At 42.9% G+C, this 72,089-nt stretch overlaps 1 protein-coding gene across 1 annotated transcript; it reads left to right on the top strand.

Annotated features, from left to right (window-relative positions):
• The first annotated feature begins 39,017 nt into the window (after positions 1 to 39,017).
• On the top strand, positions 39,018 to 50,330 carry utp15 (UTP15 small subunit processome component). The gene is made up of 13 exons (XM_021606655.2): positions 39,018 to 39,198; positions 39,575 to 39,714; positions 39,876 to 39,968; positions 40,263 to 40,447; positions 40,720 to 40,898; positions 41,447 to 41,572; positions 44,856 to 44,991; positions 45,217 to 45,301; positions 45,437 to 45,592; positions 47,918 to 48,019; positions 48,109 to 48,242; positions 48,492 to 48,550; positions 49,560 to 50,330. The coding sequence occupies exons 2-13, from the start codon at positions 39,625 to 39,627 to the stop codon at positions 49,799 to 49,801; spliced, it is 1,587 nt and encodes a 528-aa protein (XP_021462330.1). The 5' UTR covers positions 39,018 to 39,198; positions 39,575 to 39,624; the 3' UTR covers positions 49,802 to 50,330.
• The last annotated feature ends 21,759 nt before the right edge of the window (positions 50,331 to 72,089 follow it).

Here is a 72,089-nt window from a genome sequence, read left to right as displayed (position 1 = left end):
TTCTGCTGAAGCCATTCTGTTGTTGATTTGCTGTCCAGGCCTGGGGCAGCAAAGCAGCCCCAAACCATGATGCTCCCTATAAGGCCCTAAAAATGGTCAAAGACACCAGCCACCTAAGTCACAGACTGTTCTCTCTTTTACTGCATGGCAAGCAGTACTGATTCACCAATTCTGGAACTAACAGGACCCTGAACAGCTTCTACTCCCAATCCATAATACTGCTAAATAAATAGTTAAATAGTAGCTACCTGGACAATCTGCATTGACCCTTTTTGCACTAACTTTTTTTACTCATCACATATGCTGCTGCTGCTGTTTATTATCTGTCACTTTATTCCTAGTTATATGTACAGTACATATTTACCTCAATTACTTCATCCCCCTGCACGTCGACTCAGTACTGATAACCCCTGTAATAGCCAAGTTATCGTTATTCATTGTGTATCGACGGTTACATTTATTATTACGTGATTTACTTTTCTGTTATTTCTCTATTTTCTTTCTCTCTGCATTGTTGGGAAGGGCCCATAATTAAGCATTTCACTGTTAGTCCAAATCTGATGTTTACGAAGCACGTGACAAATGAAATGTGATTTGATTTGAATGTCACAGTTGTTTCTTGTTGAAGAGGCATCAGCTAATGTTTGCTAACGCTAGCTATCCTCTTCGTCCGTTTCTGAATTAATTTGTGACTGTTTCTTTCAAACTGGAAAAATAAGTGAGCTAGATTTTGTTTGTGTATTGCCATATGTAAATATCATAGCCAAGTTTGTCATTGGTATGACAAACTTGAAAATATCCTGAAGCTACCCAGCTAGACAGTGATAGCCACAAGCTAAAACCGGGGAGAGAGGGAGGAGAGAATTGTCTTTCTGTTTCATCTGCTGATGGCTTGATAATGTTCACTCAAATATGTTTTTCCACATGTACATGATGAAATTATATTTTTATTCTATGAAGATTGTAATTGTGTCAATATGTTGTGGATATTGTAGAATAATCCTCACGCCGTTTTCCGTACTAAAATGTTAAGTAAAACTTGTTGTGCACCAGTTTACCTACAGTAGGCTACAGATGTCTCACCGTGTGAGTCATAAAAAACGATCTTGCGTTCGGGCCTTTCTGGTAGTCTTTCTGGTTTTTATATGCGGGGAACATAAATTGTACAATTGTAAACTAAGAAATAACGCATGTACTGTATATTAGTATATTTATACCTGCAACTACATCAATAGGGTCCATAACCTGCTACCTGTACATTAACCTTCTATATTTGATGTTTGGAGAAACTAAACGATACTGAGCAGGAATAGTCAACCTAGGGTGTAGAAAAACTCTTTGGAATATGATTTTGGCGAAACGTGGATAAACGTCTAATTATGCGTTGAGACTGTGAGAGCTTGTTGTGTTATGGGCGTGCACACAGTTTGTGTAGGGGTGCGAGTGACACATTATCTCTGTCAGATTTGTCTTTCTAGTAAATTCTCTAGTAAATTTCAGTTCCCCAAACTAAAAATAAACATAGAAGTTGAATCAGAATCATACTGAGCTCTCTCTACCCCCTCCTTCTTTCTTCCTCCCCTCCTTCTTTCTTCTTCTCTCCTCCCTCATTCTCTCTTCCTCTCCCCTTTGTCTCACTTTAACCGTTCTCCCTCCCTTGTCTCTCTCTTCTCCTCTCTATAATCACTTTCCCTCTCCCTCTCTCTCTCTCTGTCTGGTTTGCAAATGGCATAATACAATGCCAGCTGCATGACTAGATTGATATTTGAGGGCACCCATACTCGAGAAACTCACCTTCCGCTTTTTTGTAGTAGTACACAGGCCTTGCTCTACCAACAATGATGGGCTTGTAGTACCTACCATGCCCAAGTGAGGGCACCACATCTATACATAATTGAGGACTGCATCAACTGTATGTGTGCGGGCGGGTGCATGCGTACGTCGTGTGTGTATAACTTCCCTTGATTGCTGTTGCATAGCAGAGTTTACACAGGGGTAATTGTGGAGTCGTGACCTCTGTAAAGCTTCTCTTTGGGCCGCTTAGTGCCAGGAAGCCCCAACACTTATCACATGCTCTCAGGAATGCTAGAGCACGCACACACAGGCACAATTTGTTTAATTGATGCACTCCTCTTCATCCCTCTGTTTCCCTTTTCCTGATCTCTATTATTCACACTTTCTTCTAATTTTACCTCTCCCTCTCTTTTCTCTCTCTCTCTCTCTCTCTCTCTCTCTCTCTCTCTCTCACTTAACTTATCTGTTATGTTGTCTCATTATCATCGCCTGTTCATTCATTCAACCTTTTTCTCCCTCTCTCTGATTATTCCTTTCTATTCTAATCCATGTTTATTGACTTCAGTTCTTTTTGGGTGACTGCTGACAGCCAAACTGTCTGCAGGAGGGAAGTGAAGCTGAGCTGAATGGACTTCTACAATGCAGGTTTCACCATCAAGCTCTGCTGAGGTGTTACAGTAATTGTCGCGCGGAGGGGAACAGGTGAACCCAAGAGCAGACTCAGACTCAGAGACTGGGATGAGGTAACCGAGGTATTTATTGAAACACTGGGGTGAAATGGGGTGCAGGCCAGGGGAAGCTCGGGCGGGTTGCAGGAAGCCAGGTACAGAGGCTGCGGCTGATCACTGTGTTCACCATTCTATTTCACCTCAAATTGCATGACACCTGAAGTTTAATAGAAAGGTGAATGCTGCGATCAGGTTGGTTCCACCAGGGTAATCATAGCCACCATTAATAATGTAATCAGTGGTGTGTGTGTGTGTGTGTGTATGTGTGTGTGTGTGTGTGTGTGTGTGTGTGTGTGTGTGTGTGTGTGTGTGTGTGCGTGCGTGTGTGTGTGTGTGTGTGTGTGAGACCGACCAGTGTCTGTGATGTGTTGCCCAGCAACAGCCCCAAAACATCACTGCTCTAGAGGAGATCTGCATGGAGGAATGGGCCATGGGTCGAGAATGTCCTGAGCGGGAACCCAGGACCACTATTCAGGTCCGTACCCCTCCCAATCCACCAGGTAGTGGATGCGACCACACAGGTGCTTTGAGTCAAGGAGGGCTTGGATGGAATAAGCCGGCGCCGAGGTGAGCCAAAGGATGGAGAGGGCTAACCTCACAGGCTTGAGGGGGGACATATGGAAGGATGAGGAAATCCGGTAATGGTGGGGCAACTGGAGACGATAGGTGTGTTATTTTGAAAAGACCAATGAACTGGAAACTGAAATTTTTTCAGGGGTCACGGAGCCGGATGTCCCAGGAAGAAAGCCACACACGTTGCCCAAGGTGGAAGAGTGGAGTAGGTCTGCGACGCCGGTCAGCGAACCATTTCTGGGAGAGGGATGCTTGATGGAGGTGCCGATGTGTGGTCTCCCAAACCTGATCATACCGTCGAAACGCCTCATCGACGGCAGGCACAATTTCAGGCTCGGTCTCCCATGGGAACACGGCGGATTGGTACCCGAGGACATACTGAAAAGGAGTGAGATGGAGTCCAGAATGCACCAGGAAGTTCTGTGCGTATTTGGCCCAGGCTAGATTGTGACTCCACTCGTGTGGTTGGTGGGTGCAGTGTTGGCGAAGGTACTTCCCTATTTCCTGATTCAGATGTTCCGTCTGCCTGTTGGTATGGGAATGGTATCCAGAGGATAGGCTGATGGAGACCCCCAGTCGGTCGCAGAATGCTCGCCACACCCTGGAGACAAACTGGGGTCCCCGATCCGAAACAATGTTTTCTGGGATCCCATACAGTTGAAACACCTGTTGGAACATGCACTCTGCTATTTCCATGGCATTGGGTAGATGTGGAAGAGGGATGAGTCGGCAAATCTTGGACAACCAGCCCACTACAACTACAATAGTCGTGAAGCCCGAAGAGTCCAGCAGATCAGTGAGGAAATCCATGGCGATGTGAGACCATGGTCTGTGTGGTGTAGTAAAGGCTCGAGCTTACCGGTAGATAGTTGGCGAGGGCTATCGCTTGTGCCCATGCACAGATGGGACAGGAGAGAACCCAATCTCAGATGTCTGCTGTTATGCATGACCACCAGAACTTCCGTGTCAGTAACTTCTTGGTCCGGGTGATTCCGGGATGGCCAGAACTCAGCGAGGTATGGCACCACAGCATTTGTTGGGGTCCGACGGACGCCGGAACGTAGGTCTTACCTGCAGGGGTGTCGGGAGGTGCTGGATCATGGCATAGGGCCTCTTGGACAGCTGATTGGATTTCCCACTTTATGGGTCCCACGACGGTAGACAGAGGCAGGAAGGGCTCGGGAGCTGGGTTAGAGGAAAGGGAGTCAAATAGACAGGATAAGGAATATCAGCCTTCACATTTTTCTTGCCAAGGCAGATAGGTGATGGTGAAGTTGAAGCAGGTGAAGAAGAGTGTGCAGCGAGCGTGTCTGGGGTTGAGCCTCTTAGCACTTCTTAAAGTACTCCAAATTGCAGTGGTCAGTAAGGACAAGGAATGGGTGATGAGCTCCCTCTAACCAGTGGAGCCACTCTTTGATAGCCAGCTTCATGGTGAGCAGCTCTCAGTTCCCGACATCATAGTTTCTCTCAGCAGGTGACAGTTTCTTGGAAAAGAAGCTGGTGAGAGCTGAGAGAGGAGCGGTTGTGCTGCTGCAGTTTTGGATGAACCGGTGGTAGTAGTTGGAGAACCCTAGGAAGCGTTGTAATTCCTTTACGGTGGTAGGTTTGTGCCAGTTAAGCACGGCCGTGACTTTGCCATGTTGACCCCTCCTGGTGTCAACCCAAACCCTAGGAAGGTTACCATAGTAACATGAAAGGTGCTCTTCTCAACTTTGACATAAAGATGGTGGTCCTGTAGCCGTTGGAGGACCTGTTGCACATGCTGTACGTGTTCTGCAAGGGAGTGAGAATAGACCAAGATATTGTTAATGTACACAATGATGAACTGGTTGATCATCTCCTGATAGACTGGAAGACTGTGGGAGCGTTGGTGAGACCGTAGGGCATAACCAGGTATTTGTGTGACCCCTAGCAGTGATGAACGCCATCTTCCACTCATCCCCACTTCGGATATTGACCAGGTTGTAAGCACTTCGTAGGTCCGGTTTGGAGTAGATGGTAGCCTGTCCAACTTGTTCTAGTGTGGCTGGAATCAGAGGAAGAGGGAAGCAATTCTTAATGGTAAGGTCATTGAGGGGTCGGTAATCGATGCAGGGACGGAGACTACCATCCTTTTTATTCACAAAAAAAGAAACTGGATGCAGCCTGGAGATGTGGATGGATGGATTAATCCCATGTCGAGGACCTCTTCTAAATAGGTGTCCATGGCCTCAATCTCTGGGATGGACAAGGGGTAGATCCGACACTTAGGGGGCGTTGCCCCAGGAAGGAGGTCGATCGCGCAGTCCTCGGTGTGATGAGGGGGTAGAATGGATGCCTTTTTCTTGCTGAAGACACTCTGGAACTGGGCATATACAGGTGGGATGTGGGTTAGAATGGAAGACTCCGATCCTTCTACAGAGGCTCGACAGGGTAGACTGAAGCAGTTCTTAAAACAGGTGGGAGACCATGACAGCAGTTCCCCTTGTCGCCAGGAGATGGCAGGGTTGTCAAGGCTTAGCCAGGGGTGACCGAGGATGAGGGGTTCTTTAGGTGAAGACAACACCAATAACTGAATGACCTCAGAGTGAAGGACGCCAATCTGAAGGGTAATACTTTCGGTCATGCGAGTCACAAGACCAGTTCCGAGAGGTTGTCCGTCCAGTACATTAATCCCAAAGGGAGAATTAACAGGGATTACTTTGACTCTTAACCTCTTTCAGCTAGGGGGCACTATTTTTATGTTTGGAAAAATAAAGTTCCCAATGTAAACGGCCGATTTCTCAAGCCCATATGCTAGAATATGCATATAATTAACAGTGGGTTAACTGCCTTGTTCAGGGGCAGAATGACAGATTTTATCTAGCAACCTTTCGATTCTTTTGCCTCATCCCTCTCAAGCATACAGTTTTTCAATTCCTAATCAATCCATGGGGATTTAACAGTTTTACACATTTTCGTAATGGGTGCATGCTTATTATTAACTGGGATAAGCAATTTCATAAAAGTGCAGCGTCTGGTTGCTCCTCATTACACACCACAGACCAGCATATTATTTACATCAACAACACAAGAATTGTTACAGAACTTCTTGTAATGACCTTTAATACACTATATTAGGCCCAGCCTTTGGAACTTTGGTTTTCCTAGATATGGCTACTACTGTATATTGTGGTCACTACATCTACAAACACATTTATGGAGCATTAGTAAAGATGTGATCAATACCTGTTGATGATTTCATTCCTGTGCTGTTTGTAACTACCCTGGTAGGTTGAATGATAACCTATGCCAGGTTGCAGGCACTGGTTACAGTTTGAAGCTTTCTTGATCTTTCTTGAGTGGGCAGCCTGATGAAAGCCAGAAGGACAACCATCTCTGCAGCGCTCCACCAATCCGGCCTGTAGTGGTCAGACGGAAGACACATTTCTGTATTTTCTGTAGATCTTATAACCATGTATTGCTACTACCGTATCATCAAAAGTATTATTTAAGTGAGTTTCAGAGATTGTCGGAATATGAATGTCACCTGTTACTAGCAATTATTGATTTCATGAACCTTGTTTCTTAAGATACATATGTTAACGTGGGCAATTTTAATACTTTTCTAGGATTCTTGCTTACTGGGAAGCTTAGCAGAGGCAGACATGCAAAGGTTATTTATGTTAGTGCAGGGTGAGCTGCACACAGCTAGGACACAGCTAGGGCACACAACCTCAGTGCTAACAGTATAACTCTGGTTCGTCTTTCCAGCTCTCTCCCTTTCGATAATCACTCAGCGTGAAAGGGAAAAATGTAATGCTCTGATCCAGTGGATCTTATCAGTGCTTGACTTGGAGTGAAATAGGTTCTGGTACTCATTTTGGGTGCTGGTACTGTTTATATTTAGGTGCAGCTCACTGGCTCAGTAAACTCTGAGGGCCCCGAATATTTTATGCAATGTTGCTAGTTTCGGGCCAGACCCAAGTTAATAGTTTATACAATGTTTCAAGTTAGTTGCCAATGTGATTTATAGGTGTCACACCCTGACCATAGTTTGCTTTGTATGTTTCTATGTTTTGGTTGGTCAGGGTGTGATCTGAGTGGGCATTCTATGTTACATGTCTAGTTTGTCCAGTTCTATGTTCGGCCTGATGTGGTTCTCAATCAGAGGCAGGTGTTCGTCATTGTCTCTGATTGGGAACCATATTTAGGTAGCCTGGTTTTCACTGTGTGTTTGTGGGTGATTGTTCCTGTCTATGTGTTTTCACCAGATAGGGCTGTTTAGGTTTTCGTTACGGTCATTACGTTCTTTATTTTGTAGTGTTTGTATTGATTCGTGTTTTACGTTTGTTTATTAAAACATGGATCGCAATCTACACGCTGCATTTTGGTCCGACTCTCCTTCTCACCAAGAAAACCGCTACAATAGGATAATTATTTGTATCAGGATATTTTCTACCTCCAGGCTGGAAGGGTTTTATTTGTTTGCTTTATGTAGGCTGGTTTTGTATTGTTGGCAATGGCAATAGAAGTTGCTTTTTAGGTTTGTAAAATGTTCATTTAGATTTGGGTAAAATGTTGATTAACCAGATGACAATGATTTTGAGAAATGAAACCGTTATTAGAAATTGATAGGGGGATCATCTGAAAGGGACTGACACACAGGGATGTAACATAAGGATTTTGGGCACTGACCACGATTTCTAGATTCAGGTCCTAAATCTGTGGCATGCTCTGTTTGTAAAGGCAACATTTCACTGCTGTGTCAGGCTAGTTTGGCACATTATCTACGAGCCCAGTTTAAAAAGTTCTAGCCTTGGTGTAACAATGTGCTGGGTTCGTTGTCTGAGTCAGGTGCAGGACACAGGTTTGAGGAAAAACACAAAAGTCTTTACTCAAAATATTAATACAAAAACGGAATATCTCCAACGAAACATCACGTCATGAGAACCCTCCAACACACACTGTAACACAACAATCACGGACAAAACAGAAAGGTAGACGAGAGGTTAAATAAGGAACATAATAAGGGAATAGAAATCAGGTGTGCGTAATCAAGACAAGACAAAAGGAAACGTGGATCGGTGATGACTAGCCGACCTCAGCCGAAGTCGTGACACGTGGGCTATCTTAATAAGGATCTGCCCCTTTTTTTCAATTTTTGTCTAAAATGACATACCCAAATCTAACTGCCTGTAACACAGGCCCTGAAGCAAGGATATGCATATTCTTGGTTCCATTTGAAGGGAAACACTTAAGTTTGTGGAAATGTGAAAGGAATGTAGGATAATATAACACAATAGTAAAAGATAATACAAAGAAAAAATGTATTATTCCAGCCCAGCTGCAATTTAGAATTTGGCCACTAGATGGCAACAGAGTATGTGCAACGTTTTAGACTGATCCAATGAACCATTGCATTTCTGTTCAAAATGTTGTATCAAGACTACCCAAATTAGGCTAATTTGTTTATTAATAACTTTTCATGTTCAAAACTGTGCACTCTCCTCAAACAATAGCATGGTATTCTTTCACTCTAGTAGCTACTGTAAATTGGACAGTGCAGTTAGATTAACACGAATATAAGCTTTCTGCCAATATCAGATATGTCTACATCCTTGTTAATGTTATTGTTACTTACAACCTCATGCTAATCGCATTAGCCTACGTTAGCTCAACCTTCCCGTGGAAAGGACACCAAATCCCGAAGAAGTTTTAATTTACATCCCTGCTGACATGTATAACTGACTTCAAAGGTCACTTGATTAGTCATGTACAAAATATGCATTTGTGGAATTTTGTACGGGGAAAACACAGGTCCTTTGTGAGCTAGCTAGCTAGCCAACATATAAAACAAAAGATAAAACAGTATATCATATAACATTATTACACTTCTGCATATCTACAATACAAAATGTTTGATACCACCGTACAACAATATCACAATGCATCCGTATGCATGTGTCTGTACCTTTGTGTGTGTCTCTTCACAGTCCTCGTTGTTCCAATAGGTGTATTTTTACTGCTTGAATCAGTTACCTGATGTGGAATAGAGTTCCATGTAGTCATGGCTCTATGTAGTACTGTGCACCTCCCATAGTCTGTTCTGGACTTGGGGACTGTGAAGAACCCTCTGATGGCATGTCTTGTGGGGTATACATGGGTGTCTGAGCTGTGTGCAATATTTGAAACAGACAGCTCGGTACATTCAGTTTGTCAACACCTCTTCCACTTTGAGTCATGAGAGATTGACATGCATGTCATTAATGTTAGCTCTCTGTGTACTTTTAAGGGCCAGCCATGCAGCCGTGTTCAGAGCCAACTGCAATTTTCCTAAGTCCCTCTTTGTGTACAGTAGTGTAGGTGTGACAAAACGAGGGCCTGTAAGGACTTGCCTTGTTGATAGTGTTGTTAGGGCAGAGCAACGCTTTATTATGAACAGACATTTTATCTAATCTCAAAACTAAAATGTTTTGAGATTATGCTGTTGGATTTAGAGTTAATTTGTGGTTTAGTACGGTGCCCTGCCTCACTGCTTCATTGCTCCAGACGAGCGGAAGGGGGAGTTAGAGCACTGATTATGCTTTTGGGTCCCAAGGTGCTAATGTGTCTCTGACTGACAATGAGTGAGTGATATAAGCCAAATAGAAAATTATAATTGTGCACGACTTCAACATTGAATTTCAATTAACTGAATGATGAGGATGAAGAAGGTGATTGAATTTAGAACAATAGTGTAATAATTGCTATTCCTCTGTCCTGCACACGCACCCTGAAAAATACACTTATTTTTTTGTTTCTACTCGTCAGTATTACTTACTAAAACTGTTGTTACACTAAGGTTTTTATTCTAAGAGATACGAAAATGTTAAATTATATTCCATGATATTCTTAAAATATATGTGCTGACTGAACATAAGAAAGTGATGTCTGCTAAATAATGAAGTTGATGGAGCAGTCATATAGCCTCGGCACCTACTGAGTGACTCAGTCATATAGCCTCGGCACCTACTGAGTGACTCAGTCATATAGCCTCGGCACCTACTGAGTGACTCGGTCATATAGCCTCGGCACCTACGTAAAGCTGAGTGACTCAGTCATATAGCCTCGGCAGCTACATAAAGCTGAGTGACTCAGTCATATAGCCTCGGCAGCTACATAAAGCTGAGTGACTCAGTCATATAGCCTCGGCAGCTACATAAAGCTGAGTGACTCAGTCATATAGCCTCGGCAGCTACATAAAGCTGAGTGACTCAGTCATATAGCCTCGGCAGCTACATAAAGCTGAGTGACTCATTCATATAGCCTCGGCACCTACATAAAGCTGAGTGACTCAGTCATATAGCCTCAGCAGCTACATAAAGCTGAGTGACTCAGTCATATTGCCTCGGCAGCTACATAAAGCTGAGTGACTCAGTCATTTAGCCTCGGCACCTACATAAAGCTGAGTGACTCAGTCATAGCCTCAACACCTACATAAAGCTGAGTGACTCAGTCATATTGCCTCGGCAGCTACATAAAGCTGAGTGACTCACTCATATAGCCTCGGCACCTACATAAAGCTGAGTGACTCACTCATATAGCCTCGGCACCTACATAAACCTGAGTGACTCACTCATTCATGGCTTTGGATCAAAATAATTAAGTACCAACATTCTTTCTGATAGTCTTTAACAAAGAAATGTTTTGGTTATCCTGACCTGGATACAATGTATTATATATATATATTATAGTCTCTAAAAGGAGACTATAAGTAGAGTATTTTCCAGTAAGCAACAATTAGTTTACTAATTGATTATTATTATATTAATTATTTGCAAACAGTGATATTTTCATTGCAAATAAGACACACTGGTTTGGCATAGGGAAAAGATGGAGAGATGAATGCATATCTCTCTGTACATTCTTCCCTGAAACTTTGATTTTCATTATCCACCTTTCTTCTTGATACTTTTTGAGAGCGACATTTTGTTTTGCAATCAAGCAAATTGATCTGAACAAATGTTGACATTGAAGAATGTAGTGTAGCATACAGTAGACCTGTTTTTCCCACCAATCAACACACAGAGAAATAGTAACTGAAAAGAAGCATAGTGATTTTATGAGCGTAATCAGATTATCATCTTATTGTCACTGAATTTATTATGTATTAATCATGTTAAAAACTTTTTTTTTTTTAAACTCCCCCTACTTTGTGCAATTTCCGCCTGAAGACATACCCAAATCTAACAGCCTGTAGCTCAGGCACAGAACCAAGGATATGCATATTCTTGGTACCATTTGAAAGAAAACACTCTGAATGTTGTGTAAATGTGAATTGAATGTAGGAGAATATAACACAATAGATCTGGTTTAGATAAAACAATGAAAAAAACATATGTTTTTTATTTTTATATCATCATCTTTAAAATGAACAAGATAAAACAAACATTCAAATAGGATGATGGGGACAATTTCAATGAAAAACATAAGAGGGCAACTTGTGCAAAGTTTCAGAATGATAACTTCTAAAATGAGTGTACTACATGACATTTATCATGAAGTCACCCGGGTGTCCCACACAAGTAACCCAAATGTACCCAAGTGGCCAAATTGGTGAAGGTATACATTTTGAAACAAATAACTATATACAAAATACCAAAATGGTATTCTAACACACCCCCGCCAAAAAACTGAGAAAAAATATGGAAAAAAAGGGGAAAAAATACATGAAAAAATATGAAAAAAATATATATATACATTTACAAAATAACATGGATAACTATTTACACACTTTCAATATTTGGAATACCCTCAGTCCTCTATCAAATCAAATCTATTGTCACGCCCTGACCATAGTTTACTTTGTATTTTCTATGTTTTGATTGGTCAGGGTGTGATCTGAGTGGGTATTCTATGTTTCATGTCTTGTTTGTCTATTTCTATGTTCAGCCTGATATGGTTCTCAGTCAGAGGCAGGTGTTCGTCATTGTCTCTGATTGGGAACCATATTTAGGTAGCCTGGGTTTCACTGTGTGTTTGTGGGTGATTGTTCCTGTCCTTAGTGTTAGTTTGCACCAGTTTAGGCTGTTTCGGTTTTCATTACGTTTATTATTTTGCACTGTTTGTATTTAGATTCGTGTTGCTATAGTCAATAAACATGGATCGTAATCTACACGCCGCATTTTGGTCCGACTCTCCTTCACATACAGAAAACCGTGACAGAATCACCCACCACAAAAGGACCAAGCAGCGTGTCAACAGGCAGGAGCAGCGCGAGGAGATGCGCAATAAGGATTTCTGGACATGGGAGGAAATCCTCGACGGGAGAGGACCCTGGGCTAAACCAGGGGAGTGTAGCCGCCCAAAGGTGCAGCGGGAGAAGAAACAACAGGAGCAGCCCAAAGAGGAGTGCAGTATGGAGTATACGACTTGGGAGGAGATCGACAGGTGGGCGGCCGACCCAGGGAGAGTGCCGGAGCCCGCCTGGGATTCGATGGAGCAGTGCGCGGAAGGATATAGGAGAATGGAGTTTGCGAAGCAAGCAAGGCGGCGCGGACGGAGGCCCCATAGTCAGCCCCAAAAATTTCTTGGGGGGGGGCTCAGGGAGAGTGTGGCAGAGTCAGGAGCCAGACCTGAGCCAACTCTCCCTGTTTATCGTGAGGAGCCAAGGAGGGGAGCAGAACCAGAGCCGGTGTTGGAGGTGAGTGAAACAGAGACTGTGAAGGAGTTAATGGGGAAATTGGAGGAGAGAGAAATGAGGGAGTTGCTGTGTTGGTGCATTTTGCATAGAATTCGCCTGACGGAACGTGTCAGGGATTTGATGGCACCTGGGTTAGCGCTCCATACTCGTCCTGAGGTCCGTTTTAGTCGGCTGGTGAAGTTGGTTCCAGTCTCACGCATCAGGCCTCCTGTGCCCATCCCTAGCCTTGCACGTCCTGTGCCAGCACTATGCATCAGGCCTACAGTGCGCCTCGCCTGTTCAGCGCAGCCAGAGCCTCTCTCATCTCATGCGCTATCGGAGTCTTCCGCCTGTTCAGCGCAGCTAGAGCCTCTCTCCTCTCCTGCGCTGCCGGAGTCTCCCGCCTGTTCAGCGCAGCCAGAGCCTCTCTTCTCTACTGCGCTATCGGAGTCTCCCGACTGTTCAGCGCAGCCAGAGCCTTTCTACTCTCCTGCGCTGCCGGAGTCTCCCGCCTGTTCAGCGCAGCCAGAGCCTTTCTGCTCTCCTGCGCTGCCGGAATCTCCCGCCTGTTCAGCGCAGCCGGAGCCTCTCTCCTCTCCTGCGCTGTCGGAGTCTCCCGCCTGTTCAGCGCAGCCAGAACTGCCAGTCTGCATGAAGCAGCCCGAGCTGCCAGTCTGCAATGAGCTGCCAGTCTGCAATGAGCTGCCAGTCTGCAAAAAGCTGCCAGCCTGCAAGGAGCTGCCAGTCTGCAAGGAGCTGCCAGTCTGCAAGGAGCTGCCAGTCTGCAAGGAGCTGCCAGCCTGCAAGGAGCTGTCAGTCTGCATGGAGCAGCCTGAGCTGTCAGTCTGCATGGAGCAGCCTGAGCTGTCCGTCTGCATGAAGCAGCCCGAGTTGTCAGTTTGCAAGGAGCAGCCAGAGCTGTCAGTCTACATGAAGCAGCCAGAGCTGCCAGTCTGCAAGGAGCTGCCAGTCTGCAAGGAGCTGCCAGTCTGCAAGGAGCTGCCAGTCTGCAAGGAGCTGCCAGCCTGCAAGGAGCTGTCAGTCTGCATGGAGCTGCCAGTCTCCAAGGAGCCGCCAGAGCTGCCTGTCTGCAGGATGCCGCAAAAGCTGCCAGTCTGCAAGGAGCCGCCAGAGCTGCCAGTCTGCAAGGAGCCGCCAGAGCTGCCAGTTAGCATGGAGCAGCCAGGGCCGCCAGTCAGCATTGAGCAGCCAGTCAGCATGGAGCAGCTGGAGCTGCCAGTCGGCATGGAGCTGCCAGTCAGTATGGAGCAGCCAGAGCCGCCAGTCAGCATGGAGCAGCCAGTCAGCATGGAGCAGCCAGAGCTGCCAGTCGGCATGGAGCTGCCAGTCAGCATGGAGCAGCCAGAGCTGCCAGTCAGCATTGAGCAGCCAGTCAGCATGGAGCAGCCAGATCTGCCGGTCGACCAGACTCTCCCAGATCTGCCGGTCGACCAGACTCTCCCAGATCTGCCGGTCGACCAGACTCTCCCAGATCTGCCGGTCGACCAGACTCTCCCAGATCTGCCGGTCGACCAGACTCTCCCAGATCTGCCGGTCGACCAGACTCTCCCAGATCTGCAGGTCGACCAGACTCTCCCAGAGCTGTCAGTCGACCAGACTCTTCCAGATCTGCCCGTCGTCCAGACTCTTCCAGATCTGCCCGTCGTCCAGACTCTTCCAGATCTGCCAGTCGTCCAGACTCTTCCAGATCTGCCAGTCGACCAGACTCTTCCAGATCTGCCAGTCGACCAGACTCTTCCAGATCTGCCCGTCGTCCAGACTCTTCCAGATCTGCCCGTCGTCCAGACTCTTCCAGATCTGCCCGTCGTCCAGACTCTTCCAGATCTGCCAGTCGTCCAGACTCTTCCAGATCTGCCAGTCGTCCAGACTCTTCCAGATCTGCCAGTCGTCCAGACTCTTCCAGATCTGCCAGTCGTCCAGACTCTTCCAGATCTGCCAGTCGACCAGACTCTTCCAGATCTGCCAGTCGACCAGACTCTTCCAGATCTGCCAGTCGACCAGACTCTTCCAGATCTGCCAGTCGACCAGACTCTTCCAGATCTGCCAGTCGACCAGACTCTTCCAGATCTGCCAGTCGACCAGACTCTTCCAGATCTGCCAGTCGTCCAGACTCTTCCAGATCTGCCAGTCGTCCAGACTCTCTCAGATCCGCCAGTCGTCCAGACTCTCCCAGATCCGCCAGTCGTCCAGACTCTCCCAGATCCGCCAGTCGACCAGACTCTCCCAGATCCGCCAGTCGACCAGATTCTCCCAGATCCGCCAGTCGACCAGATTCTCCCAGATCCGCCAGTCGACCAGATTCTCCCAGATCCGCCAGTCGACCAGATTCTCCCAGATCCGCCAGTCGACCAGATTCTCCCAGATCCGCCAGTCGACCAGATTCTCCCAGATCCGCCAGTCGACCAGATTCTCCCAGATCCGCCAGTCGACCAGATTCTCCCAGATCCGCCAGTCGACCAGATTCTCCCAGATCCGCCAGTCGACCAGATTCTCCCAGATCCGCCAGTCGACCAGGTTCTCCCAGATCCGCCAGTCGACCAGGTTCTCCCAGATCCGCCAGTCGACCAGATTCTCCCAGATCCGCCAGTCGACCAGATTCTCCCAGATCCGCCAGTCGACCAGATTCTCCCAGATCCGCCAGTCGACCAGATTCTTCCAGATCTGCTAGTCGACCAGGATCTGCTGAAACCGCCAGCCAGCCAGGTTCTGGTAGTTTCTACTACCTGCCTGGGCTTCTTCTCAGTGCTGAGCTTCTTCTCAGTGCTGAGCTTCTTCTCAGTGCTGAGCTTCTTCTCAGTGCTGAGCTTCTTCTCAGTGCTGAGCTTCTTCTCAGTGCTGAGCTTCCTCTCAGTGCTGAGCTACCCATCTGTCCCGAGTTACCTCTGTCCCGAGCTGTCCCTCTGTCCCATGTTATCATTGTGGTGGGTAACCTATTTAGGGACGTTTAGGAGGGGGATTAAAACTGTCATGGAGTGGGGTCCACGTCCAGTGCCAGAGCCGCCACCGCGGACAGATGCCCACCCAGACCCTCCCCTATAGGTTCAGGTTTTGCGGCCGGAGTCCGCACCTTGGGGGGGGGGGGGGGTACTGTCACGCCCTGACCATAGTTTACTTTGTATTTTCTATGTTTTGATTGGTCAGGGTGTGATCTGAGTGGGTATTCTATGTTTCATGTCTTGTTTGTCTATTTCTATGTTCAGCCTGATATGGTTCTCAGTCAGAGGCAGGTGTTCGTCATTGTCTCTGATTGGGAACCATATTTAGGTAGCCTGGATTTCACTGTGTGTTTGTGGGTGATTGTTCCTGTCCTTAGTGTTAGTTTGCACCAGTTTAGGCTGTTTCGGTTTTCATTACGTTTATTATTTTGCACTGTTTGTATTTAGATTCGTGTTGCTATAGTCAATAAACATGGATCGTAATCTACACGCCGCATTTTGGTCCGACTCTCCTTCACATACAGAAAACCGTGACATCTATTTATATAGCCCCAGCCTAAAAACTCCCTAGCAAGGAAAAAACCTAGGAAGAAACCTAGAGAGGAACCAGGCTTTAAGGGGTGGCCAGTCCTCTTCTGGCGGGAGATCACAGTGGTTGTAGAGGGTGCAACAGGACAGCACCCCAAGAGTAAAAATGAACAGTTTAGGGTTCCATAGCCGCAGGCAGAACAGTTGAAACTGGAACAGCAGCACGCGGACACGGATAAGACAGAAGAAGTACTCCAGATATAACAAACTGACCCTAGCCCCCCGACACATAAACTACTGCAGCATAAATACTGGAGGCTGAGACAGGGGGTCAGGAGACACTGCGGCCCCATCCGATGAGACCCCCGGACAGGGCCAAACAGAAAGGATATAACCCCAACCACTTTGCCAAAGGTCTACACAATAGTGTGGTGCTGATGCCAGGTGCCATAGCAGTCTCTTTCTGCTGTAAAGCAGAGGGTCACCAAGCATGTGGCGCAGGTGATGGGGGACTTAATTTTGCAAAGAGCACAGCGACGCCTCCATACTGTGCCCTTTTGGCCCTGAGGCACATCCATGCCTGCAGAAATACATTTGGGCAGATGAACATCACTTGTGGCAGGAGCTGGAAGAACCAGCTTCAGTGGGGGATGGAAACCTTGGCCCTTGGGGCTGCCATTCGGAGTCAGTGTCACTGTGAAAAAAAACGTTCAGTTAGAATAGTTTCACAAATGAGCCCTGTATCAACAGGTATAATAAACAGATATACAGTGCCTTGCGAAAGTATTCGGCCCCCTTGAACTTTGCGACCTTTTGCCACATTTCAGGCTTCAAACATAAAGATATAAAAGTGTATTTTTTTGTGAAGAATCAACAACAAGTGGGACACAATCATGAAGTGGAACGACATTTATTGGATATTTCAAACTTTTTTTAACAAATCAAAAACTGAAAAATTGGGCGTGCAAAATTATTCAGCCCCTTTACTTTCAGTGCAGCAAACTCTCTCCAGAAGTTCAGTGAGGATCTCTGAATGATCCAATGTTGACCTAAATGACTAATGATGATAAATACAATCCACCTGTGTGTAATCAAGTCTCCGTATAAATGCACCTGCACTGTGATAGTCTCAGAGGTCCGTTAAAAGCGCAGAGAGCATCATGAAGAACAAGGAACACACCAGGCAGGTCCGAGATACTGTTGTGGAGAAGTTTAAAGCCGGATTTGGATACAAAAAGATTTCCCAAGCTTTAAACATCCCAAGGAGCACTGTGCAAGCGATAATATTGAAATGGAAGGAGTATCAGACCACTGCAAATCTCCAAGACCTGACAGTCCCTCTAAACTTTCAGCACATACAAGGAGAAGACTGATCAGAGATGCAGCCAAGAGGCCCATGATCACTCTGGATGAACTGCAGAGATCTACAGCTGAGGTGGGAGACTCTGTCCATAGGACAACAATCAGTCGTATATCGCACAAATCTGGCCTTTATGGAAGAGTGGCAAGAAGAAAGCCATTTCTTAAAGATATCCATAAAAAGTGTAATTTAAAGTTTGCCACAAGCCACCTGGGAGACACACCAAACATGTGGAAGAAGGTGCTCTGGTCAGATGAAACCAAAATTGAACTTTTTGGCAACAATGCAAAACGTTTGGCGTAAAAGCAACACAGCTCATCACACTCAACACACCATCCCCACTGTCAAACATGGTGGTGGCAGCATCATGGTTTGGGCCTGCTTTTCTTCAGCAGGGACAGGGAAGATGGTTAAAATTGATGGGAAGATGGATGGAGCCAAATACAGGACCATTCTGGAAGAAAACCTGATGGAGTCTGCAAAAGACCTGAGACTGGGACGGAGATTTGTCTTCCAACAAGACAATGATCCAAAACATAAAGCAAAATCTACAATGGAATGGTTCAAAAATAAACATATCCAGGTGTTAGAATGGCCAAGTCAAAGTTCAGACCTGAATCCAATCGAGAATCTGTGGAAAGAACTGAAAACTGCTGTTCACAAATGCTCTCCATCCAACCTCACTGAGCTCGAGCTGTTTTGCAAGGAGGAATGGGAAAACATTTCAGTCTCTCGATGAGCAAAACTGATAGAGACATACCCCAAGCGACTTACAGCTGTAATCGCAGCAAAAGGTGGCGCTACAAAGTATTAACTTAAGGGGGCTGAATAAATTTGCACGCCCAATTTTTCAGTTTTTGATTTGTCAAAAAGTTTGAAATATCCAATAAATGTCGTTCCACTTCATGATTGTGTCCCACTTGTTGTTGATTCTTCACAAAAAAATACAGTTTTATATCTTTATGTTTGAAGCCTGAAATGTGGCAAAAGGTCGCAAAGTTCAAGGGGGCCGAATACTTTCGCAGGGCACTGTATATATATATATATATATGAGAGAGAGAGAGAGAGAGTACAGGGAACATAAGGTTGAATATATTATTATGACCTGCTAGATCTACTGTCTCTTTTATATTATGACATTTCAGCTAGATCTACTGTCTCTTTTATATTATGACAGACCAGCTGTATCTACTGTCTCCATTTTACTTTGGCCATTGTTGTGGGCCTGCCCTCCCCTCAACAGCCTCAAATAGGCTATTTCATGTGGGTTGGGGTGGGGCGGCAGACACACGCATCTCACATTTCATGACATTACATGTTTTTATATTGCTTCTAAAATAAATAAAAAAAATCACAAATAATATTTTATATTATTAATTTCAAACAAGGGCATTAACATGATAAGAACTTACCAGTCCAAAACGATGTCCTCTCCCGTTCAATAAATATTCCAGAAGTTTACTAAGGGTTGGTAACAGGCTGATTGGTTGGCTATTTGAAACAGTAAAGAGGGCTTTACTTAGGTAGGGGAATGACTTTTGCTTCCCTCCAAGCCTCGGGGCACACACTTTCTAGTAGGCTTAAATTAAAGATTTGGCAATATCCTCCACTATTATCCTCAGTAATTTTCCATCCAGATTGTCAGACCTCGGGGGTTTGTCATTGTTGACAGACAACAACAATTTTTTCACCTCTTTTTTCTTGCCTTTCATGATTTGGTCAGATATACTGTGATGTATCGTGTCAACATTTGTTACTGGCATGTCATACCTAAGTGTGCTAATCTTGCCATTGAAAAACATCCTTAAAGTAGTTGACAATATCAGTGGGTTTTGTGATGAATGAGGCATCTGATTCAATGAATGATGGAGCCGAGTTAGCCTTTTTTCCCAAAAGGTCAATAAACGTAGGTGCCTAACTAGCTCCCCCACCAGACAATTTTTATCTAGCTAGTTAACATTAGCTCACCATTCATGTAGTGAGACTTTTCTGTGGTGGTGACATGTGGTGGCATACTATCTAACCAACTATCCTTGCCTTGGTGCCGATTTAACGTTAGCTAGCAAGTCTGATTACACAAAAGGTGAGTTAACATTAACTATCTAGATAAATATCCCTTCGCTGGTGGGCTAACGATAGCTAGCCTGCCAGCACGTGAAAAAGTATGTCTACACAAACCGTGAGCTAACGTTAACTAGCTGGCTTGTCAATAAAGACTTGTAAAGAAAAGGTAATTAAACAGTCATTAAGCTAGCCTATGCTGGTTTTCTTTTTACTTGTAAGGAAGATAACATGCGTTGTACACGTAACTACAGCCAGTGGGTATCTAGTTAATTTGCATAAGCACCTAGCTAACCACATATCTTTGACTTACTAAAATTGCTTGTTAGTAGCTAGCAAACAGGGCTTACCTTATCACACGTCTCCAGCGAGGCCTCTCGCATACAGAGGTTGTAAATCTATAAAATGCACGTGTGCTTATTGGAGTAGTGGTTAAAATCCGGTACATAGCACAGAACAATCCTTGCTTTTAGCCTAAAGTTAACTAGTTCGCTACAAAAGGCCAATTTAAAAAATTGAAGTAACAAAAAATTTTGAAGGTTGCTAGGTAGGTAATTTGAAAAATGCAAAACAAACACACAGAAATACACGATATCAATGATTTACACAATAAACTGAAAAGGCTATAATATCTACTTGCTAGGTTACTTGCTACTTGTCGATGAGCTTGCAATGAGAAATGTGCCTTGAGGGATTATGTCAAAGCTTGTGACAAGATGTGTAATTCTGTATGATAGTCACATTAGCGGCTAATCTACGGGAGAATATATTGATAAAAGTTACCTTGTCCGAGAGAGATTTACGCGGTTATCAAAACATCACTCCAGGGTAAGCCTATACAAAACACTCCCTGGCGCAAAAATTAATTGTGAAAAAACTATTGGAAACATTTCAGGGTTTTACTGCTAGGTTTTATGGGCATTATGACTCATACCGTGCAACTCAATGAAGAAGAAGAAAAATTTACTATTTTAAAATGGAGAAAGCCTCAATGCCCATGATGTCACAGATGCTATAGTTGCACATACAAAGATGAGTCCTCGATCTATCTCTATGGCCTGTTGATAACACGCGTATCTGCCCTCTCATTGTCTAGAATGGTCCCACCTGATCTCGCATCCTCCCACCTGCCTTCCGTCTTTGAGGATATGTTTTGCCATTAGAGCGGTCACTTAGCTATCTTATCAATGTAATAGACAATCTTTGCTTTCCCTACCATAAAACATGTGTTCAGGAGGGAAATAATGTTTTTTGTTATTTTTTATTTAAATGTTCTTGTTTTATTAATTATTATTTTATTTTTTATTTTTTATAAACAACAAATCAATACAAAAAGTCCATGGGGGAACACAAGTATATATAAAGAACATACAAAGGACATTTGGGCTAGGGGGTACAGTATCACAGTATCACATGTTACACATGTTTAGCTGATGTTTAGCTGATGTTATTGCAGATGTAGTGAAATGCTTGTGTTTCTAGCTCCTATAGTGCAATAATATCTAACAATTCACAACAATACACACAGCTTAAAATAATGGAATTAAGGAATATATAAATATTAGGATGAGCAATGTTGGAGAGGCATTGACTAAAATAGAGTAGAATAGAATACAGTATATACTACATGAGATGAGTAAAGCAAAAATATTTTAACATTACTAAAGTGACTAGTATTCCATTATTAAGGTGGCCAGTGATTTCAAGTGCTTATAAGGTGCAGGGTTACGTGACCGGGTGGAAGCCGCCTAGTGATGGCTATTTAACAGTCTGATGTCCTCGAAAAAAAAGCTGTGTGTGTGAGAGAAAAGCTCTCTCTCTCACACACACACACACACACACACACACACACACAGAGCAAGGATGGAGTGACAAAGTGCGGTGCTTAAAGACACACAGAGCCTGCAATGGCATTTCCATATTCTCTAGGCCGTGCCGAGTTCAACGAGATGCTCCGCTTGACCGTAGCTCGCTCTGAGTGCAGCGACCGTGAAAAAATAAGGCCCAAAATGAAGCCTGGCCCTAAATGTCATTTGCGTTTGGGTGACAGTGAGAGAACCGTTAGGGTGAGAAACACAATTCGACCTCAGGTACGTTTCTGAGGTCCTCCCAATCTGTGCAAGCCTAACCTTGACCGTGTGGCATTAACCCTTAACAGTTATTCAGGGTTTTTTGATCTCACAGATTACAATGACATCTCTCCCCATAGGAATATATTGCCTGCTACTCTAAAGTCAACCTGAAGCCAATGTGGGTTATGAACCTGTCTTCAATGACAGTCCATCAGGACACTAAGAGGTCTACCTGTGTCGATTCTAAGCTTCCTGAAGCAACCGGAAGTGGTTAAAATCACCCTAAACGTGTTTTTCCATACCCAACCAGCAGTTTGTGATAAACAGTGCATTCAACCCTGTGTAAATCGGTCAGTTCTTAACATAAACACTTAAAACTCAGGATTCTGTAAAAGCATACCCCAATCAGGATATGAGCTTCCTGTGCCAACCGGAAGTGCCTTAAATTGTGTCAGAGGGGCTGTTTCGAAGGGTTAAAAAGGTCAGATCTTTTCGAAACTTCATATGTGTGATTAAGCATCCCCCATGAACTGTAAATCAGTCATTTCTCCAATAAAATTTCAAAGAAAAACTAAATCACACACACACACAGCTTGGAAGGAGGGACATATTGGGTTGCGTGGAGACAGACAGTGCCTGCAATAGTTACCTTTGTTCAAGCTAAAAAAGAACCGTCAGACCTAGAGTTCTGAAACTTTGTAAACCTGTTCTAGACCTCAGGTCGAAAGTGTGTGGTGAGTTACTTGTCTCTAGAAGGTTCTCGGACTGAGAAACAGCCTTGTACATTTGCAATGACTTCAATTAATTTTGACCATTACGAAAATGACGACATTTAGAAAAGTCTCAGAGATGCAAGACTAGGTGCATTGAAACCGGCTCGGCCCATAGAGACGGACCCCAATGTTTCTGTCCGATAGCTCATTCAAGGACCCCGTAGCAAGGCATGGAAAAAAGTGGATTTTCAGCACCAATTAAGGTCTTGCTCGGGCACCGAAGGACCTATCGAGCCGAAACTCGGGATTCGGGGTCACCTCACATAGGCCTACACATAATATCTGAAACCGCAGCTAGAACGTAACTATGTGTTTGATGTTTTTATTATGGTTTGAACAGAAGGCGTTGTGAATTTTGGCCCAAATGCCTGTGCATTTGCAATATGATTCAACAGTGAAAAAAACATCACCAAATGGACATCACTATCACTGCCCGGCCGCCCGAGTTCATCAGGCCAGTCAATTTTGCATTTCTGCAGTATTCTTGAGCATGTCAAATTCGTGATGGTACATGGCAAATGGACACAACATCCTGATTTGGCATTTTCAAATCTTTCATATTGCATTTGGACATTTCTTATGGCATTTGGCCCCAAAAAAAGTGACTTTTGACTTCCTATGAAATCATATTGCAAATGGACAAAACATATGCCTTATGCACAAGTAAAAAAATATATATATATGATTATAATAATATATGACTAAAGTATATTCATACAGTTCTTACACATGTGTAATTGACACAAAAATCGAATGAATTTTGAAAAACAGTCCAGAAAGCACTTTTTTAAGGGGGTGATAAGTTTTTGAAACAAATATCAGTTTTTCTAAATTGTACTTTTGGATGTTGACTTGTGTTACATTTGCAATATGAAAAACCCCAGTGGAGCGCACTCGCCACCTGCTGGATTTTTTAAGTGTTACACCTGGCATTTGCCATATGGCATTTGCAATCAACTTTGAATGAAACGACGCCGAATTGAGTGGTATTGGACACCGTGTGTATGGTTTGTCCAGTGCTAATGACTTCCCATTCATTTTTGTACATTTCAGGGGGGTGTTCCCTTCTTTCTCACGTCGGCCATGGAGAAGGAGGGCCCACAGTCCTTGGTAGCGGACCGCGTTGGTGGCACTGTGTTATCTTCAAAGCGGGCAAAGAAGGTGTTTAGCTTGTCCGGAAGCAAGATGTCGGCGTCCGCAACGTGGCTGGTTTTCCCTTTGTAGTCCGTCGACCCTGCCACATAGGTCTTGTGTCTGAGCTGTTGAATTGCGACTGCACTTCAAATCAAATCAAATCAAATCAAATTTTATTTGTCACATACACATGGTTAGCAGATGTTAATGCGAGTGTAGCGAAATGCTTGTGCTTCTAGTTCCGACAATGCAGTAATAACAAGTAATCTAAATAACAATTCCAAAACTACTGTCTTGTACACAGTGTAAGGGGATAAGGAATATGTACATAAGGATATATGAATGAGTAATGATACAGAGCAGCATAGGCAAGATACAGTAGATGGTATCGAGTACAGTATGTACAAATGAGATGAGTATGTAAACAAAGTGGCATAGTTAAAGTGGCTAGTGATACATGTATTACATAAGGATACAGTCGATGATATAGAGTACAGTATATACGTATGCATATGAGATGAATAATGTAAGGTAAGTAACATTATATAAGGTAGCATTGTTTAAAGTGGCTAGTGATATATTTACAACATTTCCCATCAATTCCCATTATTAAAGTGGCTGGAGTTGAGTCAGTGTCAGTGTGTTGGCAGCCGCCACTCAGTGTTAGTGGTGGCTGTTTAACAGTCTGATGGCCTTGAGATAGAAGCTGTTTTTCAGTCTCTCGGTCCCAGCTTTGATGCACCTGTACTGACCTCGCCTTCTGGATGATAGCGGGGTGAACAGGCAGTGGCTCGGGTGGTTGATGTCCTTGATGATCTTTATGGCCTTCCTGTGACATCGGGTGGTGTAGGTGTCCTGGAGCGCAGGTAGTTTGCCCCCGGTGATGCGTTGTGCAGACCTCACTGCCCTCTGGAGAGCCTTACGGTTGAGGGCGGTGCAGTTGCCATACCAGGCGGTGATACAGCCCGCCAGGATGCTCTCGATTGTGCATCTGTAGAAGTTTGTGAGTGCTTTTGGTGACAAGCCGAATTTCTTCAGCCTCCTGAGGTTGAAGAGACGCTGCTGCGCCTTCTTCACGATGCTGTCTGTGTGAGTGGACCAATTCAGTTTGTCTGTGATGTGTATGCCGAGGAACTTAAAACTTGCTACCCTCTCCACTACTGTTCAATCGATGTGGATAGGGGGGTGTTCCCTCTGCTGTTTCCTGAAGTCCACAATCATCTCCTTAGTTTTGTTGACGTTGAGTGTGAGGTTATTTTCCTGACACCACACTCCGAGGGCCCTCACCTCCTCCCTGTAGGCCGTCTCGTCGTTGTTGGTAATCAAGCCTACCACTGTTGTGTCGTCCGCAAACTTGATGATTGAGTTGGAGGCGTGCGTGGCCACGCAGTCGTGGGTGAACAGGGAGTACAGGAGAGGGCTCAGAACGCACCCTTGTGGGGCCCCAGTGTTGAGGATCAGCGGGGAGGAGATGTTGTTGCCTACCCTCACCACCTGGGGGCGGCCCGTCAGGAAGTCCAGTACCCAGTTGCACAGGGCGGGGTCGAGACCCAGGGTCTCGAGCTTGATGACGAGCTTGGAGGGTACTATGGTGTTGAATGCCGAGCTGTAGTCGATGAACAGCATTCTCACATAGGTATTCCTCTTGTCCAGATGGGTTAGGGCAGTGTGCAGTGTGGTTGAGATTGCATCGTCTGTGGACCTATTTGGGCGGTAAGCAAATTGGAGTGGGTCTAGGGTGTCAGGTAGGGTGGAGGTGATATGGTCCTTGACTAGTCTCTCAAAGCACTTCATGATGACGGATGTGAGTGCTACGGGGCGGTAGTCGTTTAGCTCAGTTACCTTAGCTTTCTTGGGAACAGGAACAATGGTGGCCCTCTTGAAGCATGTGGGAACAGCAGACTGGTATAGGGATTGATTGAATATGTCCGTGGTCTGCGCATGCTCTGAGGGCGCAGCTGGGGATGCCGTCTGGGCCTGCAGCCTTGCGAGGGTCAACACGTTTAAATGTCTTACTCACCTCGGCTGCAGTGAAGGAGAGACCGCATGTTTTCGTTGCAGGCCATGTCAGTGGCACTGTATTGTCCTCAAAACGGGCAAAAAAGTTATTTCGTCTGCCTGGGAGCAAGACATCCTGGTCCGTGACTGGGCTGGATTTCTTCCTGTAGTCCGTGATTGACTGTAGACCCTGCCACATGCCTCTTGTGTCTGAGCCGTTGAATTGAGATTCTACTTTGTCTCTGTACTGACGCTTAGCTTGTTTGATAGCCTTGCGGAGGGAATAGCTGCACTGTTTGTATTCGGTCATGTTACCAGACACCTTGCCCTGATTAAAAGCAGTGGTTTGCGCTTTCAGTTTCACGCGAATGCTGCCATCAATCCACGGTTTCTGGTTAGGGAATGTTTTAATCGTTGCTATGGGAACGACATCTTCAACGCACGTTCTAATGAACTCGCACACCGAATCAGCGTATTCGTCAATATTGTTATCTGACGCAATACGAAACATATCCCAGTCCACGTGATGGAAGCAGTCTTGGAGTGTGGAGTCAGCTTGGTCGGACCAGCGTTGGACAGACCTCAGCATGGGAGCCTCTTGTTTTAGTTTCTGTCTGTAGGCAGGGATCAACAAAATGGAGTCGTGGTCAGCTTTTCCGAAAGGGGGGCGGGGCAGGGCCTTATATGCGTCGCGGAAGTTAGAGTAACAATGATCCAAGGTCTTTCCACCCCTGGTTGCGCAATCGATATGCTGATAAAATTTGGGGAGTCTTGTTTTCAGATTAGCCTTGTTAAAATCCCCAGCTACAATGAATGCAGCCTCCGGATAAATGGTTTCCAGTTTGCAAAGAGTTAAATAAAGTTTGTTCAGAGCCATCGATGTGTCTGCTTGGGGGGGGATATATACGACTGTGATTATAATCGAAGAGAATTCTCTTGGTAGATAATGCGGTCTACATTTGATTGTGAGGAATTCTAAATCAGGTGAACAGAAGGATTTGAGTTCCTGTATGTTTCTTTCATCACACCATGTCACGTTAGCCATAAGGCATACGCCCCCGCCCCTCTTCTTACCAGAAAGATGTTTGTTTCTGTCGGCGCGATGCGTGGAGAAACCCGTTGGCTGCACCGCCTCGGATAGCGTCTCTCCAGTGAGCCATGTTTCAGTGAAGCAAAGGACGTTACAGTCTCTGATGTCCCTCTGGAATGCTACCCTTGCTCGGATTTCATCAACCTTGTTGTCAAGAGACTGGACATTGGCAAGAAGAATGCTAGGGAGTGGTGCACGGTGTGCCTGTCTCCGGAGTCTGACCAGAAGACCGCCTCGTTTCCCTCTTTCAGAGTCGTTTTTTTTGGGTCGCTGCATGGGATCCACTCCGTTGTCCTGTTTGTAAGGCAGAACACAGGATCCGCGTCGCAAAAAAAATATTATTGGTCGTACTGATGGTGAGTTGACGCTGATCTTATATTCAGTAGTTCTTCTCGACTGTATGTAATGAAACCTAAGATGACCTGGGGTACTAATTTAAGAAATAACACGTAAAAAAACAAGAAACTGCATAGTTTCCTAGGAACGCGAAGCGAGGCGGCCATCTCTGTCGGCGCCGGAAGTCACCATCCTTTGTCTCTATACTGACCATGCCATGGTTAAATGCGATGGTTCGCGCTTTCAGTTTTGCACGAATACTGCCATCTATCCACGGTTTCTGGTTAGGGTAGGTTTTAAGAGTTAGTGGGTACAACATCTCCTATACACTTCCTGATAAACTCAGTCACCGTATCTGTGTATTCGTCAATGTCATTCTCAGAGGCTACCCAGAACATATCCCAGTCCTCGTGATCAAAACAATCCTGAAACGTGGATTCCAATTGGCCAGACCAACCTTGAATAGTCCTTAGCATGGATACTTCCTGTTTGAGTTTCTGCCTATAGGAAGGTAGGAGCTAAATGGAGTCGTGATCAGATTTTCCGAAGGGAGGGACGGGGGAGGGTCTTGTAGGCATTTTGAAAAGCTGAGTAGCAGTGGTCTAATGTTTTCTGAGAACGAGTGCTACAGTCAATGTGTTGGAAGAACTTCGGTAGCGTTTTCCTCAAATTTACTTTGTTAAAATCCCCAGCTACTATAAATGCGGCCTCAGGATAAGTGGTTTCCAGTTCGCATAAAGTCCAGTGAAGTTCTTTGAGGGCCGTCGTGGTATCGGCTTGATGGGGAATCCACACCGCTGTGACTATAACCGAAGATAATTCTCTTGGGATGTAATACGGTCTGCATTTTACTGTGAGGTATTCTAGGTCGGGTGAACAAAGGGACTTGAGTTTCTGTATGTTACCACAATCACACTATGCACGATTCACTGAGAACCCAGCTGGCTGTATGGACAATGACAGTATATCCCGAGAGAGCCATATCACAAGAAAATAAAATACTGCAAAGTTGCTTAGGAGCTAGAAGCAGAGCTTCCTTATCTGTCAACACCATCTTGCTCATCTCAAGGACCTTAAGGGTCATACACACATGTATAATGAGCTGCCGAGTGGCGCAGCGATCTATCTCAGTGCCAGGTGTCACTACAGTCCCTGGTTTGAATCCAGGCTGAATCACATCTGGCCGTGATTGGGAGTCCTTAGGGCGGTGTACAATTGGCCCAGCGTTGTCTGGGTTTGGCCGGGTTAGGCCTTCAAACATACCCTTGTAAAACTGACCATCCTACCGATCCTCGACTTCGGGATTTCATTTACAAAATAGCCTCCAATACCCTATTCAATAGATTGGATGCAGTCTATCACAGTGCCATCCGTTTTGTCACCAAAGCCCCATATACTACCCACCACTACGACCTGTACGCTCTCGTTGGCTGGCCCTCGCTTTATACTGGCCGCCTCTCCTTCCAGTTCTCTGCTGCCAATGACTGGAACGAACTACAAAAATCTCTGAAACTGGAAACACTTATCTCCCTCACTAGCTTTAAGCACCAGCTGTCAGAACAGCTCACAGATTACTGCACCTGTACATAGCCCATCTATAATTTAGCCCACACAACTACCTCTCCCCCTACTGTATTTATTTATTTATTTTGCTCCTTTGCACCCCATTATTTCTATCTCTACCTTGCACATTCTTCCACTGCAATTCTACCATTCCAGTGTTTTACTTGCTGTATTGTATTTACTTCGCAACCATGGCCTTTTTTTTTGCCTTTACCTCCCTTATCTCACCTCATTTGCTCACATTGTATATAGACTTCGTGACATGGTGTGATGAAAGAAACATACAGGAACTCAAATCCTTCTGTTCACCTGATTTAGAATTCCTCACAATCAAATGTAGACCGCATTATCTACCAAGAGAATTCTCTTCGATTATAATCACAGCCGTATATATCCCCCCCCCCCAAGCAGACACATCGATGGCTCTGAACGAACTTTATTTAACTCTTTGCAAACTGGAAACCATTTATCCGGAGGCTGCATTCATTGTAGCTGGGGATTTTAACAAGGCTAATCTGAAAACAAGACTCCCTAAATTTTATCAGCATATCGATTGCGCAACCAGGGGTGGAAAGACCTTGGATCATTGTTACTCTAACTTCCGCGACGCATATAAGGCCCTGCCCCGCCCCCCTTTCGGAAAAGCTGACCACGACTCCATTTTGTTGATCCCTGCCTACAGACAGAAACTAAAACAAGAGGCTCCCACGCTGAGGTCTGTACAACGCTGGTCCGACCAAGCTGACTCCACACTCCAAGACTGCTTCCATCACGTGGACTGGGAGATGTTTCGTATTGCGTCAGATAACATTGACGAATACGCTGATCCGGTGTGCGAGTTCATTAGAACGTGCGTTGAAGATGTCGTTCCCATAGCAACGATTAAAACATTCCCATATTCATCTCATATGCATACGTATATACTGTACTCTATATCATCGACTGTATCCTTATGTAATACATGTATCACTAGCCACTTTAAACTATGCCACTTTGTTTACATACTCATCTCATTTGTACATACTGTACTCGATACCATCTACTGTATCTTGCCTATGCTGCTCTGTACCATCACTCATTCATATATCCTTATGTACATATTCTTTATCCCCTTACACTGTGTTTAAGACAGTAGTTTTGGAATTGTTAGTTAGACTACTTGTTGGTTATTACTGCATTGTCGGAACTAGAAGCACAAGCATTTCGCTACACTCGCATTAACATCTGCTAACCATGTGTATGTGACAAATAAAATTTGATTTGATTTGATTTGACTTATTTTTCTACTGTATTATTGACTGTATGTTTGTTTTACACCATGTGTAACTCTGTGTTGTTGTATGTGTCGAACTGCTTTGCTTTATCTTGGCCAGGTCGCAATTGTAAATGAGAACTTTTTCTCAACTTGCCTACCTGGTTAAATAAAGGTGAAATTTAAAAAAAACTAATAATTGTAAGGGAATACCCCCCTGAAATTGACAAAAATAAATGGCAACATATTGGCATAGGACAAACCATATACACGATGTCCAATATAAATCAAATCAAATCAAATTTTATTTGTCACATACACATGGTTAGCAGATGTTAATGCGAGTGTAGCGAAATGCTTGTGCTTCTAGTTCCGACAATGCAGTAATAACCAACAAGTAGTCTAACTAACAATTCCAAAACTACTGTCTTAAACACAGTGTAAGGGGATAAAGAATATGTACATAAGGATATATGAATGAGTGATGGTACAGAGCAGCATAGGCAAGATACAGTAGATGGTATCGAGTACAGTATATACATATGAGATGAGTATGTAAACAAAGTGGCATAGTTAAAGTGGCTAGTGATACATGTATTACATAAGGATACAGTCGATGATATAGAGTATAGTATATACGTATGCATATGAGATGAATAATGTAGGGTAAGTAACATTATATAAGGTAGCATTGTTTAAAGTGGCTAGTGATATATTTACATCATTTCCCATCAATTCCCATTATTAAAGTGGCTGGAGTTGAGTCAGTGTCAGTGTGTTGGCAGCAGCCACTCAATGTTAGTGGTGGCTGTTTAACAGTCTGATGGCCTTGAGATAGAAGCTGTTTTTCAGTCTCTCGGTCCCAGCTTTGATGCACCTGTACGGACCTCGCCTTCTGGATGATAGCGGGGTGAACAGGCAGTGGCTCGGGTGGTTGATGTCCTTGATGATCTTTATGGCCTTCCTGTAACATCGGGTGGTGTAGGTGTCCTGGAGGGCAGGTAGTTTGCCCCCGGTGATGCGTTGTGCAGACCTCACTACCCTCTGGAGAGCCTTATGGTTGAGGGCGGAGCAGTTGCCGTACCAGGCGGTGATACAGCCCGCCAGGATGCTCTCGATTGTGCATCTGTAGAAGTTTGTGAGTGCTTTTGGTGACAAGCCGAATTTCTTCAGCCTCCTGAGGTTGAAGAGGCGCTGCTGCGCCTTCTTCACGATGCTGTCTGTGTGAGTGGACCAATTCAGTTTGTCTGTGATGTGTATGCCGAGGAACATAAAACTTGCTACCCTCTCCACTACTGTTCAATCGATGTGGATAGGGGGGTGTTCCCTCTGCTGTTTCCTGAAGTCCACAATCATCTCCTTAGTTTTGTTGACGCTGAGTGTGAGGTTATTTTCCTGACACCACACTCCGAGGGCCCTCACCTCCTCCCTGTAGGCCGTCTCGTCGTTGTTGGTAATCAAGCCTACCACTGTTGTGTCGTCCGCAAACTTGATGATTGAGTTGGAGGCGTGCGTGGCCACGCAGTCGTGGGGGAACAGGGAGTACAGGAGAGGGCTCAGAACGCACCCTTGTGGGGCCCCAGTGTTGAGGATCAGCGGGGAGGAGATGTTGTTGCCTACCCTCACCACCTGGGGGCGGCCCGTCAGGAAGTCCAGTACCCAGTTGCACAGGGCGGGGTCGAGACCCAGGGTCTCGAGCTTGATGACGAGCTTGGAGGGTACTATGGTGTTGAATGCCGAGCTGTAGTCAATGAACAGCATTCTTACATAGGTATTCCTCTTGTCCAGATGGGTTAGGGCAGTGTGCAGTGTGGTTGAGATTGCATCGTCTGTGGACCTATTTGGGCGGTAAGCAAATTGGAGTGGGTCTAGGGTGTCAGGTAGGGTGGAGGTGATATGGTCCTTGACTAGTCTCTCAAAGCACTTCATGATGACGGATGTGAGTGCTACGGGGCGGTAGTCGTTTAGCTCAGTTACCTTAGCTTTCTTGGGAACAGGAACAATGGTGGCCCTCTTGAAGCATGTGGGAACAGCAGACTGGTATAGGGATTGATTGAATATGTCCGTGGTCTGCGCATGCTCTGAGGGCGCAGCTGGGGATGCCGTCTGGGCCTGCAGCCTTGCGAGGGTCAACACGTTTAAATGTCTTACTCACCTCGGCTGCAGTGAAGGAGAGACTGCATGTTTTCGTTGCAGGCCATGTCAGTGGCACTGTATTGTCCTCAAAACGGGCAAAAAAGTTATTTCGTCTGCCTGGGAGCAAGACATCCTGGTCCGTGACTGGGCTGGATTTCTTCCTGTGGTCCGTGATTGACTGTAGACCCTGCCACATGCCTCTTGTGTCTGAGCCGTTGAATTGAGATTCTACTTTGTCTCTGTACTGACGCTTAGCTTGTTTGATAGCCTTGCGGAGGGAATAGCTGCACTGTTTGTATTCGGTCATGTTACCAGACACCTTGCCCTGATTAAAAGCAGTGGTTTGCGCTTTCAGTTTCACGCGAATGCTGCCATCAATCCACGGTTTCTGGTTAGGGAATGTTTTAATTGTTGCTATGGGAACGACATCTTCAACGCACGTTCTAATGAACTCGCACACCGAATCAGCGTATTCGTCAATATTGTTATCTGACGCAATACGAAACATATCCCAGGCCACGTGATGGAAGCAGTCTTGGAGTCTGGAGTCAGCTTGGTCGGACCAGTGTTGGACAGACCTCAGCGTGGGAGCCTCTTGTTTTAGTTTCTGTCTGTAGGCAGGGATCAACAAAATGGAGTCGTGGTCAGCTTTTCCGAAAGGGGGGCGGGGCAGGGCCTTATATGCGTCGCGGAAGTTAGAGTAACAATGATCCAAGGTCTTTCCACCCCTGGTTGCGCAATCGATATGCTGATAAAATTTGGGGAGTCTTGTTTTCAGATTAGCCTTGTTAAAATCCCCAGCTACAATGAATGCAGCCTCCGGATAAATGGTTTCCAGTTTGCAAAGAGTTAAATAAAGTTTGTTCAGAGCCATCGATGTGTCTGCTTGAGGGGGGATATATACGACTGTGATTATAATCGAAGAGAATTCTCTTGGTAGATAATGCGGTCTACATTTGATTGTGAGGAATTCTAAATCAGGTGAACAGAAGGATTTGAGTTCCTGTATGTTTCTTTCATCACACCATGTCACGTTAGCCATAAGGCATACGCCCCCGCCCCTCTTCTTACCAGAAAGATGTTTGTTTCTGTCGGCGCGATGCGTGGAGAAACCCGTTGGCTGCACCGCCTCGGATAGCGTCTCTCCAGTGAGCCATGTTTCAGTGAAGCAAAGGACGTTACAGTCTCTGATGTCCCTCTGGAATGCTACCCTTGCTCGGATTTCATCAACCTTGTTGTCAAGAGACTGGACATTGGCAAGAAGAATGCTAGGGAGTGGTGCACGGTGTGCCTGTCTCCGGAGTCTGACCAGAAGACCGCCTCGTTTCCCTCTTTCAGAGTAGTTTTTTTGGGTCGCTGCATGGGATCCACTCCGTTGTCCTGTTTGTAAGGCAGAACACAGGATCCGCGTCGCAAAAAACATATTCTTGGTCGTACTGATGGTGAGTTGACGCTGATCTTATATTCAGTAGTTCTTCTCGACTGTATGTAATGAAACCTAAGATGACCTGGGGTACTAATGTAAGAAATTACATTACATTTAAAAAAACTAAAAATTGCATAGTTTCCTAGGAACGCGAAGCGAGGCGGCCATCTCTGTCGGCGCCGGAAGTGTATCCACCCAATGTGGCGTTGATTCGTGCAAAGTGTATGGCAAATGCCATATGGCAATTGCCAGTTGTAACACTTCAAAAATCCAACGGGGGCGAGTGCGCTCCACCGTGGTTTTTCATATTGGAAATGCAACCCAAGTCAACATCCAAAAGCAAAATTTTGAAATTATGATTTTTTTGTCAAAAACTTATCACCCCTTAAAAAAGTGCTTTCTGGACCGTTTTTCGAAATTCTTTCGATTTTTTTGTCAATTACACATGTGTAAGAACTGTATGAATATACTTTTGTCCAATTTTGTTATCATAATTTTTTTTTTTTATTACATGCGCATAAGGCATATGTTTTGTCCATTTGCAATATGATTTCATAGGAAGTCAAAAGTCAAAAGTCAAAAATGTCAAAATTTGGTAAAAAGCTTCACACATCCTTATCACAACTTATCACCCCTTAAAAAAGTGCTTTCTGGACCGTTTTTTCAAAATTCTTTCGATTTTTGTGTCAATTACACATGTATAAGAACTGTATCAACATACTTTAGTCATACTTTATTATCATAATTATTTTTTTTTTACTTGTGCATAAGGCATATGTTTTCTCCATTTGGAATATGATTTCATAGGAAGTCAAAAGTCAAAAGTCAAAAATGTCAAAATTTTATAAAAAACTTCACACACCCTTAAAAAAGTGCTTCCTGGACCGTTTTTCAAAATTCTTGCGAATTTTGTGTCAATTACACACGTATAAGAACTGTATCAACATACTTTATTCGTATTTTTTATCATAATTATTTTTTTTTTTTTTTACTTGTGCATAGGGCATATGTTTGTCCATTTGCAATAAGATTTAATAGGAAGTCAAAAGTCGAAAATTTGATTTTTTTTTTTTTAACTTTAAAAACTAAAAAAAGTGCTTTCTGGACTTTTTTTTGAAATTGTTTCGATTTTAAGACAATTAATCATGTGTAAGAACTGTATGAATATACTTTTGTAAAATGTTATTATCATAATTTTTTTTTTTTTTACTTGTGCATAAGCAATATGATTTCATAGGAAGTCAAAAGTCAAAGTCAAAAGTCAATTTTTTGGGGGCCAAAATTGACTGAACTGATGAACTCGGGATGGCCGGGCAGTGATAGTTGTTCATTTCCATCACTCGTTGTGTTGATTTCATCATGTCCATTTGGTAATGTTTTTTTCACCATTGAATCATATTGCAAATGCACGTGCATTTGCAATATGTTTCAATGGGCATTTACCATCACGAATTTGTCATGCTATAAAAATCCTGCAGGAATGTGAAATTGACTGGCCCGATGAACTCGGGATGGCTGGGCAGTGATTCTGGTTCATCTCAATCGCTCGTTAGGGTTGATTTCAGAATGTCACTTTGGTGATGTTTTTTCACTATAGAATCATATTGCAAATGCACGTGCATTGTTGTGCAACTGGTAACCCAAAAATAAAAAATATGGTTGTAAATGCATTTACCGGGACTGCTATTGTCCTTGCCCGCTATGGGAGTACCCTACTACGTCCCTCTATCCATGGGGGCCGTCCTGAGTGCTTTATGGACAGTTTAAAATATGACGATGGATGCAGATTGTGATTTTCCTCCGTGCAACTGGTGATCTGAAATGTGCAACTGGTAACCCGAAAATTAAAATACTGTTTTAAATGCATTTACCGGGACTACTATTGTCCATGCCCGCTATGGGAGTACCCTACTACCGCCCTCTATCAGTGGGGGCCATCCTTGAGTGCTTTATGGACAGTTTAAAATATGACGATGGATACGCATTGTTTTCATGATTTCATTATGTCCATTTGTTTATGTTTTCTTACTTTTTCAAAGTCACTGTGCATTTGCAATATGGTTCCATCACGAATTTGTCATGCTATAAAAATCCTGCAGGAATGTGAAATTGACTGGCCCGATGAACTCGGGATGGCTTTGCAGTGATTCTGGTTCATCTCAATTGCTCGTTTGGGTTGATTTCAGAATGTCCATTTGGTGATGTTTTTTCACTATAGAATCATATTGCAAATGCACGTGCATTGTTGTGCAACTGGTAACCCAGAAATAAAAAAATGGTGATTTCATTATGTCCATTTGTTTATGTTTCCTTACTTTTTCAAAGTCACTGTGCATTTGCAATATGGTTCAATGGGCAGGTACCATCACAAATTTATCATGCTATAAAAATCCTGCAGGAATGTGAAATTGACTGGCCCGATGAACTCGGGATGGCTTTGCAGTGATTCTGGTTCATTTCAATCGCTCGTTAGGGTAGATTTCAGAATGTCACTTTTGGTGATGGTACCTCACTGTTTAAACATATTGCAAATGGACAAGAGTCAAGTGGACAAGAGTCCATCAGTCAATTAGATATCATTCTGACACCAAACTGATACAAACTGACAACAAACCCACTTTTTCCAACTCGTTTAGTAGCCAACTATTACATACTTCAGAGCTGGCCCAAAATTCACAACGCCTTCGGTTCAAACCATAAAAAAAACACGTAGTTACGTTCTAGCTGCGGGTCCATTTCTTATGTTATGTGTTGGCCTAGCTGAGGCGACCCCGAATCCCAAGTTTCGGCTCGATAGGTCATTTGTAACTAATTGGTGCTGAATATCCACTATTTTCCATGACTTGTTACGGGGTCCTTGAATGAGCTATCGGACAGAAACGTTGGGGTCTGTCTATATGGGCCGAGACGTTCGCAATGCACCTAGTCTTGCGACTCTGGGACATTTCTAAATGTCGTCATTTTCGTGATGCAAAAATGAATTGAAGGTATTGCAAATGTACGAGGCTGTTTCTCGGTCCGAGAACCTTCTAGAGCCACCCAACTCACCACGCACCATCGACCGGAGGTCTAGAACAGGTTTCTAAAGTTTCGGAACTCTAGGTCTGACGGTTCTTTTTTAGCTCAAACAAAGCTAACTATTGCAGCCACTGTCTGTCTCTACGCACCCCAATACGTCCCTCCTTCCAAGTTGTGTTTTAGTGTGATTTATTTTTCCTTTGATTTTTTTGGGGAAAAATTACTGATTTACAGTTCATGGGGGTTGCCTAATCACACATATGAAGTTTTGGAAAGATCAGACTTTTTTAACCCCTCGAAACAGCCCCTGAGACACCAATTATGGCACTTCCGGTTGGCACAGGAAGCTATAAATCAACACATATCCTCATTGGGGTATGCTTTTACAGAATCCTGAGTTTTAAGTCTTTACGTTAAGAATTGACTGATTTACACAGGGTTGAATGCACTATGTCTATCAAACTGCAGGCAGGGTATGGACATACACTTTTAGGGTGATTTTAACCACTTCCGGTTGGTCCAGGAAGCTTAGAATCAACACAGGTAGACCTCATAGTGGCCTGATGGACTGGTACCGAAGACAGATTCATACGGCATTCATAACCCATATAGGCTTCAGGTTGAATTTAGGGGTGCAGGCAATGTATTCCTATGGGGAGAGATGTCACTGTAATCTGTGAGATCAAAAAACCCTGTTTTACTGTTAAGGGTTAATGCCACACGGTAAAGGTTAGGCTTGCACAGATCGGGAGGACCTTAGGAACATTCCTGTGGTGGAATTTTTCTTCTCACCCTAACAGATCTCTCACTGTCACCCAAAAGCAAATGACATTGTGGGGCAGGCTTCATTTTGGGCCTACTATTCTAATGGTCGCTGCGCCTAGACCGAGCGAGCTACGGTCAAGCGGGATATCTCGTTGAACTCGGGCACGGCCTAGGGATTATGGTAATGCCATTGCCTGCTCTCTGTGTCTTTAAGCACCACACTTTGTCACTCCATCCTTGCTGTTTGTGTGTGTGAGAGCTTTTCTTTGACATCTGTTGGGAGAAATGACTGACTTACAGTTTATGGGGGTTGCCTAATCACACATATGAAGTTTTGAAAATATCTGACCTTTTTAACCCTTGGAAACAGCCACTATGACACCATTTAAGGCACTTCAGGTTGGCACAGGAAGCTATAAATAAACTCATATCCTCATTGGGGTATGCCTTTACATAATCCTGAGTTTTAAGTCTTTACGTTAAGAACTGAGTTATTTACGGAGGGTTTAGTATGTGTGTGTTATTTCAGAAAATCATAGAAAATCACAGAAATCTCGCAGAGCTCCACAGCACACTTTAAAAAGATTCGTATGAACACCCTGCAACTGGATCTGTAACCGTTGAAGAAAAAAAAACGCCTATTTGTGAACATCACCAATTTGTCATTGTTCCGTTTCTCTTAAATGACGATAGATAAATGGCTGGTTCTTTTTTTTATTGACACCGGAGGCTCCTTGACTTTGACTTGAAGTGGAAAAATAATTTCTCTATTTCCATTTTGGACCTTTAATCCCAGACGCCATCTTGTTCCGGGCCAACTGCCAATTATGCCAGACCTACGCTCACCAAGTTTCGGCTTCAAAATATTTTCCGTTTTCGAGATAAGGCCCCGTCGTGATTCGTGATGTTTAGTCAAATTGCCATATGATTCCTTATGCCCTCTTGTGGGAATTTCCGGGATAGCGGAAAAATGGTCCAAAACGTGTTTATTTTATAAAACGGAAACCGAATGTCCGACAAAGTTCATTCGATGACTTCCCGGTAGGTCCGGCCCTGCCGCACGGCCCGACGCCGACCGTGAATTTTACAAACGTTTTCGGACGTCTAGTAAGGGACCAAATAAGAATTTGTTGTTAACTGACTTGCCTAGCCAAATAAAGGTTAACATTTTTACTTTTTTGTTGGTAGAGTATTTAATTGTATTAAAATATAGTTACATTTAAATATGGTTTGACTGCTTTTTGTGAGGAACTGACACACTTTGACATGAAGTTTGACAGGGAGATGAGAGAACAAATTTAAGCCAATGAATGAATCAACTGAATCACATTTGAATTAGCTATTCAATGAGTCATCGAGTTAAATAAGCGTATGAACTAATTGAAATTGACCAGAATGTATCAATTGGACATACACGGTGGACAGCTACCCAGGCAGGAGATGGTTGTTTGGCCAATGAAACAGTAAACAATAGCGTTTTTTTTTTTTACGGAAGTGGAGATCTTAAACACGGCTGCATCACAGAGTTTCTAAACCCAGAGGCGCAACATCGCAAGACTTCCGGGAACGCTTGTGAAACAGACAAAGCAGACCAGGCCGGGTTTGAGAAGTCAGAGAGAAATGAAAAGTAGTAGTTTTAACACGTTACTACTCCAACCGCGTGAAAGTGACAAACTGACAAGTTATAATTTTCGTCAAAAACAACTTGATATCGAAATAGTCCCTTTATGTTGACGGCTTGCACATGCGCAGTTTGACCGTGTTTCTGTGCGTCAGCCTAGCTAGCCAACGTCGCCATGACATCGCCTACATGTGTGATCAGGGATTTTTATTGGAGAAGCAGTTTCTACCTCTCTTTACTGTACTGTCTTTGACTGGAGCCTGTGGGCACAGAACAACGTGATAACTTTTTAAACATGAATGCATTTTGGTTTATCTAACGCAAACCTATTTCTGAATTGAATCAATTGGATTACGATCTACTGAGTTTAGTCAAGGAATATCACCCAAAGGTGAGAAACCTTGTTTGAAAAAGTATTTGTTAAATCTTGTTGGCGTGCGGACCGCTATTGGACCACGTTGTGTATGCTAGTTAGCTAGCCATTTTCAATGCTATACTCCTGTTTTTCCATTTCAATAGTGATCGAATAAAAAGGTTACTTCCGTACGTTAAGTATGTGTAGACGCTAGTGGGTAGCTAACTTAAGCATAATCAACTCCAAGCTGTCTGATGTTGCAGACTTAAAATGTTAATACTTGGTAGCTAGCTAGCTAGTTAGCACATGCTGCGCTGCATACAACAACGCTGTAGGTAGTGATTCTGCCTGCTCAGTTTTAGATTTGGTTTATTTGAGTGTTCATATTTTATGTGTTCCTCACATAAATTAGGTGAGCGGAAACTATACGAAGATTAAGAGGAGCCTTGTCAACATACAGAAATGGCTTCATTCAAATCCACAAAAATCCCAATATATCCCAAACTTGGAGAGAAAGTTACTCCGGACACATTGTATTGGAAAAACTACAAGGTAAGCCTGTCACACTGTCGATGTGTTGTTGGTGGCAGCATGAGCATACTAGCTATTATGTTTCCATATTGCAGTAACAAGACAATAATAGCTTACTGATGAAGTTGATTTGTCTTTGATTGTGTTCTCTCAACTCTTCTCTGTTGTTGAATGTTTTTCAGGCCCCAGTCCAGATAAAGGAATTTGGAGCAGTCACAAGCATTGACTTCTCCTCTCTGGCACCACACAACTATGCAGTGACTGCTTCTACACGGGTAGGCTGGTCTCACTGCCATTCACATACACGTTAGTAGACTAGGAAAACAATGGAGGTTCATTTAGGTTCTGAACTATATCCTCTCATTAAATCCATGATGACAATGGCATATAAAGTGATTCCTTCTGTGATCCATCGACTGAACTACAAATTATGATCTAAACATTTATGACCATAGCCTCTACGAGCCATCTTAAACAATCATAGTCTTGATAGTGTTGGTTGCCATCTACACAAGCTGAAATTGTGTGTGTGTGTCCCTCACTCATTCTAAACCCGCTGCCTGTTTCAGATCCACATCTACGGACCGTTTTCTACGGAGCCAGTCAAGACATTTACTCGCTTCAAGGACACGGCGTACAGCGGAAAGTTCCGGTCAGATGGTCAGCTCTTGGTGGCAGGATGCGAGGACTCCGTGGTGCGGCTCTTTGATGTCAGCGGCAAGGTGGCGCTCAGGGTGTTCAAAGGGCACACAAAGTAGGTCCTCAATTCAACGTCACCGGGTTCCCAATGTCTGGTTGGAAAATGTCCCCTAATCCTTCCCTATCAGTGGGCAAAAATAAAATTGCTAAGCTCAGCAGCAGGCCCGTTGAGTGATGATTCCTTGAGTGATCCATCAACTGAACTAAAACTGATGGTTTCAACTGCCTCTGACAAGTGTCTTGTGTGGATGTTTTGGACCCCATTTTTTTATTCCTTATTCTGATGTTCTTTACTACAATTAACTGAACTGTTTCTCTCTGCTCAAGGGGGGTGCATGTAACAGATTTCACCTCAGACTGTTATCACATCCTGACGGGCTCAGACGACTACACTTGTCGCCTGTGGGACATCCCCAATTCCACTGAACTGACCTCATACAAGGAACACACAGACTATATCCGCTGTGGCACCACCAGCAAACTCAACAGAGATATCTTCATAACCGGTGAAATGAAACACAGTTACTGATACAAAGACATGTTTTCAGAAATCATCATTTCACACAACTGCCTCTACCAGCCATTGTAAAGGGATAGTTTGGGATTTTGGCAATGAAGCCCTTTATCTATTTCCCCACAGCCGGATGAACTTGTGGATACCATTTTTATGTCCCTGCGTTCAGTTTTAAGGAAGTTTCCAAATAGCATTAGCGCAATTGCTAACTAGCGTTGGTGTATTGACTGGAAGTCTATGGGAAGAGCTAGCATGCTAGCTGTTTCTTTAGTCTTCTGGGTCATTGCGCTAATGCTAGTTAGCATTGACTTGTGAAGCCACCTCTTAGTTCCTTTTATACTGGATGCAGAGACATTAAAAGGATATCCACAAGTTCTTTTGACTCTGAAGTAGTAGGTAAAGGGCTTCATTGCCAAAATCCAGAATTATCCCTTTAAACACCCATACATTCTTGATAGTGTTGGTTTGCTATCTATCTATCTATCTATCTATCTATCTTGATAGTTTTGTCTGTGTATTGTCTCTGTCCCCCACCCTCAGGCTCCTATGACCACACACTAAGGGTGTTTGATGCCAGAGTGGAAAAGAGTGTGATGACCATGGACCACAGCCAGCCCGTGGAGAGCGTTCTGCTCTACCCCTCTGAAGGACTACTGGTTTCAGCAGGTAATCTGTAACCGCATAGCTGCATAACCATAATATTGTACTGTGATTTTGAGTTCCATAACCATTTGTGGTCCTCAAGATGAAGACCAGACACCACACTGGTATTGTTGTCCCAGTAGTAGCCGCCTTACCTGATCTTCTTTACCAACCTGGTCTCGGAGCATTTCGTATTATTTTGTATGTAAATCCGAGACACTCCATTTAGTATGGTATGTTAGGTTTCGTAGGATATGTATTAATTTGTGCATGTCCATCACCCATTTCGTATGATACGTTATGAATTACAATTCATATTATATATTACAAATTTGCAACGCGTACAATTTGTTACAATTTTTGCAACTATTGCAAAATAGTTGCAAAAAAGCAGTAAATGATTAGCTAAAATGCTAAAGTTGTTTGTGATGAGATTCTATCTTGCAACCTTTTAGTTGCTAGTCGTTCGCGTTATAAGCCCGACCAACCACCCTACTTTTGTTTTTGCCTTAAGTAACCATCTGTCATACCAAATTTAATATATCATACAAAGTTTTGTCCCAGATTTAAATGTTATGTTATGTCTAGCCAGGCTACCTATATGTACAGTGCCTTCAGAAAATATTCATACCCCTTGACTTATTCCATATTTTGTTGTTACAGCCTGAATTCAAAATGTACAATAAAAATCTAATTCACCCATCTACACACTACCCATAATGACAAAGTGAAAACTATTAAACAAATAAATAATGTTTTATTCAGAATTATCTCATTTACAAAAGTCAATACTTTGTAGTATTTGAATTTATTAAGGAGATCCCCATTCTCTTCCTGGGGTCCAGCACCATTAACACTTTTCCCAATACATTGCATCAGTTACCTGATGTGGGTTCCATGTAACCATGGCTCTATGTAGTATTGTGCGCCTCCCATAGTCTGTTCTTGAGATTGTGAAGAGACCTCTGGTGGCATGTCTTGTGGAGTGGCGTGTCTTGCATGGATGTCCGAACTGTGTGCTAGTAGTTTAACAGACACCTCGGTACATTCAGCATGTTAACACTTCTTAGAAAAACAAGTAGTGATGAAGTCAATCTCTCGTCCACTTTGAGCCATGAGAGATGTATTAATGTTAGCTCTCTGTGTACATGTAAGGACCAGGACCCTGCTGTCCTGTTCTGAGCCAATTGTCATTTTCTGAGGTCCCTCTGTGGCACCTAAACACACGACTGAACAGTAGTCCAGGTTTGACAAAACTAGGGCCGGCAGGACTCTAGTTGTTGATAATGCTGTTTAGAATTCAGAACAGCACTTTATTATGGACTGACTTCTCCCCATCCTAGCTCCTGTTGTATCAATATGTTTTGACCATGACAGTTAATCCAAGCACTTTAGTCACCTCAAATTCCACATTTTTTTACACGATGTAGTTGAGGTTTAGTGAATGATTTGTCCCAAATACAATGCTTTAAGTTTTGGAAACATTTACTGGTTGAATATGTTTGAAATTCACTGCTCAACTAAGGGACCTTGCAGATAATTGTATGTGTGGGGTACAGAGATGAGGTAGTCATAAAAAAAAATATTAAACACTATTATTGCACACAGTGAGTCCATGTGACTTAAGACAATTTTTACTCCTGAACTTATTTAGCCTTGCCATAACAAAGGGGTTGAATGTTTATTGACTTGAGACATTTCAGCTTTTCATTTTAAATGAATTTGTAAAATATATTTTTTAAACATAATTCCACTTTGACATTATGGGGTTCTGTGTGTAGGCCAGTGAGAGAACATCTCAATTTCAACAAAGGATAAATTGTTCAATAAGGATGCGCTTGTCAATATTAAGCCATATCCCCCTTACAGGATAATATAATTAACCTCATACTTGTGCCGCTTATCATGACTTTACTTTTTTAAACCCCAGCCTTACTTATGATTCAGTACTACACAAATAGGTTTAATTTATTTTCTAGTTAAGTAAATGATAACACAGGATAAACATGCACACTTAATACATTAAAAGCAGGTCCCTAGCGGACTGACGCAATATGGTGGCTTCTTACAAAAAAGACATGGAGAGGGACAGAGACCATAGTACTTTGGTAGATTTAGAAACTACTTTGCACACGAACCGCTGCCCGTTTGGAGTAAGAAATCATGAATGTATACGTGTGAATGCCTTGGTTCGCCGCGTATCTCGTGTCGGAACCAAGCCTTCTTGGAAAGGGGTTTGGTTGGGCCTTTCCCAACGCTTGTAATGCTCTTATTGTCCAAAAGGGGTCCCCACCTATCTTCTACTGTTGTCCTCCTCTGCCGTCGTTGACTTTGTTGTGTAGTCCTGAACAGAACTACGGAGTTTATTCTACTTTCCATTCGCTCCTGAAGCTGCCTCTTTGAAGATAGGCTAGCCAGCCATGTCGATGGTTCCCATTGGAGGATGAGAGTAGCATTCTAGGGTGATTTGAGAAGAGTAGTAGAATGGTCCCACTTAAGTTTACTTTTCTAGATACTTTACATAGGACAGCTAATCAGCTGTACCAGTGATTGTCCGGGGGGTGACTATCGTCTCTACCTCGTGTTGAGATTTTAGAGTTCGAACCACTTTGGACGTGAGCTGTACACGCCTCTCTGGTCTGATATGTTAATTCTTAACCCACCGTTTTATACAGTTCATTCAAAAGGGGCTGTTCGTGAGGCTGACACGCTCTTTGACTACTCGTACAAAGTCATAGAAACAATTTCCTCTTATTGTAGCTAAGATCACATCCCTCTCTTTAACAAAAAAAAACACTTTTCATATTTCATACACAATGTAGAAGATGGACACGGCACACACAGTGTGTATACTTTTCAAGTTACAGTATTTCCTTTATAACATGTTTAATGACACCAGAAAATAACAACCCATGTGACATTAGTGTTTTTTTTTAGGTCACCTCTGCCCATTCCCCACTTTCTTTGTTAGAAATATTGTTCCAGTATTCACTTTAGAACATGTTAGAGTTTTGGTGTGGAAATGTCTGTTGAGACAAAGGCACATTCCTGTGTGAACATTGGAGAGGAATGTTCTCTCCTTGATTTACAACAGGGTGTGATCTGTCAACCCCTCCACCAGCTCCCTTCTACCCCTTAGGGGGTGAGAGAGGGTCTCGCTGAAGTTATTTATTGCCAAGCTTTTCTGACCAATTCAGATCCTCACTGGACAGTCATGACACCCTCCATTATTTGTTGTGCTCGTCACATCTGTGCTGATGGAGGAAAGACCATTTAGACCAAGTTGTTGTCTCCCCTTCCCCCACAGGAGGGCGCTATGTGAAGGTGTGGGACCTGCTGAAGGGAGGTCAGCCTCTGGTGTCACTGAAGAACCACCACAAGACCGTCACCTGCCTCAGTCTCAGCAGCAACGGACAGAGACTGCTCTCTGCCTCCCTCGACAGGTGTGTGTGAGCAGCTCTAGACAGGTTTGTGTGTGTATTGCAGCAGGCATGTCGAGTGAAGGTTCCTTGAGTGATCCATCGACTGAACTACAAATGAGCTCTTCAACTCTGAAACAGCCTCTGACAAACATATTTATTAACGAGATTATTGTAAAGATTATTGGATGTTTTGATGGATCTCTTGATTAGATGAATATGCGTTTTTGTTTGTTTTTTACCCTGCAGGCACGTGAAAATCTATAACACAACCAACTACAAGGTGGTTCATAACTTTGACTACGCCGCCTCCATTCTCAGTCTGGCCCTGGCTGTAAGTTTACAAGTAATCCCGAACTGAGACTGAGCAATACACTATTAGGATTACGTTTGATTTATGGATTGTGTATGAAGGCTTTTCAGATATTAATAAAGTCACAAGGCTAATGGTTTCTGTCTGTATGTTTAGCCTGATGACGAGTCCATTGTCGTTGGGATGACCAATGGCGTCCTGAGCATCAAACATAGGAAGAGCCCTGAGGAGAAACGGGAAATGGTTGGAAAACAGAGAATGCAGCCAGTGTACCGCATCTTTGTCAAAGGAAGAAACTACGTCCCAAAAAAGGCAAGTGCCTAGTCCCCCAACTGTTTTATTCTACTAGAAAGAACAATTCTCACTACAGGGGTTTTTAACCCGGTTTCTGGAAAGCTGCAGTGTATAGAGCTGTGTTCGAATACTCATACTAACCACACTGACTGTACTATTTGTGACGTGAATTGAGTATATAGTATGCTTATTGGTCATAGTATGATATAGTTAGTATGCCAAAAGTTCCCGGATGTCGTATTAAATTTGTCAAAATATGAAGTATACATGCAGAGGACACTATTTCCGTACTCTAAGGCCCATAATGCAAATCTTCGGGAAATGGGCGGAGAATATGCTGCCGAAGTCCATGAGAGCGCATACAAATGAATTAACTTAAAAAATAGCTACAAATATTCATACTTTTGAAAAACAACCCCGTGGCTTTTTCCAAATACTCCAGTATATGGTGTTTAGCCCAAGCCTAATGGTCAGTATACATACTGTAACCCTACTAATGATAGAGATGGTAGCCTTGAAGTCGTTCAGTGCTGGGATCCTAAATGCTATGAACAACAGGCCTGTTGAGGGATACCTTGACTGATCTGTCTACTGATGATCCCAACCACAACCCCTGACAAATATGTTAGTCAACAAGATCATGTTTAATGGCATGTATTTTCAATTAAGGATATAGTTTCATTTTCCAAGGACTTATTTTCAGTTTACCGTTTGAATTCAGATAACTCTCCGTAGAACGGCCTGATGAATTCAGTAGTGGTTTTTATATTTAATTTAAAAAAATGCGAAACCACATTTCCATTCACAGTTTATATGCGAGGAAAGTAAACAAAAAATCACGCCAGCTGTGATGGAAACCGGAAGTTTTGGTACAGATAATGTTTGTTCAACATAGGGGGATCTTTCTGTGTCTAAAAATTAATTCACTCAACAAGCACAGCACTTTACACACAAATGACAGATGATTGGCGGAGAGAAATTGATGATAAATGATTGTGGGGGGGGGCTGTCTTGTTAGACTTCAGTGCAGCTTTTGACATTATCAATCATAGTCTGCTGCTGGAAAAACGGATGTGTTATGGCTTTACACCCCCTGCTATAATGTGGATCAAGAGTTACTTGTCTACCAGAACACAGAAGGTGTTCTTTTAATGGAAGCATCTCAAACATAATCCAGGTAGAACCAGGAATTCCCCAGGGTAGCTGTTTAGGCCCCTTGCTTTTTTCAATCGTTGGCTTTGAGTAAGGCCAGTGTGTCTATGTAGGCGGATGACTCAACACTATACACGTCAGCTACTACAGCGACTGAAATGACTGCGACACTTAACAAAGAGCTGCAGTTAGTTTCAGAATGGGTAGCAAAGGAATAAGTTAATCCTAAATATTTCCAAAACTAAAAGCATTGTATTTGGGGCAAATCATTCACTAAACCTCAACTACTCTCGTAATGAATAATGTGGAAATTGAGCAAGTTGAGGTAACTAAACCGCTGACTGGCTCGAAGTCGGCGTTCCAAATACTACTTTTTGCCAACACGGGCTCATTTCTGGAGAGGTATATTTGCAGGCGTGTAGTGCGCGCAGATCTCAAAATTGGTGTTCATTTGCATTCCAAGTGGCATTAAAAGGTCTTAGGTCTTAAATCAAACTTCATGGAACTTGCAGATAGCCTGTATGTGTATTGATATAGTATCCATCCTATTGACGTAAACTTGGAGTCATAAGTAGGAGGACCACATATGGTGTGTGGTCCTCCCACTACGACTCGGGAAAGCATACAGTTTATTAGCCTACATACAGATAAAATAACTTATGAACTTCACAGGGTGATCTTGTTGCTGCTTTCCAATAACTATCGTCTAATTCTGGTGACATGATCTACGCTTGACTGCTGTTTGACAAATGTTCTTTCTCTTTTTCATAATGTTCTCATCATATAGACTAGCTTACCCGCACAGCCTACCCACACTATCTGCGAGCTGTTGGCTAGTGCGCACATGCCATGATCAGAGTAGGCACACTTGCTAAATAACGCAACAGTTTTTGTGACAAATCTATCAGTGGAATTGAAAACGCGATGGATTAATGTGCACTGTCCCTGTAAAAATAAACTCAACATTTATATTTTTATTCGGTACATAAGAACTTAAGCGCAAAAGTACATTGTCTGCACTACATCATCACTCACTGATTTTTACTTGCAATAATTCCCCTTGGTGGAAACACCACTGGTGGGAAAATGCACATTTTCTTTATGCAGTTTTTAGAATATTCACCTGAAAATCTGTCATCAATTGAATGGATACCTAGCTAGTGACCTGAAATCGAACCTCTTCCTCCTTAGGATGACTTTCTTGTCAGCAAACCAGTGAAGAGCCATCTGGCCAAATACGACAAACAGCTGAAGAAATTCAACATCTCCAAGGCCTTGGATACCGCCCTGGAGGTACAATTACTTTCCTGATGATCTCAGCAACTCAGACAAATATCTTGTACGATCTTGATAGTTTTTTAAGTGTGTGTGTGTGCTCGCAGTCGTGGCGGAGGAACAGAAAGCCTGAGATCACGGTGGCGGTGATGAAGGAGTTGGATCGCCGAGGAACTTTGAAGAACGCTCTGGCCGGACGAGACGAGCAGAACCTCTCTCAACTCCTCAATTTCCTGATTGGGTAACACTCACTCAAATACCCAATTCCAAATCAGCGCCTACCTACTCCCTAGTGTTTGTTTTTTACAATGTGTAATTGTTTTATTGGTATTTTCTCTTTGAGATAAAGTGACGGGTAAGAGGGATACAGATTTGCAGGCACAGGCCAGAGGGGGCAATGTGTGGTCAGGAGTCTGCAGCACAACCACTACACCAGACTGCGGCACACCTGCTCATGTGTCTTGACATTGTTTTATCTTCTCCTTCACAGGAATGTAGTTGATCCCAGGTTTACACCTGTCCTCGTCACCGCCACTGAGATGATTCTTGGTGAGTTTGTGAAATAAATCTTAATTGATTTATTCTGAATATGTATACAGACCTGCCAACCTGCACAGAATTTGGTACCATGCACACAGTTTGAGGTCAAGGCGTCATAACAACAAAGGTATTTAGCTGCAGCGTTTAGTCAACTAAGCAAGGACACTTTTTTTGCCTGTACATGCTTGGAACTGTGAAAAGTTAGTAGGTGCGAGCGCATTGACGAGCAAGGAAATGTGCGGTGTTGCAGTAGTTTAGTGCGCGTCCCTACGTGAATGGAAACAGACATCTCAGATGTTCCTCTAATACTGTCCTTCACAGAAAGACCGTTGTTTCATATTCCAAATTGCCTACAGTAAGCTAAACTACTACATTGCATCAAGTAATTGAATTATTCTGAATTTTCTCCCCAAACAAAATTAAGCCAGTTTACATTTTCACTTGACTATGCACAAAAAAAACCAGCGATTGAATAAAATAATCATTACCCCTAAATTGAACCTAAAAAATGTCCTTGAGACCCTCAATTTAATTTAGGATCAAACCAGATGTCTGTGTTAGCTACATTATTTAATATAATTTAAGACTAGGTTTGAAGAAATGACAGTTACAGGGTTTTCAAAAAGACAAAAAGCTCCAACTTCCTGGGAGGGGGGAGTCGACTGACTTTCCCCCACCCAACCTTAGTCCTACATCAGCACCACCTTGTCAGAAAGTCCTAGTGAGATGATTTGTACATTTAAATGTATTTCTAGTTAGCTACTGATGAGCAGCCAATTACCAAGTATCCATAACAGTCTGTAACCTACCATTCCTAATGAGGCAGTCATCTGCCAAATCATTATTAGGCAAAAATGTTTGCATTTGCCTATGATTTGAGCAGTGTGGGTGTCGCATGCATGCCGTTGTGGGCTCTGCGGGACCAGGGGTACTGCTGCCGCGCTGAAGTTGTACTATAAAAAATTCTTCAAGTTTGTTAGGTGTGTGTGTGTCATTCTCCTGCCCTCGGTTTCCTCAGACATCTACCAGGCAGTGGTGGGTCAGTCTTCAGTAGTGGACAGGCAGCTTGTACGTCTCCAGGAGCTAGTGGAGAGAGAGGTTGACTACCAGCAGGACCTCCTGGAAGTTCTGGGGATGTTGGATACTCTATTCGCCACATCCCTCCCCAGGAAAGAGGTGCCGTGCCCAGGCAGCAGCCGGCCTAACGGCTTGGCAGAGGGGAGTTTGGGGGCTCCGGGACCACAGCTCCAGGCCGCCTGAGGCCCCTACAAAAAGACTATTCCACCGGGGTACCAGAGTGCCTGGGCTGCCCCCGTCACGTCACGACTGGTTCCAGAAGTGCTTCTCGGTCTTTGACGGAACGTCGTCAGACTTCGAGAACCCATGACTACATCCTGCTATCTGAATTTAAACCACCAACTAAAAAATGGATTTGCGCAACCAAGCTGAGCCTTGTTCATGCTGTGCTCCCTGGTTTTAACAGAAAGGGTATTTTAACTGGCTCCAGAGAGAGGACAAAATGGGATTGACTCTTCAGAGACAGTGTTTTTTGTAATGTACACCATACTTAAATCTCTGTATCAGACTGGACACAAAGCGACAATTCATTTTTTTGGAACGCCATCAAATTGTCTTTCACAGCTGATGTTTCTCTAAACAGTGTGCGTGTATTCCGTTTCTCTCGCCCTATCTGTTCATGTTTGGTTTGAATTTTTATAGAATTTGCTTACATTTCCAATGTGCCGTAAAAAAAAAGAAAGCTGAAGTAAACTATCAATGTTGAAAACAAGGCGCCCTGGATCCTCTTTGATCACACTCTCACATGCGCACCACACACACATATACTGTCCCAATTGTCATTCTCTCCATCCTCCCAAAGTGTGCACTTGTTCACCAAAGATGGTGAATCAACGAAGATGTCTTACTCAGGCGGTTTAACATTGAAGAAAATGCTCACAGTTACGTACTGCTTTAAAGGGTAACTGTCAAACACAATTTCGGCCTTTGCCCAACCCCTTTAAATTTAAATAAACAAAAGCATTCAGGTGGGTAGTAGGGTGTGGGGAATTGCTCATAAATATTCATTTTGGGTTTGGGTAAACATTGTCCCAGATCCCAACACTTTCACACTAAAGTATACTTAACAGTAGTCCACTGGCACGCTCTGATGGTAAAATTATGTGAATCTTGGCCTGTCATGCCAAGTAGTGTCCCTTTGCCAATACGTGCCCCACCCCCTCCACGACACATTAGGTTTCAATCCTATTGAAGCCCTATTAAGGTGCTGTTCAGGGTGAATTTATATTTGTGTTTCTGACATCTGTTTTTTGGGGGGAAAATCGTGATTTTAGTTTTTGGGAAATTTATTGCCAGGGCCCAATTATGGCAATATTGCTCCAGATTATTAATGTTCTGTTGAAGACCTTCTTTGGTTGGTGATAGAAGTACCAAGTCATCAGCATATAGCAGGTATTTCACCTCTGTGTCAAATAGTGTGAGTCCTGGGGCTGGAGATTGGTCCAACATGTCTGCTAATTCATTGATATAAATGTTGAAAAGATTTGGACTCAAACTGCTGCCTTGTCTCACACCTCGACATTGTGAAGAGAATTCTGTTCTTTGGTTTTTGATTTTTATTGCACACTTGTTTTCTGTGTACATACATTTTATTAAGTCATATACCTTACCACCAAGCCCACTTTGTAGAATTTTGTAGAATAGCCCTTCGTGCCAAATCGAATCAAATGCTTTTTTAAAGTCAAAAAAGCAAGCAAAGATTTTGCCCTCTTTTTTTTGGTGGACGTGTTTATTAATTAGTGTGTGTAAGGTGTATATATGGTCAGTAGTGCGATGGTTAGGGAGAAAGCCAATTTGACATTTACTTATGACTTTTTTTCTTGAAGAAAGGTTTGAATTCTTGAATTCAAAATGCTACAGAAAATCTTTCCCAAGTTACTGTTTACGCAAATTCCCCTGTAATTATTGGGGTCTGATTTGTCTCCACTTTTGTGGATAGGGGAGATGAGCCCCTGGTTCCAGACATCAGGAAAGCAGCCAGAAGTTAAAACCATGTTGAACAATTTAAGCACCGCATTTTGCAACTCAGGTGTGCTGTTTTTCAGCATTTCATTTCTGATGTTGTCTAGACCACAAGCCTTCTTTGATTTAATAGATTTGAGCTTTTCATTTAGTTCTTGTTGGGTTATTGGGTAATCTAATGGATTTTGGTTGTTTTTAATGACTGGATGTTCAATTTTTCTTTAATTTCTAATTGGTTCTGTTGTAAGTCTTTTTGTGGGATGTTTTTGTATAGATTATCAATAAGTTTTCCAAATTCCTACATCTTGTATGGCTAATTCTTGTGGCTTTGTTGAGGTTAAATTGTTCCCCATGTCCCAGAACTGATTTTGGTCAATTGCGTTTTCAATTTCATCAAGTGTCTTGTAGGTATAATTCAATTTCTTGCATTTCAGTGTTTGTTTATACTGTTTCAGAGTTTCAAAGTATTCATATCGTAGCTCTGGGTTGTTTTGCTGCTTATGTTTTTCGTTTGACATTTGTCTTAGGTGTTTTCTAATTGTTTTACATTCATTATCAAACCATTTGTCAGAAACATTTTGTGTGTCTCTCTCACTGTGTATCTCTCTCTCACTCCCTCTCTCTCTGTCTGTCTCTCTCTGTGTGTGTATCTTTCTCACTGTGTATCTCTCTCCCTCTCTGTTGGTGTCTCTCTCTATCTCTCTCTCTCTGTGTGTGTCACTCTCTCTCTGTTTGTGTGTCTCTCTCTCTGTGTGGAATCACTTATAAAACAGATACATAAGGAATGTGGAAATAATGTGAAAAGGCAGAATAAACAGGGGTTATACACAGCCGGAGTTTGGCTTTCGGAAGCAAAAAAGAAAATTGGACGCGCAGGAAAAAAGGTTAAATCTGACAAGACTCAAGAGGCGCTGCCCTCCGCTCCCGCAGATGAAAAAGTTAACCAATTGGGTGGAGGTGAGGGTAACAAACTATATCTTCCTCGATTATACCAACAATACAGAGATAATCCAGTCGACGAAATAGTGGTTGTAAGAATACGGCTGCAGGAGCTACCTGTGAAATTACCACCCATGTATGTGGATCCCGCTGAAGCCGAGGAAGGTATAATGGAGTTAGAGAAGGGAATAAAGTCGAGAAAAGTGGATAAGGTGGGTCAAAAGAAAAATATAAAATGTTTTAATTGTAACGAAATTGGACATTTCGCCCGGGAGTGTAACACTCCCTGCAAACGTCGTCAACAAGGTTGTAATTTAACTGAGGGGAAGGTCAGAGGCGACAATCGGGTAAAAAAAAAAAAGGAAGGGTCAGATACAAAGACAACGAAATTAAGGAGAATCCTAACTGAGGGAAAACTTTGGGTCGTTAAATTAGGGCTATTTTCTGTTTTCTGTTTTCTGCTATTTTCCGGAGTTACAAATTTAAACAGAGAAGATGGGTCTATTTGCGGAGAATCTTAGTCAGTTCCAGGGTTGGTAGTATAGTGGTGAGCGCAGCAGTCTCACCAACGGCAATCCACGGTTCGGTTCCCAGCCGAGGCGGTTAACTAAAATTGATTTTAGATTGTAATTCACCTATTTGCATGTTTTGCCTAAAAATACGGTTGCCAGTGTTTGTAAAAGATATGAACTGAACGTTTATTATGTGTTTTAGATAGAATTGAAAAAAGAAGTCATTTAAAATAATGGCAATTTCGATGTAATACGCTATTTTGCCCAAAATGATCTGGTGGAATAATGTATTGAGATGGGAGTCGTATTTAAATAAATGTATCATAGAAGAGAAAGTCACCTAAAGTTAAATGTAGGGAATAACGGAGAGATACGATACAATTTTGGGCTATCCGGATGTTATAGCTATTTATGAATCGACTGACATACGATAAATTTAGCACAAAACATGGTACGTTTAAATGTTAGGGTATAGTAAGTTGAGAAGTTTGGTTGGGTTTACTCTGATGATTAGAATTTAAAACTGATCTCAATCTGAATAGGGAATATATATTTTACAGAGGCAGGCAGATCTGTGGCGTCGTTTTCTGAAAAGATGCTACAGCCAGCAACGGAATTGCTAGACACTCAATGGGGCTATATAGTGCAACGCTTTGGACTATAAAATAGGTAAGAATAGTTTAATCGTAAAAAATGTTTTTGTTTTTCCGAGTATTGATTTTTGGTTAGGTTAACGCCAGTGAATTCAAACAAAAAGTAACGTATTCTAAACATTATCTGTTTTCCGTTCTCATTGCGGGGAACAAATAAAATGTCTTATCTTAAAGGGACAGTGCACGGTTATCACAGTGGTTTGAGTGTATGGCAGTGTATAAAATATTTTGGGACGACAATTTGAAGATAGACTGAATGAGTTACATGAAACATCGAGAGATTTAAAACAAATGATGTGAAGGGATTATCAGAATTATTAGGTTTCGTTGTTAAAAAAAAACAACAAAGATAATTACGATTTATGTCCATCGAAATGTTTTATAAAATTAGCGAATTTAGAGATATTGGTTGGTGTTGTAAATTATAATTCAAGATTTGAACATATGTGATAAATTATGTTTGGTTTATCGAACAACAATTATTTAAATTCATTGCCGAGGTTGAGCGCTTGTTGATGACGTCACTCGCAAAGCACTTTTGGTCGCCACGGAAATTATGTTGTGACTGGGGGTAACGGAGAAAAATGTTGTCTTTTAGAAGGAAAATGTGTGCATTAGTGTTTTGAGTCACTTTTCAGAAGTTGATAAATTACAAAATACATTTTTTTAAGTAAATCGAGAGTCGCCAGGATAGTCAGGAAAGATGCTAAAAACTAGCAGCTGATACGCTAGGTGGGCATCATAAGATTTGTGGCGTTTATTTGGATTGGATTAGGCTATGGGAGAGGGAGACTGGATGTCTGAATCGTAAAACATCGTGATAATGGATTCCGAATGCTTGTCGATTCCAGGTTTGATTGTTTATGTAACACCAGTGAATTTGAGCACTATTTCCATTGTGTGGACCATGTTAGGGTATTTAAAGTTGAAAAGCAACCTCTATAGAAAAACATAACGGCATATGTTTCGGGAAATTAGCTAGGTTGAATTTGGTTATTCGAGCTTTTCCCCTGATACGTAGACATCCGTAACAGGGGCAAGTGGTTTTTTTCTTGAGGAACTAACAGATGTAAACGTGAGTCTCTGAGAAAGTTTGCCATCTGAAGCATTATAGTAGTGAGTTTTTCTTTTTGCTGGTAAAAGTGTTTTGTTTATTTGTTTACTGGTTATGGTCAATTTTAGGGTTTGATTTAACTTAGTTAAACATTGTGTTCTGGCGTGTTTAAGTAGGATTCTTTACTCTGGGACGGATGGAAGTTATCTAAAATAAGTAAATTAAAGGAGCTATGGGAGACATCTGGGATTAAATTACGGATTTCTTACACTGAGAAATGTACGACATTTGCGGCAGAGGGAAAAAGTGATACATTGGATAATAATGTTATCAGGTTTAATTGTATCTAAGGGTAGCATGTTCATTTAAGTAAACATATACGTAGACGATGTTTAAAACTTATGATTAATGATTTGAGTCAATGGGGAATTATCAGTAGGTTTAGTTATAGTTCACTTATTGAGTTTCTGAATCGAAGTAGCATAGTGAATGCTAGTTAGGCGTGTTGTGTCTCACTTTTAGAAGCCTCCTGGGATTATAATCTTGGGGAGAGTGGGGGAGAGAGCGGCCATAAACGACCAAATTGAAAAAGGTCGAAGTCTTGATTATCCATTAAGGTTTGCAAATATATACACATAAAACAATTGTTAGAACTATTTGTTTTAGTGCAAAGGTATTTTAAAGAGGCACGCTCACATATGGAACCTTATGAGTTTTTATTTTATGGGTTTTAACTACACAGGTGATTATTTTTATTTTAAGGATAAAGGGTTCTTTAATATGTCTAATATGGTATGGAAACATGACTAAAAAAGGGTGGTATGACCTTTTGACCTTATCGTGGCTATCTTTTGGGGTCTGATCAGCCCCGGGGGAGAGCCATTTCTATAATGAATTGTGGTCAGTTGGGTTACTAATTTTAAGGTAAATTAGTTATAATGGAGTGTTAGTTTGGGGTTTAGAATTATTGTTTGAATCACTGAAGCTGATTTACAATATTAGCTGTGAAGTTTTTGAATTGGCTATAATGGATTTGATATTACAACAGAAAATAGTTATTTATCATTGAGAATAAATAGGGGTGATAAATTACTGTAGATAAGGTATTCCACACTATGCAACATATATTAAATTCATGTTATTGTCAGATAGGATACTGAGGATCCCTGAAGGAAAGGGCTTGTAAAGTGTAGGAAGAATTTCAATATGGTTAGAATTTGTTTTTTGTTTTTTCTAAAATCAATGATTTTAGATAGTCAAACAGTGAGTGAGACATGTAGTTCAAATTTGGAAACATGAGAAAAAGAGCTACAGACAGATGGGGGGAAAAGGCAGACAGAAGAGCCCTCCCCCGCACTGCAGAGACCTTGAAGGTTGGAGAGCAGAGAGGAGAAGTTTTAGAAGTGGAGCCAGGACGAGCAAAGATACAGAATGTGTAGATAACAGTTACTGAATGGAGACAAAAGGGAGAATTGGACATACATGATAATGTCAGAAAATAAGGATAATTTACTAATCGTACCTAAGTCATTATTTAGGGTATATAAGGATGTTACCTGGGCAGAGCCAGGTATCAAAAGGGGTGTGGGTAAGTTAGTGGCCTATTGGATAAGAAACTAATAATACAAAATAAAAAAAACATTTAGCAAACAAATAGGCATATACAGTGCCTTACGAAAGTATTCGGCCCCCTTGAACTTTGCGACCTTTTGCCACATTTCAGGCTTCAAACATAAAGATATAAAACTGTATTTTTTTTGTGAAGAATCAACAACAAGTGGGACACAATCATGAAGTGGAACGACATTTATTGGATATTTCAAACTTTTTTAACAAATCAAAAACTAAAAAATTGGGCGTGCAAAATTATTCAGCCCCTTTACTTTCAGTGCAGCAAACTCTCTCCAGAAGTTCAGTGAGGATCTCTGAATGATCCAATGTTGACCTAAATGACTAATGATGATAAATACAATCCACCTGTGTAATCAAGTCTCCGTATAAATGCACCTGCACTGTGATAGTCTCAGAGGTCCGTTAAAAGCGCAGAGAGCATCATGAAGAACAAGGAACACACCAGGCAGGTCCGAGATACTGTTGTGGAGAAGTTTAAAGCCGGATTTGGATACAAAAAGATTTCCCAAGCTTTAAACATCCCAAGGAGCACTGTGCAAGCGATAATATTGAAATGGAAGGAGTATCAGACCACTGCAAATCTACCAAGACCTGGCCGTCCCTCTAAACTTTCAGCTCATACAAGGAGAAGACTGATCAGAGATGCTGCCAAGAGGCCCATGATCACTCTGGATGAACTGCAGAGATCTACAGCTGAGGTGGGAGACTCTGTCCATAGGACAACAATCAGTCGTATATTGCACAAATCTGGCCTTTATGGAAGAGTGGCAAGAAGAAAGCCATTTCTTAAAGATATCCATAAAAAGTGTCGTTTAAAGTTTGCCACAAGCCACCTGGGAGACACACCAAACATGTGGAAGAAGGTGCTCTGGTCAGATGAAACCAAAATTGAACTTTTTGGCAACAATGCAAAACGTTATGTTTGGCGTAAAAGCAACACAGCTGAACACACCATCCCCACTGTCAAACATGGTGGTGGCAGCATCATGGTTTGAGCCTGCTTTTCTTCAGCAGGGACAGGGAAGATGGTTAAAATTGATGGGAAGATGGTTGGAGCCAAATACAGGACCATTCTGGAAGAAAACCTGATGGAGTCTGCAAAAGACCTGAGACTGGGACGGAGATTTGTCTTCCAACAAGACAATGATCCAAAACATAAAGCAAAATCTACAATGGAATGGTTCAAAAATAAACATATCCAGGTGTTAGAATGGCCAAGTCAAAGTCCAGACCTGAATCCAATCGAGAATCTGTGGAAGAACTGAAAACTGCTGTTCACAAATGCTCTCCATCCAACCTCACTGAGCTCGAGCTGTTTTGCAAGGAGGAATGGGAAAAAATTTCAGTCTCTCGATGTGCAAAACTGATAGAGACATACCCCAAGCGACTTACAGCTGTAATCGCAGCAAAAGGTGGCGCTACAAAGTATTAGCTTAAGGGGGCTGAATAATTTTGCACGCCCAATTTTTCAGTTTTTGATTTGTTAAAAAAGTTTGAAATATCCAATAAATGTCGTTCCACTTCATGATTGTGTCCCACTTGTTGTTGATTCTTTACAAAAAAAGACAGTTTTATATCTTTATGTTTGAAGCCTGAAATGTGGCAAAAGGTCGCAAAGTTCAAGGGGGCCGAATACTTTCGCAAGGCACTGTAAGTTAAAGATATAATCAGATAAAACATAGGAGAAAATGTTTGTTAACCAAGCCTGTATGTCCAGGATTTTATGCATTACAGGTGAACTACAGGTGAAGTCACTCAATCTAGTCCCAGAGGCTTGTTGGGGGGACCATACCAAGGACTCCTGGTGACAGCTAGCTGAAAGAGCTACCTGTATTCATATCGCACGGCGGGAGGGTAAGACACTGTGACACTGTCGAACAATAAACAGTGTTCGAGAGGAGAACTGGAATTAACCTGTTAGAGCTCTAGGGGCGCTATTTCATTTTTGGATAAAAAACGTTCCCGTTTTAAGCGCGATATTTTGTCACGAAAAGATGCTCGACTATGCATATTCTTGACAGTTTTGGAAAGAAAACACTCTGAAGTTTCAGAATCTGCAAAGATTTTGTCTGTAAGTGCCCCAGAACTCATTCTACAGGCAAAACCAAGATGATGCATTACCCAGGAATTAGCAGAATTTCTGAAGCTCTGTTTTCCATTCTCTCCTTATATGGCTGTGATTGCGCAACGAATGAGCCTACACTTTCTGTCGTTCGCCCAAGGTCTTAGCAGCATTGTGACGTATTTGTAGGCATATCATTGGAAGATTGACCATAAGAGACTACATTTTCCAAGTGTCCGCCTGGTGTCCTGCGTCGAATTCGGTGCGCAATTGCCAGCTGCTTCTACTTTACCATTTGATTCAGGGGAGAAAGCATGTGTCCAAGAACGATGTATCAATGAAGAGATATGTGAAAAACACCTTGATTGATTCTAAACAACGTTTGCCATGTTTTCAGTCGATATTATGGAGTTAATTTGGAAAAAAGTTCGCGTTTTGAGGACTGAATTTGGGGATTTTTTTTGGTAGCCAAATGTGATGTATAAAACGGAGCTATTTCTAATACACAAGGAATCTTTTTGGAAAAACTGAGCATCTGCTATCTAACTGAGAGTATCCTCATTGAAAACATCAGAAGTTCTTCAAAGGTAAATTATTTTATTTGAAGGCTTTTATGTTTTTGTTAATGTTGCGTGCTGGATGCTAACGCTAATGCTAACGCTAAATGCTAACGCGAAATGCTAACGCTAGCTAGCTACTTTTACACAAATGATTGTTTTCCTATGGTTGAGAAGCATATTTTGAAAATCTGAGATGACAGTGTTGTTTACAAAAGGCTAAGCTTGAGAGATGGCATATTTATTTCATTTCATTTGCGATTTTCATAAATAGTTAACGTTGTGTTATGCTAATGAGCTTGCTGATAGATTTACACAATCCTGGATACAGGGTTTTTTTCATAGCTAAACGTGATGCAGAAAACGGAGCGATTTGTCCTAAACAAATAATCTTTCAGGAGAAACTGAACATTTGCTATCTGAGAGTCTCCTCATTGAAAACATCTGAAGTTCTTCAAAGGTAAATGATTTTATTTGAATGCTTTTCTGTTTTTTTGTGTAAATGTTGCCAGCTGAATGCTAATGCTAAATGCTACGTTAGCCATCAATACTGTTACACAAATGCTTGTTTTGCAATGGTTGAGAAGCATATTTTGAAAATCTGAGATGACAGTGTTGTTAACAAAAGGCTAAGCTTGAGAGCTAGCATATTTATTTCATTTCATTTGCGATTTTCATGAATAGTTAACGTTGCGTTATGGTAATGAGCTTGAGTCTGTATTCACGATCCCGGATCCGGGATGGGGAGATCAGAAAGGTTAACAGAATTCCGGGGGCCATCTCTCGAATGAAGAAAATCCTTCCTGTCTTTTCATCCCTGTTTTTGTTCTTAGAAGTGAAGGTGTGTCTGGCTCTTGCTAAGTGATGTGTTCTCGGGGAGAGGGTGGGGCTTCACATGGAAGCTGTTCGTCTGAGCTGTCTTATCGTGGGTGACATATTCCTGATACAGCACGTCCTACTTGAGTATGCGGAGAGTGGTAATTTGACCCATGGTTTAGACGATGAGGATTTTGTTCCAAAATAAGCATAAGAGATCCCTAGATCTGGGTAGACAGGAAGTTGGGAAGGATCTCTCAATGGAGTTTTATGTAGACCAAAATGGAGTCTCTAACTACATGGCAGTCTAGGACTCTGAGCCATTATGGCATATATCGGTGCAGGTTCCCATATTGATCGTGGACACAGGTCATAGCTCATTTGGAGAGAGAGGGCTATATGAATCCACTCACCCAGTATGGAAGAAGGTAGAGTATAGGGAAGGTGAGAGTTTTTGATTGTAATCAGGAGAGAGGGATGTATTGCATAAAGATACGCCTAACCCTTTAAACAGAAATGAAGGAGGATCTAGGGTTGTGGTATGGATATGACCAGGTCTTGGTCGACACCCTAGTATGGTTCTGGGTAGAGGAGTTTAGGCCGGTATGGTAAAGCTGTTCACGAAAGCAGGAATGCCAGATAATGACAGTTGTATTGATTTGCACTATTTATATCCCCAAGTTCCCCTTAAATCAAGACTTCCTCCCTTTACAGTGACCGGAGGAGATTATTACCGTTTGGCCCGGTACAGTACTCTTGGGAAATGATGTCAGGGCGAGGTTTTACCGACAGATTGGACAGGATTATGCCCCATTGTACATTTGAGAATGCCTTTCACACTCATTCAACACCAAGACATGAAGTATAGCCAGATGGGAGAAAAGAGCTACTCCATCCGGGTCTCTTATTGACAAAGTATACATTGATAACATTGGGGTTACACGGACGAGGACTGGATTAATTATATTTATTATAATCAACAGCGCTTTAACAATTATACCAGAGATGCTATTAAAGGTTTTGCAGAACAGACTGAAGCAACCAGCCGGATGGCTTGGCAGAATAGAATTGCATTAGATATGTTAATGGCTGAAAAGGGAGAAGTATGCGTGATTATCGGGACCATGTTTGTGCTTACATCCCAAATAACACAGCTCCGGACGAATCAGTGCCCGAAGCCTCAGCTGGTTTGACCACCCTGGCTCACGGTTTGGCAGAAAACTCTTGGGTGGATACTTCTCTGACTAATTGGGTTTGATAGTATGTTCAGAAAATGGGAAAAAATATTATGATCACTGTATTATGGGCTACATTCACCTGTGTGACTGTATAGTTTTATGGGGCTGTTGTCTAATTCCCTGTATATGAGACCCTATTTCCAGGACTCTGGAGAAATCGATGACAATAGATGGTGAGGTACCAGGGGATTCCAGGTTCAGACCCGCGGAGTGCTGATTGTATGTCTACAGGACAAGTGGACGAATCTGGATCCTTCAGTTGCGGGGAATTTATGTTTCAAGAGACCATTTTTGATGTTTAGGGAGGCTAGGTTGCATCCCATCTCAATATTAGACTGTTTTTTTATGAAGATTGTAACGAAAATCCTGATAAGAAGAGTTATGATTCTGATGTAGGCCTGAGAAACGGTTATGGCGAATGCAAGTATGGGGTTATGTTTAGGTGATGTTTTGATGACAAGAAATATCTCTAATAAAAATAGGCTTTTTAATATTACAATATAACTACAATGTGTGATTGAATGTATAATATTTAATCAAAGGGTGGATATGTTAAGGGAATTTTTATCAATGATGACTAATTCTGTATACATTTCAATCAGGACTGAATAATCCGAATACTGTTATGTTACTGTACATGTATGAATTTTCTCTCTTGCTCCCAGTATTGAATATAATGTAGTCAAGAGTTTAGAACAATGATGGCCTATTCCTTGGTACAAATAAATGAACTCCAGATGGCAGGGACGGACTATCTCCAGACTGTCTAGAATGCTTATCTACACTGACTGACCTTGGCTCTAGGCGAGGAGGGAAGGCTTGAGATCTATAGAGCCTTTCTACCAGTGTCAAGAAGAGACGGAACATTTAGAAAACGCTGACGTCATTTTCCGTTTATAACCTGTGGTAAAATGTGTATGAACTCAGTACTCTCTTGAATTAAAGGCTGTTACTTGACTTTTAAGACCGGGGCTCTGTCCATTCTTATAAAATAGGGGTCTTACAAACCCTTATGCATTGGCAGTGTTTAATTTTGATTGGGAATTAAAACAGAGGAATTAAATTCCTTCAACAGAATGCTGTCACCTCCAGGCAGGTGTTTGTCACCCTGTGTGCTGAGGGTGTCCGGATCTGGCATTTAGGTCGCCACATGTCCCTGGGCCTGGAAATGATTGATTTCCCCCTCCAGGATGGAGAAGCTGTCTTCATTAAAGTATGGGGATTCTAGTGGGGGGATAAACAGTGGGGAGAACAAGTATTTGATACACTGCCGATTTTTCAGGTTTTCCTACTTACAAAGCATGTAGAGGTCTGTAATTTTTATCATAGGTACACTTCAACTGTGGGAGACGTAATCTAAAACAAAAATCCAGAAAATCACGTATGATTTTTAAGTAGTTAATTTGCATTTTATTGCATGACATAAGTATTTGATCACCTACCAACCAGTAAGAATTCCGACTCTCACAGACCTGTTAGTTTTTCTTTAAGAAGCCCTCCTGTTCTCCACTCATTACCTGTATTAACTGCACCTGTTTGAGCTTGTTACCTGTATAAAAGAAACCTGCCCACACACTCAATCAAACAGACTCCAACCTCTCCACAATGGCCAAGACCAGAGAGCTGTGTAAGGACATCAGGGTTAAATTATAGACCTGCACAAGGCTGGGATGGGCTACAGGACAATAAGCAAGCAGCTTGGTGAGAAGGAAATAACTGTTGGCGCAAATATTAGAAAATGGAAGAAGGTCAAGATGACGGTCAATCACCCTCGGTCTGGGGCTCCATGCAAGATCTCACCTCGTGGGGCATCTGATCATGAGGAAGGTGAGGAATCAGCCCTGAACTACACGGCAGGACCTGGTCAATGACGTGAAGAAAGCTGGGACCATAGTCTCAAAGAAAACCATTAGTAACACACTACGCCGTCATGGATTAAACTCCTGCAGCGGCACGCAAGGTCCCCCTGCTCAAGCCAGCGCATGTCCAGGCCCGTCTGAAGTTTGCCAATGACCATCTGGATGATCCAGAGGAGGAATGGGAGAAGGTCATGTGGTTTGATGAGATAAAAATAGAGCTTTTTGGTCTAAACTCCACTCGTCGTGTTTGGAGGAAAAAGAAGGATGAGTACAACCCCAAGAACACCATCCCAACCGTGAAGCATGGAGGTGGAAACATCATTCTTTGGGGATGCTTTTCTGCAAAGGGGACAGGACGACTGCACCGTATTGAGGGGAGGATGGATGGGGCCATGTATCGCGAGATCTTGGCCAACAACCTCCTTCCCTCAGTAAGAGCATTGAAGATGGGTTGTGGCTGGGTCATCCAGCATGACAACGACCCAAAACACACAGCCAGGGCAACTAAGGAGTGGCTCCGTAAGAAGCATCTCAAGGTCCTGGAGTGGCCTAGCCAGTCTCCAGACCTGAACCCAATAGAAAATCTTTGGAGAGCTGAAAGTCCGTATTGCCCAGCGACAGCCCCGAAACCTGAAGGATCTGGAGAAGGTCTGTATGGATAAGTGGGCCAAAATCCCTGCTGCAGTGTGTGCAAACCTGGTCAAGAACTACAGGAAACGTATAATCTCTGTAATTGCAAACAAAGGTTTCTGTACCAAATATTAAGTTAACCTTTTCTGATGTATCAAATACTTATGTCATGCAATAAAATGCTAATTAATTACTTAAAAATCATACAATGTGATGTTCTGTATTTTTGTTTTAGATTCCATCTCTCACAGTTGAAGTGTATCTATGATAAAAATTGCAGACCTCTACATGCTTTGTAAGAAGGAAAACCTGCAAAATCGGCGGTGTATCAAATACTTGTTCTCCCCACTGTAGGTAGCACACAGGAGGACATTTTTCTCTGTTAGGATAATTTCCTTTTGAATTCTAGCCAAATGTAGAATGTTCCTGTTTTGATTAATTTAATGGAGTGAGTTAGGTCTGCTCTATACCAAATTAGCATACCCCCTGAGTCCCTTCCCTGTTTCACACCTGGTAGTATGGTGGATGGGACTACCAGCTCTCTGTAACCTAGAGGGCAACCAGTGGGTCCGTCTCCTCTATACCAGGTTTCTTGCAGGATGACAATGTCTGTATTACCGATTTCTTTGGTGAAGTCCGGGTCTCTGCTCTTTAGGCCAAAGGCAGATGACCTCAGGCCTTGGATATTCCAGGATGATATAGTGAAGGCTTTTTGTTCCATAGAGTGTCCAACGTTGTTGGTCGTGGTTTGGCCTCAGGCCAGTAAGTGTGAGCAGAGCCTGCTGAGCATCTGGTACATGCCATTGGCTTGGGCGAGTGTGAGAGTGGGGATTGGGACTGTTTGCCCGCTCACTACCTGGGCATATGTGTGGCTTCCATGTTGAGGCCCTCTTTGCGGGGGGTGGGGTGCATGGGGTGGGCAGGAGTGGCATAGGTCTGATCTGAGGGGGCCTAAATGGGGTGTGGGCATGGTTGACGTGGGGGGGGTGTTGATTGGTTGGGTTGAGGGTGTGGATGTGTCTGGGTGTACTGTGGTCTGGATGTAATTCCTCTTGGCGTGGGTCCTCTATGTGTAGGTCCAGGGGGGGTCCTGCAGGTCTGGGAGGGTGTCTGGGTGGGGTGTCTATTGATCTGTTTCTCCTGAGTGAAGTGTTGGGGATACGTTTGAGAGCGATGTCCTTTAGAGTCCGGGCAAAGGTGGGCACTGCTGCCTTGTAGAGGTGGACCTGGTCATAGAGGCTGTTCAAGTCCAGGGTGGAGTGGTGGGCCAGGAAAACATTTGGTTTTGAGGCACAGTCACGGGAAATACTTGCGTTTACCCGCTGTATTGTGGCAGGTTGGAAGTCTTTTCGTGGTAGCAGGGTGGAGATAACCACTTGTGCGTTGGGGAAAGTAGAAGAAGCCTTTTCAATCACTCCCTTCAGTGCTGTGGCCACCCTTTCCTGCTGTGCTCTCAGGTCGTTTGTGCCTGTGTGTATTATTATGTGGCTGGGTGAACCTAGTTGGTCCTCAGACAGAAGGTTGAGGGCGCGCTGGGTGTTTGGACACCAGAGTTTAGACACACTGTTTGGGAAAAAATAATTATTCTATATATTTCCCATTTGAGTCCATAAGTAGTAGTACAATCTGTGTCTTGTGTTTGTCCTCAGTGGGTGTGAGGGGGTTGTCAGAAGGGCTATCAGGGTGGCTGACAGGGGGGGTGCTCAGAGGGGGTGAGAGCCGCTGGGCTTGTGGTTCTTCATTTGTCTGTTCTGCTGTGATGTGGACTCTATGGTCAGGGTCTGGTGTGGACTGTTTTGCTGTGGTGTCGAGACTTTTGTCGGGTGCTGAGGTGGGCAGTTCTGCTGGCTTCTCTGTGGGGGTAGCCACCTCTCTAGTGGGTTGTTCTCTGTCACACGCCGTCCCCCTCAACCTCTCCTCCGTCCCCCTCACCCTCTCCTCCATCCCCCTCAACCTCTCCTCCACCAGCAGTCTGATCCTCTCCTCTAGTGCTCTGTTCTTCTCCTGATCCTGCTCTTTCTCCTGTTGAAGTTGTCTCACCACTGTCCAGAGTGCAGATATGTCTCTGTCCACCTCCAGCTCTCCGGGTCTGGTTAAGGGGGTGTTGTTGTGCTGGACTGTTGTCTGGGTCTGTGCTGACTGAAGTGTAATCACCTGCTGGACCAGCTCCACCTGCCTTTACCTCCAGCTGGGTGAATTTGTCCTTCATTTCAATGAGGGAGTGGTAATCTGTGCTGGGAGGTTGACTCTCCGCTGGGGGTTGCTCGTCTGTGGGGTTACATAATGAAGAGGTCTGGTCTGACCCGCTCGGGGTGGAGGTACAGTGCCTTGCGAAAGTATTCGGCCCCCTTGAACTTTGCGACCTTTTGCCACATTTCAGGCTTCAAACATCAAGATATAAAACTGTATTTTTTTTGTGAAGAATCAACAACAAGTGGGACACAATCATGAAATGGAACAACATTTATTGGATATTTCAAACTTTTTTAACAAATCAAAAACTGAAAAATTGGGCGTGCAAAATGATTCAGCCCCCTTAAATTAATACTTTGTAGCGCCACCTTTTGCTGCGATTACAGCTGTAAGTCGCTTGGGGTATGTCTCTATCAGTTTTGCACATCGAGAGACTGACATTTTTTCCCATTCCTCCTTGCAAAACAGCTCGAGCTCAGTGAGGTTGGATGGAGAGCATTTGTGAACAGCAGTTTTCAGTTCTTTCCACAGATTCTCGATTGGATTCAGGTCTGGACTTTGACTTGGCCATTCTAACACCTGGATATGTTTATTTTTGAACCATTCCATTGTAGATTTTGCTTTATGTTTTGGATCATTGTCTTGTTGGAAGACAAATCTCCGTCCCAGTCTCAGGTCTTTTGCAGACTCCATCAGGTTTTCTTCCAGAATGGTCCTGTATTTGGCACCATCCATCTTCCCATCAATTTTAACCATCTTCCCTGTCCCTGCTGAAGAAAAGCAGGCCCAAACCATGATGCTGCCACCACCATGTTTGACAGTGGGGATGGTGTGTTCAGCTGTGTTGCTTTTACGCCAAACATAACGTTTTGCATTGTTGCCAAAAAGTTCAATTTTGGTTTCATCTGACCAGAGCACCTTCTTCCACATGTTTGGTGTGTCTCCCAGGTGGCTTGTGGCAAACTTTAAACGACACTTTTTATGGATATCTTTAAGAAATGGCTTTCTTCTTGCCACTCTTCCATAAAGGCCAGATTTGTGCAATATACGACTGATTGTTGTCCTATGGACAGAGTCTCCCACCTCAGCTGTAGATCTCTGCAGTTCATCCAGAGTGATCATGGGCCTCTTGGCTGCATCTCTGATCAGTCTTCTCCTTGTATGAGCTGAAAGTTTAGAGGGACGGCCAGGTCTTGGTAGATTTGCAGTGGTCTGATACTCCTTCCATTTCAATATTATCGCTTGCACAGTGCTCCTTGGGATGTTTAAAGCTTGGGAATCTTTTTGTATCCAAATCCAGCTTTAAACTTCTTCACAACAGTATCTCGGGGCTGAATAATTTTGCACGCCCAATTTTTCAGTTTTTGATTTGTTAAAAAAGTTTGAAATATCCAATAAATGTCGTTCCACTTCATGATTGTGTCCCACTTGTTGTTGATTCTTCACAAAAAAAATTTATCTTTATGTTTGAATGTTTGAAGCCTGAAATGTGGCAAAAGGTCGCAAAGTTCAAGGGGGCCGAATACTTTCGCAAGGCACTGTATCTTTATCAAGGGAGAGCTTCTCCTGCTGGGCTAATTCTTTGATTAGGTGAAAGTCCAGCTGAAACTGTTTGGGGTTACCCTGTACCATTACTGTTCCGGACTTATAGATATTTATATTACCTGGCTCAGAGTCCTCGTTATCAAATATTCTGAGTTTCCACCCCTCGTTAACCCCCACCTCTCTTAACTAAGGGGTAGTGTGCTAATATAGCACTGTGCCATGCCAGTGGATGGTTTGTGTGGAAGATAAGGTTGCTGATGTTCCCATTTTTGTAATAGTCAGCAAAAAGTGTTTCTTGATTTTCCATAAGGAGCTTCATTTTGTAATCTTTTCTTGCCTTATCATTCTTTACATGCACAGGGTACTGTATTTGAATTACCTCAGAACAGCGGGAGGGAGCTTCTAAGGCCTCTCCATTTGGTTGGGGTAGACTGTATGACTCTCCTGCCATTGTTTGGCTAATGGGCTTTGACACCTCTCACTTGACACGTCAGTGCTAGTTGAAGCTGTATCCAGCTTGGCAGAATTATGTTAGAATTCAGTCCTTATAAATTAATGTGTATTTTTCTTCTTGGCTTTTGGAGATAAAATATAGTTTCTGACTAAACATTACTCACTCAGTTCCAGGTTGGATGGTGTTTTCAGGTTTCTGTTGTTTTCCAGAGAATTTGCTGTATAGATTAATAATCCTTGGTATAGTTGTGAACCTTCCAGGTGATTCCGTAATTCCGTCCAAAATCAGGTTGTAGGTTTTAAGTTTTGATTTGAAGTGGGGGTTATGTTGTAGAGGGTAGAATCCAGTATGTGTTCCTGACAAAAAATCCAAGTTTATCTAACTCCTAATCTATCTTTTAAAAGAAAATGCTGAAAAATGCAGGAGCTCATCTTGGTCTCTCTCTCTCTCTCTCTCTCTCTCTCTCTCTATCTCTCTCTCTGTCTCTCTCTCTCTCTGTGTGTGTCTCTCTCTCTTTCTGTTGGTGTGTCTCTCTCTCTCTGTGTGTGTCTCTCTCTCTCTGTTGGTCACTCTCTCTCTCTCTGTCTCACTGTCTCTCTGTCTCTCTCTCTCTCTCTCTCTCAATTCAATTCAATTCAATTCAAGGGCTTTATTGGCATGGGAAACATGTGTTAACATTGCCAAAGCAAGTGAGGTAGACAACATACAAAGTGAATATATAAAGTGAAAAACAACAAAAATTAACAGTAAACATTACACATACAGAGGTTTCAAAACAGTAAAGACATTACAAATGTCATATTATATATATATACAAATGGTTAAAGGACACAAGATAAAATAAATAAGCATAAATATGGGTTGTATTTACAATGGTGTGTGTTCTTCACTGGTTGCCCTTTTCTTGTGGCAACAGGTCACAAATCTTGCTGCTGTGATGGCACACTGTGGAATTTCACCCAGTAGATATGGGAGTTTTTCAAATTTGGATTTGTTTTCGAATTCTTTGTGGATCTGTGTAATCTGAGGGAAATATGTCTCTCTAATATGGTCATACATTGGGCAGGAGGTTAGGAAGTGCAGCTCGGTTTCCACTTCATTTTGTGGGCAGTGGGCACATAGCCTGTCTTCTCTTGAGAGCCATGTCTGCCTACGGCGGCCTTTCTCAATAGCAAGGCTATGCTCACTGAGTCTGTACATAGTCAAAGCTTTCCTTAATTTTGGGTCAGTCACAGTGATCAGGTATTCTGCCGCTGTGTACTCTCTGTTTAGGGCCAAATAGCATTCTAGTTTGCTCTGTTTTTTTGTTAATTCTTTCCAATGTGTCAAGTAATTATCTTTTTGTTTTCTCATGATTTGGTTGGGTCTAATTGTGCTGTTGTCCTGGGGCTCTGTAGGGTGTGTTTGTGTTTGTGAACAGAGCCCCAGGACCAGCTTGCTTAGGGGACTCTTCTCCAGGTTCATCTCTCTGTAGGTGATGGCTTTGTTATGGAAGGTTTGTGAATCACTTCCTTTTAGGTGGTTGTAGAATTTAACGGCTCTTTTCTGGATTTTGATAATTAGTGGGTATCGGCCTAATTCTGCTCTGCATGCATTATTTGGTGTTCTACGTTGTACACGGAGGATTTTTTTGCAGAATTCTGCGTGCAGAGTCTCAATTTGGTGTTTGTCCCATTTTGTGAAGTCTTGGTTGGTGAGCGGACCCCAGACCTCACAACCATAAAGGGCAATGGGCTCTATGACTGATTCAAGTATTTTTAGCCAAATCCTAATTGGTATGTTGAAATGTATGTTTCTTTTGATGGCATAGAATGCCCTTCTTGCCTTGTCTCTCAGATCGTTCACAGCTTTGTGGAAGTTACCTGTGGCGCTGATGTTTAGGCCAAGGTATGTATAGTTTTTTGTGTGCTCTAGGGCAACAGTGTCTAGATGGAATTTGTATTTGTGGTCCTGGTGACTGGACCTTTTTTGGAACACCATTATTTTGGTCTTACTGAGATTTACTGTCAGGGCCCAGGTCTGACAGAATCTGTGCATAAGATCTAGGTGCTGCTGTAGGCCCTCCTTGGTTGGTGACAGAAGCATCAGATCATCGGCAAACAGCAGACATTTGACTTCGGATTCTAGCAGGGGGAGGCCGGGTGCTGCAGACTTATCTAGTGCCCGCGCCAATTCGTTGATATATATGTTGAAGAGGGTGGGGCTTAAGCTGCATCCCTGTCTAACCCCACGACCCTGTGTGAAGAAAGTTGTGTGTTTTTTGCCAATTTTAACCGCACACTTGTTGTTTGTGTACATGGATTTTATAATGTCGTATGTTTTACCCCCAACACCACTTTCCATCAGTTTGTATAGCAGACCCTCATGCCAGATTGAGTCGAAGGCTTTTTTGAAATCAACAAAGCATGAGAAGACTTTGCCTTTGTTTTGGTTTGTTTGGTTGTCAATTAGGGTGTGCAGGGTGAATACATGGTCTGTTGTACGGTAATTTGGTAAAAAGCCAATTTGACATTTGCTCAGTACATTGTTTTCATTGAGGAAATGTATGAGTCTGCTGTTAATAATAATGCAGAGGATTTTCCCAAGGTTACTGTTGACACATATTCCACGGTAGTTATTGGGGTCAAATTTGTCTCCACTTTTGTGGATTGGGGTGATCAGTCCTTGGTTCCAAATATTGGGGAAGATGCCAGAGCTAAGTATGATGTTAAAGAGTTTTAGTATAGCCAATTGGAATTTGTTGTCTGTATATTTGATCATTTCATTGAGGATACCATCAACACCACAGGCCTTTTTGGGTTGGAGGGTTTTTATTTTGTCCTGTAACTCATTCAATGTAATTGGAGAATCCAGTGGGTTCTGGTAGTCTTTAATAGTTGATTCTAAGATCTGTATTTGATCATGTATATGTTTTTGCTCTTTATTCTTTGTTATAGAGCCAAAAAGATTGGAGAAGTGGTTTACCCATACATCTCCATTTTGGATAGATAATTCTTCGTGTTGTTGTTTGTTTAGTGTTTTCCAAATTTCCCAGAAGTGGTTAGAGTCTATGGATTCTTCAATTGCATTGAGCTGATTTCTGACATGCTGTTCCTTCTTTTTCCGTAGTGTATTTCTGTATTGTTTTAGTGATTCACCATAGTGAAGGCGTAGACTCAGGTTTTCCGGGTCTCTATGTTTTTGGTTGGACAGGTTTCTCAATTTCTTTCTTAGATTTTTGCATTCTTCATCAAACCATTTGTCATTATTGTTAATTTTCTTCGGTTTTCTATTTGAGATTTTTAGATTTGATAGGGAAGCTGAGAGGTCAAATATACTGTTAAGATTTTCTACTGCCAAGTTTACACCTTCACTATTACAGCGGAACGTTTTACCCAGGAAATTGTCTAAAAGGGATTGAATTTGTTGTTGCCTAATTGTTTTTTGGTAGGTTTCCAAACTGCATTCCTTCCATCTATAGCATTTCTTAATGTTACTCAGTTCCTTTGGCTTTGATGCCTCATGATTGAGTATTGCTCTGTTTAAGTAGACTGTGATTTTGCTGTGGTCTGATAGGGGTGTCAGTGGGCTGACTGTGAACGCTCTGAGAGACTCTGGGTTGAGGTCAGTGATAAAGTAGTCTACAGTACTACTGCCAAGAGATGAGCTATAGGTGTACCTACCATAGGAGTCCCCTCGAAGCCTACCGTTGACTATGTACATACCCAGCGTGCGACAGAGCTGCAGGAGTTGTGACCCGTTTTTGTTGGTTATGTTGTCATAGTTGTGCCTAGGGGGGCATATGTGGGAGGGAATGCTGTCACCTCCAGGCAGGTGTTTGTCCCCCTGTGTGCTGAGGGTGTCAGGTTCTTGTCCGGTTCTGGCATTTAGGTCGCCACAGACTAGTACATGTCCCTGGGCCTGGAAATGATTGATTTCCCCCTCCAGGATGGAGAAGCTGTCTTCATTAAAATATGGCGATTCTAGTGGGGGGATATAGGTAGCACACAGGAGGAAATTTTTCTCTGTTAGGATAATTTCCTTTTGAATTTCTAGCCAAATGTAGAATGTTCCTGTTTTGATTAATTTAATGGAGTGAGTTAGGTCTGCTCTATACCAAATTAGCATACCCCCTGAGTCCCTTCCCTGTTTCACACCTGGTAGTTTGGTGGATGGGACTACCAGCTCTCTGTAACCGTCTCCTCTATACCAGGTTTCTTGCAGGATGACAATGTCTGTATTACCGATTTCTTTGGTGAAGTCCGGGTTTCTGCTCTTTAGGCCACAGGCAGATGACCTCAGGCCTTGGATATTCCAGGATAATATAGTGAAGGCTTTTTGTTCCATAGAGTGTCCAATGATGTTGGTCGTGGTTTGGCCTCAGGC

Source organism: Oncorhynchus mykiss, chromosome 6, assembly GCF_013265735.2.
Source record: "Oncorhynchus mykiss isolate Arlee chromosome 6, USDA_OmykA_1.1, whole genome shotgun sequence".
Taxonomy (NCBI): Eukaryota; Metazoa; Chordata; class Actinopteri; order Salmoniformes; family Salmonidae; genus Oncorhynchus; species Oncorhynchus mykiss.
The sequence above is the reverse complement of the archived record's forward strand: the minus strand, read 5'-3'. Positions and strand labels throughout refer to the sequence as shown.

Bases quoted from the DNA above. Each gene is read 5' to 3' on its own strand.
- utp15 (XM_021606655.2), top strand. From the start codon at position 39,625: ATGGCTTCATTCAAATCCACAAAAATCCCAATATATCCCAAACTTGGA. The intron at 41,573-44,855 runs GTAATCTGTAAC...CTTCCCCCACAG, and splicing joins AGGACTACTGGTTTCAGCAG to GAGGGCGCTATGTGAAGGTG. The intron at 48,243-48,491 runs GTAACACTCACT...TCTCCTTCACAG, and splicing joins CTCCTCAATTTCCTGATTGG to GAATGTAGTTGATCCCAGGT.